General features: G+C 34.6%; 1 protein-coding gene across 1 annotated transcript; it reads right to left on the bottom strand.

The window, feature by feature from the left end:
- Positions 1–3,482: 3,482 nt before the first annotated feature.
- On the bottom strand, positions 3,483–42,803 carry LOC150102239 (BTB/POZ domain-containing protein 6-B-like). Its single transcript, XM_090398846.1, has 3 exons — positions 42,581–42,803; positions 26,462–26,756; positions 3,483–7,665 (listed from the first exon to the last, which is right to left on the bottom strand). The coding sequence occupies exons 2-3, from the start codon at positions 26,695–26,697 to the stop codon at positions 6,573–6,575; spliced, it is 1,329 nt and encodes a 442-aa protein (XP_090254972.1). The 5' UTR covers positions 26,698–26,756; positions 42,581–42,803; the 3' UTR covers positions 3,483–6,572.
- Positions 42,804–72,089: the final 29,286 nt, after the last annotated feature.

Genomic DNA, 72,089 nt, shown 5'->3' on the forward strand with positions numbered 1-72,089 from the left:
GTGGAACTGCGCGCCGAACAGTGCCGCATTACGCTAATAGCTCGTATCTCACTATGACGTGCATATGCTTGCGCGCGTAGCAATATGACACTGTGGTAAACACAGTGCTGCTAGCGTCCTTCGCCCTCCTAAGTGCTACAAGATGGATTTTTATTATTTTTTTTATAGAAAATAAGAGAATTGTATAGGATTGTTGATGATAAAATTAAATATTACAAACAAATATAAATAAATTAATAAATATATTTATATATCGAGAAAAATTGGGGGTGCTGCATTTCCTAGGTGCCTATGAACTAGTCGCCCCTGCTCATAATGCAAATCACACCCGCTTTTTAATGTATATACTGTTATTTGGGAAGCACTACCAAGACCACCAAGCATTTTCCCATCCGAAATAAAAAAATTAAAAAAAACTGACCACAACCATCTCTCATCCAGAATATTTTGATAATATGGTGATACTCCATATACGGACAGCCACTATGTACAAGTCTAGTCGTGTTCACATTGTAATTATCATTATTGTTGAAGTTGAAAATATTTGCATCTTAAAATTGTTTTCATATCACATTATGGTATAAGTACAAATAGTGACATTATGGATTACTTTTTCAGGATTATGTAGCGTAGTACGGCAGGAGATTTGACCTTTAGAATTTGTAGCTTTCTCGTTACATAATGAAGTCTGATATTCAATCAAGAGAAAGAAATTTCTCAACAAATCAGATTTAAAACAGTAACTCATTCAGTTATGAGATTTTGGTTAATTGTTCACAGAGAAATGTTATAAAAAAATACATTATTTATCTAGGCGACTGAAAGCTATTTAAAAAATATACATTTTATTACATTTAATTCTTTTCTTTAATGTACATCTAATACTTGGGATGATAAGATTTAATAATAAAAGATTAATGTCCAACTTCACTACAAATCAGATAATGAAGACTCTTGAAAAACATCAGACGCTAAAAATAAACAGCTGCAAATAGCACTACAACACTTAGTATCTGTCTCACTATTTTACCAGTAACATATAACCCAAATGCTAGACAGAAGGTTAAAATTTGGACTTTGGATTATTTCCAAATATTTATCTAACGCTGATATAAAGAACTCTGCGTGCAGCTCTGATGATTGCAGAACTGTCTTATTAGTTGGTTTCGTTTTTCATTTAATACGTTTGAATTACCAGAATAATAATGATAATTGAAAAGTCTATCCTTTCCACCCTTTCAGCTTTTTTAATGAATTATCATTTGGCTGCTCACGTCGATGGCCATCGATGTTTGTCATGAAAAATACTGTTCACCTCTTGTTAAGCTCCATGAATAATCTGAAGGATATTTCTCAAATTACTTGACAGATTACGTAACAGATAAATCAACTTTGATTTGACTTATTGATATTAAACTGTGGAAACGAGCTGTAATTTATACTGAAAGAAGTAAGGGTTCATATAAAAACTTTAGAAATATTTGAATTTATTTATTTATAAAAAGGTGTTTCTTGCTGATAATTTTAGCATTCATACTTTCATTGGTTGTCATGAAAAAAGAACTTTATTAAGACATTTTCTGGCAAGACTAATGCCTGACAGATAGGACGAGGATATGAACTAAGAAGAATTAATAAGAAAATAATTTCGATAGTTTTTATTCTGTTATATTTAAGTTCCGGAACAAATGAAACTAAACATATAATGATTCACAAAGCTCTTTTTTTTTTTTTTGCAGATATTAAATTTCTTTTACTCCGTTATACAGTATTAGTGTGATTTTTTATGAGTATAAATAAACAAATGTGTCAATTTATAAATAGACACATTTGATCATAAAATACTGTTTATGCCTAGTGGAAATAGCGTTTGCTTTTATGTCCCCAGGCCTTCCAAAGAGACTTACAAGTTCAGTTCCAGTCTCAGAACAAGTTAGTTTTCTTTTGAGTTAGTTGATCTTTGGCAAGGAAAAGTAGATTTGTTCCTGGAAATTCGATTTTTATTCCCTCATTTCATAACTCGATCGTAGAATTCACACGATTACAGACAAAATATAAGTGTTAGGTTTAGACCAGCGAGAAGGCGGCAGTTGTGTGCCTTCTCTCTCATTCCTTAAAACACTAATAACTTAAACTCAAAGGTTTGTAGGATGCAGACCGCCTTTACCTGTCTTCAAAAGTTGGTTAAGGCTAAAGTAACTCCGGCTGCGTCCTTTGGGGGGAATCAAAGACATGCGATTATTTTACCATAAAACACGCACACACACATGGGGTTAGAAAAGAGATTATATAACTGATCAAAGAATGAAATATGGCTAAGGAATGGTACGTAGTACATTGAATACATTGTTTAGATAGCCTTCAGTTCATGATAGTCCTTTTTATTGCAACTTGTCTTGGATCGATTAAGTTTTTTCCCATGTTTTAATTTGATCCTAAAGAACAGTGGCGGCTCGTGGCTTGAAATTGTGGGGGGTGCTTCAACTTTCGAAATATACATATACACTGTAAGTACAGTGTATACGTGTTTGGATAAAATATCAAAATTATGGTAAAAATGTAAAAAAAATTAAACATGAAAAAATATTGTTTATTATCGATAAAATTATACAGTTTGGTATAATTCAAAATTACTTAAAAATAAAATCTGACAGTGCCGCATTTACGCTAATAGCTCGCATCTCACTATGAAATGCATATGTTTGCGCGCATGGCAATATGACACTGTGGTAAACACAGTGCTGGTAGCGTCCTTCGCCCTCCTAAGTGCTACAAGATGGATTTTTATTATTTTTTATACAAAATAAGAGAATTGTATAGGATTGTTGATGATAAAATTAAATATTACAAGCAAATATAAATAAATTAATAAATATATTTATGTATCGAGAAAAATTGGGGGTGCTGCAGTTCCGCAGTGCCTATGCACGAGCTTCCCCTACTCAAGAATCAAAGTAATAGATCATACTATCCAATTACTAAAATACTTCTCAGTTTTGAAGATGTGTATTCTGGGGAAAATATGAAGTTAGCTAGTCAGCGGGTCCGTCAGGGGGGGGAGGGGGCTACTATCTACAGTATTTGAGAAATTCTAACATACGTTAGATTACCTCTGAATAACTACTGTTATTTGTGCTGAATTAAAGTGAGTTGACATTTCATTATATGGTATTTATGTATTTAATTATTGATAAATTAATAAAAGTATTAATATTTGTATTATAATACAAATATCACTGACTCAACATTTTGTTCAGATTTTTTTTATTTCTATTGTTCTGTGTATTAAGAAACACAGAGAGAAACGTTTAAGTATTTATATACATATACACCTTTAGCTTGACTTTCACATGATTTTACTAATACCATGAAGCCAGCTTTAAGTTGCTAGTGTTTTCATACAGATTCATTTTGCTCTACTTCAATACTTCTGAAGAGTACCGTGTAAGAGCAATTATTATAGAAGCAATCATCAACTACAAACTAGGTTTCAACAAGGCATGTTTTTAACGAAATAATTATGCATTATTATTTTTTATTGTCAAGAAAATTGTTTACCTATTATAAAAGTTAGCAACATTTGCTTACTTTTGTTTAGTGTAAAACTAAACATTTGAATTATTTTATATGAGTTTTAAATATTTTAAAAAATTGTTTGGAATAAATTTAAGCAGAATGGAGACAATTTTAGCGCCCTCTATTCTGTAGAATTTTACAACCATAATTAAGAAAAACAAGATGAACAGTCGTCTGCTGTTTATTTTATCACTAAGCAACGAGTTTTGCTATGTGCGTGAAATAGAAATTCATAATGTCGTTTACTAGAAATATTAGTAACTTCATTTATATATATAATTATATATATACAGTATACAGGTATGTACAATCTACTAACACTGCCTAATTTATGTTACGAGTTGTTTCAAAAATATATCATAATATTTCAGTATAATTAATTAAAAAAGTTACTAAAATGTACCTAAAAGAATATAAGCTTAAAGGACTGTTTGTAGTTTCGCAGTAATCAAAGGGAAATAGAGTGAGATCAAAATGCATTATATCCGAACGATTATTTTGATAATAGTTCAGATATAATGCATATAATAGATATATATATATATTATAAAATTTGAAAAATATGCATTAGCTGTGCATAGTAATACTAAATAAATATTCCCCACATTTTAGTATACCTGTTAGGCATAAAATGACTTCAAACAGTTCCATATTTGATCTGTAGAGTAAGATTTCAGGACCATCTAATCTTTAGTCCTTCCAGGATATCAACGGTAACGTATTATATGCTAACAGCCTTTATCGAGTGGGATTTACATTAAAAATATGACACTGTGGGCAAAAGATAATGGTTACTGGTTCAATATGGCCAAGAGTGAGGATACACTTTGCTATGTATTGTATTGAATCGGATTGAATTTCACGAAATTGAGACCAGGAATACCAGTTAAAAAAGCGGAAATTATTGTAATCTTTATAAGGCTTTTGATACGACCACATCAGGACTAATCTGCATAGCTTTTGTGGACTTGACTTCTTGGGGATAAGGAAGTCGCGGAAAGGATATAAAGGCCGTGTGACCAAGATGAGTATAGATATAGGAATGCTCGTTGTGAGTACTTCATGTTACAGAATTTGGTGGAGAGGAGTAGAAGAGGAGGTATGATAGAAACATATAAGTTACTATAGGGATTTTATAGGATAGATACAGCAGAAATTTTTCAATACAGAAAGGGAAAGAACAATGGGTAGTCCCTCAGTGAAAGAAAATGTACGATACTTATTGTGTGAATAAGGATTAGTGTGGGCCTACCATGATCAGTCTTCGAACTCTGTGGAGCTTGATGGTTTCTGATCTAAATGTCCAGGCTTTTTTCTGAACACCACGAGTGTAGAAAAGAGACTAATAAGACAGTGGATAGAATGAAAACATGAAAAGTATTCATTTGGTATATATATATATATATATATACAATAATATGCATGAAATTTGCTTCATTAGCTGGTAGCGAATTTCCTATAAAATCGTGAAATTAGACATTTCATCTAGACAGTTATATGCGTGTTATGAAATTATAAGGAAATAATGCCACATCTTTTCTTCCTTTCCTACCTTTCGCCTTGCATAACGATAGTTTGAGTTGTTTTGTGAGTTTAACAGCGTTTAGCAGTTTGCTAACACAAGGAAGGAAATGTCAACAGTAGTAAATTTTTAAACTTTTCATAACAAGTCAATAAAATGATCACCATAAACAAATAACTATGAAAACCAACGTTTCCCGGAGATTTTTGTTATCAACTTTTCTTATATTTTACCAATTTATATTTTATAGATATTTTCTTATACCAAATCATGGGATATAGACTGATGTGCAATACCAAAAAGAAGTTCGCAATTCTAGGGGAAAAATTATAGCGAAATATCCTTGCATATTTGAATTTTATTTCGCCTTTGTTGAAACCTCTTCATAGAATATTCAAGTGAAGTATTATATTTGAATATAAAAAAAATTACAAGACGTATATTTCCTACATATGAAGACAACATTAGTAAGAAAACAATTTCATCACATTTTTTAAAATGTGTTAGTTAAAAGCTCTAATTTCAAGACTTACGTTTAGATAATAAGATTATGGGGTAAAATGATTACTAAATTGGGGAAAACTAGTTAATAAATACGTAGAAAAATAAGTTTAGATGCATATTGGACGGAACTGTAGACTGCATTATTGCTTTTATTAAAGAAGTTAAAAATACAAAAGAAAAATCATCAAATATTCTTGACATAAAAGAATATTTAAAGGCATATAAAGAATGGCAGTTATCCCCTTGTATGCTTAAAAACGTTAAATTGCTTTCATTTTTATATATTTTATCTCGCCAAATTTATTTTGTAGAAGGTAGAAGACTAGCTACTGAACAAATAGAGCATGACAATACCAGGGACAAAGAGAAAGCGTGCAACAGATTAATCTCAAATTCGAACTATTCTAGTTCCGAGAAAGTGGAAAATCTTTTCTTTGTCTTGGACAGATGAAAAGAAATCCAATATGAAATGCAACATTTTGGACTCACAAGAAGCTTATACAAATACTTACAGCTTTGAACATTTTGAACAAACAACTTACAAGAGAAAAGTATCACCAAATATGAGAATTACCACAAGAAACCTTAGCACTCACAGATAACATCCATCTCATTATCCATGCTTTGGAGTCCTCAAAAATTCATGAATGGAAGGAAAACTCCGCATTTGAACCACTTGGTCAAGAAACTGAGTTTCAGGCATAAACAACGATACCATTTCGTTTAAAACGATGGTTTTATTGGTAACGTCTTGCCATGTAAAGCACCTGATTATGTCTTTAGACAGAAATAGAACATCTTCAGGAATCAATTCCGAACTTTGGATATCAACACACCATTACTGGAACGTATGTTCCCAACTGGTCAGTGCTAATTGTAAATGGCTTAGCACAAACTTTCCTAAGATGATCCTTTCAAGATCTTCTTGGTTGGGGTCAGAAAAGAACAACAACAAATATTTGATCTTCCTTCAGAAATAGAAGTATACCTCTGAGAACTCCATTACCTCAGTTACGCTGATAGCTTGCCCTCCTTTATGAAAAGGATGAAAAACAAACGAAACTCCTTCAACAGTATCTTCTCTTGCGCGATTTTTCATCGTAGGGACAATAATATCCTCTGCCAAGATAGAGTGCACTTGTAGCTCTAATTCGCACTCTGTTCCTTTTCGAATATAATAAGCTTTTCGTAATCGCAGCTTGACATCTTTGTCCCTGGAAAGCATGAAAGATACGTGCGAATCTTCTCGCTCACTCTTACCTTCTTGAAATCGATTCAGAATTCGAAGAGAACCTTCAAATTTGGGCTGTCTGACCGATAAGTAATTGCTGTCGAGTCTCACGGGAAATCCAACTCCTACCAAGAAAATGTCATGATTGGTTACAGAAAATTTTATTCCAAATATACGCAGAGGCCGAACTGGAGAATGGAACGTATGAACTCTGTAACGATTACATATGAAATAATCAGGAGGAGATGCTCTTTTCGTGGGAATCATTGACAGTCCTTTTGGCATTGGTATTATACCAGGAACAGCTAAGTTCATGAAGATAGCGTAGCATTCTTCCTTTGAAAGCAATCCACTCCTAGCTGGCCCTTTGCAAAACTCTTCTGCCGTCATTGTAAGAAATCTGATTTGTGGAAGGGTGGTTTCAAGAACTGCTCGAAGATTTTCGCTTTCTGGTTCCATACCGCGCCTCTTGCATTCCTCTTCTGCCCACAAATAAAGGGCGCTGTAGAGCGTATATTCCGTGTATAGATTAAGGTAGGGTCGTAAAGTTATAGTTTCCAGTGTTGATAGACTGACATTAATAAATGTGGATGACGTCAGTACATGGTAAGTCTGTCGATCCATGATGTTTATACATTCAAAAATCAGATGGTATGCTTCTAAAACCACGGCGAATTCATAGACTTGGCACACGTTTTTGGGAGTAATGTGACCTTCGATGTATGTGAAACACTCTTTAAGTAAATGTGGTAAGAGGTATTTTTTCGCTGCGTAAGCTGTTAGCATAGCATCGTCAACAGTTTCCAAATTCAGCGAATCTGTATATGCGTACCTGCAATTAGAAGTAATTTTCATATATTAAGTAATTAAATAATATTGCAAATTTTATAAGAAATTTCAGATTTCAAGTAAATAGTTTCTGAAAAATTAAAGAACTCGTAACTTATATTTGAAATAAGAATAAATAACAATTAAATTGTGGGAAGATAACAAATTATAATAGTTAGTTGTATATTAAAAATTATTTCGGCTGATGATAAAAAAAAAAGAATTAAATTTCACTACGGATATTTTATTGCAAACTATTTTGAGAAATTTTTTCATTCAGAAAAAATTTCTTAAAATTAACCTTTCACGATAATTAACCTTTCAATTCATCTTTTTTGAAACCCGTTTTCAATTAACCTATTGCAAACAATTTTCATAACACTGCTGATGTTATTAATGTACAGTTGAAATGCATATTGCCTCAGTAAATGTATAACCAATAAATAAATATATAAATATTGTAACCAAATATATGGGAAATGATTGAAATGTAGCAAAGCATAACATCTGTGCTAAATGAGCAGTCGGAAGTAAATTGTTAAAAAGGAAGATGACATAGTCTTAGAAACGAGGTATTAGTTGAAATTATGGAAATGCAAGCCTCCAGATATTTTTAATGATCGATTTCGATATACTTCAGAAATTATTGCACTAGCATTTCTCTACAGCTATCGGTTGTAGACTGTATGTTGTTATTTTATTAGTATTCACACCCATAAAGAGAAACTTTACATGGTTTGATTTGCCATCCTGAAATTTTCTGTACAGGTTTATTATATCATATATGTGTTATTATTTGTAGACATATTTGTATGTATGTATTATTTATTTAAAGCTTCGTTACATAAATGTTAGGCGCAATTTTTTTTTTTTGATATTTACATTGAAATTGAAATTTATTAAGACTGAAGAAGTAGCACAAATGATAACATAATACAACAGTGATATGTTACAGCAATACAAGTAAAAAGTAATGCTGCATATATTACAAATGTAATATAATACAGTTACTGTTCAAGTGGCGATACAGAGACTGATAGGTTAAGGAAAAGAAATAGAACACGTATTATTATTATTATTATTATTATTATTATTATTATTATTATTATTATTATTATTATTTATTAATACGATAACTTCATGAAGTTAAAGACTCATCGCGGGAGATCCACTCTGTCCATTATCACAATACCTATCATACATCTCCTTAAACGTATTCCCTGTTGAGGTGCTCACAACCACCACTGGCAATCTATTCCACTCTTCGCCCCTCTTCAAGTAATGAACCTAGTCCGCACACCCTTACTAACGACACTCTTAGACAGTTTCCAAGTGTTACCCCTTTTTTTCATCCTACTCCCCACGTATTGAAAAAACTCATCTGTGTCAATCTTATAGAATCCCTTTAGTTACTTATAAGTTTCTGTCATATCCCCCCTCTCCTCTACCCGTTTGCTAAACTCTCCAACCACCCACACCCTCAATCTATCATAAGGAACATTCCACAGACCCGTCACCAGCTTGATCACTCGTCTCTGAATCCTCTCCACCACCACCACCATCTCCAGACCCCAAGAAATGCAGGTGACCAAATCTATGCATAGCAGTCAACATGTTGCTGAATCATAGCCTTATAAAGAGGGATAATGACCTCCATATCTTTACTGGTCAATGTGCTCTTCAGCTTCCAAATAATCCACTGAGCCATTTTACCAACTCTTGCAATATGTCCTCTGAATTTCAAATCTATATCCAACATCAACCCCCAGATCCCTAGCCTCATCAATTTCCTGTAAAATAGTACAATTAATATGATACGAAGTGTATAATCTTTTCATTGCAAAGTTCGTTACCTTACATTTTACAACATTGAATTGACAACCATTGTTCTTTGCTCACACTGCCAATTTATTTAAATCATTCTGTAAGATATCTACATCACCCTTATCAACTGTGCTCTCTCTAGTTTTACATCATTGCAAACAACTGAATATTCCCGCCCTATCTTCTGCTTTATCATTAATGTACAAATTAAATAGCGGTCCTAATACGGTGCCCGGGGGCACTCCACTAGTCACCCTCATTTGCCTTGATTCCACTCCACTACACACTGCCCTGTGATGTCTGTCTATCAGCCATCCCCTATCTATCCACGCCACCAGCCTCATATCCATTTCTATTTGCTTCAGTTATTATAACAGTTTTTCCATGTGGTATTCTGTCAAATGTCATGGAGCCAACTTTACGTAGTGGAACTATCTTACCCTCTTTCCACTCCCTTGGAACCTTGCCAGAACTCAAATTTAGATTATACAGCTTCGTCCGAGAACTGCCAGTTCACTTGCACATTCTCGTAGCCCATGAGCAGACATACTGGCCAAGCTCACTGCTGTATTCACATTGATATTTTTCAATATACTGAGTACCTCCAGTTCATCTACCTCAAGGCTCACATCAATCTATCACCTCAATAACCGCAAGGTCACCACTTGGATGATATTCCTTTGCAAAGTGATCACTTAGTAACTGAACTATTTCTTCTACTTTTGTCACTTTCCTATTATCAGCACTGAGTAAAGTTATCTTTCCATAATAATTCTTTCTCTTACTTGCTACGTAGCAAAAAAACTCTTTTGGATTTACTTTGACTTACTTAGCTAATTTTTCCCTCGAAATTTGATTTAGCCTTCCTTACCGTACTAGTTACTCTTCTTGCTTGTGATTTATACTGCTCATGAGCATATTGGTCACCTTGTTGTTATATTTCTTCCACAATGCTTTCTCTTTTTCAGCTCCTGTTTTATATTATTAGTCATCCACTTAATTCCTACATGGTTTATCCTCCTGACCATGGGAATGCATTCTGACATACCCAGAGTCAGGAGCATGAAGTGCCTCGCTCAAACAATCCTCGACCACTTCTCATGCACTAATGTCATTCATTATATGTGGTTTCTTATGCCACGGCACTGCTCCAAGTTGCCTCCTAAGTCGTCATAATCGCTAGCTTTGTAGTTCTGCATAAACCCTTTCTTGACTGAAATTTTCACATGTCGAGCAGCCTCCTAGGACAAGACTGTATGGTCACTTTCTCCGATTGGAGGTAGAGTTACTACTGCATTTATAGATAGATCTTCTGATGCGATTACCAGATTCAACACTCTCAAACCCTTGGTCCCTTCCATCACGTGCTGTTTCAAGTAATTATCCCTAAGTAACTGTATAAATTCCATTTTGCCATGTATCCCCTTCTTCCTTCCAATCTACGAGTATATTACCATGGTTCAAGTCTCCCATGATAATTGCTCAGCCGGCACCCATTGTGCTAATCTTCCGATGCATGTCGTCCACATTTCTGGACCCCTAGGTCTATAGGCAATCAACAATAAATTTTATGCTATTGGCCGCTATCTCACCAAAGGCACAAATGAACCATTTCCATCAGATCTACAATCCTTAACTTCTACAATGAACAGGAAAAGGAAATAGAAGGAATTGTAAACTGTGTGTAACCCAGGGCCGTAACCATACTAGTTACTAGAAAAAATATAAATATAGGCTATATAGTCACTACAAAATCAAATGATTGTATCTATGAGTGCTTACGCAACATGGTATATACTTACTAATGATTTATTATAGTCATAATTAGAGATAATATATAACAGTTACAGTGATCTCTTATAATATACATTTAAAAGAAAAGTCACCATTATTAGTCTCATGAGGTAGTCTCTCAATCTTTTTCAAAAAGCATATTCTGAGGTTATCGCTTGTAGCTGTTTGTTGCTAGGTGTTCAAAAGATTTATGAAAACATAGGTCACTAGTTGAATATGCGAAGAAATCAGTAATGGCCATAGCTCTAATTATTCTATTTTGTATTCGTATCAAAGGAAGCAGATTGTTATAGTAATCTCCACCCCACATGTGATACTATATTGCAGTGAGGAATTTACTCAAGATTATATAAGCGTTTATATATTAGAAGTGAAAATGAACTCCAAAGATCAATATACTTCTTAAACACAACTGCTTAAAAAAAATTGGAATGCAAAATAAGTCCTAACACAGAACATTGTGGGACTGTTCATTTTATTACTTATGTTGCGGTATTGGAGGTGCATTAGCTGATATACTGTTTTCTGTTATTCAAATAGGATTTGAACCAACCATTAATAACACCTCTAATCCCGTATCTAGACATTTCCAGGAGTAAGTCACGATGCACACAGTCGAATGCTTTAGATATATCAAGATAAAGAGCTCTATTTATCTATAAATTGTTGTATAGCATCCAATAGCTCTTTTTCCAGATCTTAACCCGTAGTGATTAGGCGTATAAAAGGACATGGAATTTAGGTAGCTGTTTAATCGTTTTTAATTAGGATTTCGAGTTTAAAATTATTCACTTTACATTATGTGAAGTAAAAGAGCATAATAGAGTGGTTGAATATAATAACTAATATTTAAGGAATTGACAGCGTATACTGGAAATATAGATTAAATAAACTTTAATATACACTTTCCGATATTTCGGCGAACGTTACGTTGCCATCTTCTTGGGAACTTACTAAAAAGACACGTGCACACAAGTACTAATACAACAAATGAGACTGAGGCTAGGACGCTAGCGTTTTCCTAAAGTCCTGATGGTGCCCCCTGGCGGGCTATATTGGTAGTTCTTGGCCTTTCGGCTGATGTTCTTTTGATAAAAGTTTCCCAAATTTGGGGCAGTTTCATGCATCCAAATTTGTTGAGGTTTGGCATGTTCCTAAGGGCCGAGGCTGATTCCATGAATAGTCTTTCATACTTGAACTTGCTGCGGTGTATTACTGTGGCTTTCTTCCATCTTATTCTGTGGCGAGTATCCAGAGCGTGGTCTGCAAGCCCAGAGTGGCTGTACTGGTGAAATCGGATGTAATCCTTGTGTTCTGAGATTCTGATATTTGCTGTCCTGCCTGTTTGGCCAAAGTAGGACAGTTTACAGCTGCAAGGGACCTGGTATACACCAGGTAGGTCTAGGGGAAGTGGTTGGTCTTTGGTGGAGCGGATAAGGGATGCCAGTTTTCTATGTGGTCTGTAACAAGTGATCAAGTCATGTTTTTTTAAGATTTTATTGATTTTTTCTGAGGTGCCTCTGATGTAGGGAATAGTGATCAATAAAGTTCTCAATAAAGCAAAACCTCCAAAATCCAACATATCCATTAGTGAATACAAGGCACTACAAGAATTGAAGAGAAACAAAAAAATAGTGATCACCAAAGCGGATAATGGGAACGCCACTGTGGTACTAAATCTTAAAGACTACACAGGTAAGCTCAAGGCTTTATTATTAGATCGCTCCACTTACCTCCCCATTGATTACAATCCCACCAGCTCACAAATTAGAAAACTCCATAGGCTCCTTAAGAAGGTCACTTCTTGGCCTGTGGAGATTACCAACAGACTAAAACCCTATAACTCTAGACCCCCCCGCATATATGGGCTCCCAAAAATACACAAAGAAAATGTGCCATTACGTCCCATAGTGGATGGCATTGATTCCCCCACTTACAAACTAGCCAAGCATTTAGCCAAAGCGCTCTCACACTATACTGGCAATACACCATCACACATAAAAAACTCAGCCCACTTCAAAGCCAGTATAGAAAACCTTACACTCCAACACAATGACATAATGGTCAGTTTTGATGTCTCCTCCCTATTCACGAATGTCCCTCTCAAAGAAACCTTAGAGCTAATCCAAGCTAAATTTCCTCCCGATATCTCAGCCCTATTTCAGTTTACAATGAACTCAGGCTATTTCGTTTGGCAGGAAAAATTCTACAAACAGATAGAGGGGACAGCCATGGGTTCACCACTTTCCCCACCCTTGGCCAACTTTTTCATGGAGATGTTTGAAGAGAAAGCCTTAAACTCAGCCCCACAAAAACCTACCATATGGCTTCGCTATGTTGATGATGTTTTCGCTATTTGGCCACATGGCCCGGATTCACTCCTCTCCTTCCTAACACACTTGAACAACCAACACCCTAGAATCAAATTCACCCTGGAAAAAGAGGAAAACAATAACCTCCCCTTCCTAGACACACTAGTCACCCGCCAACCTGATGGAACCTTGGTTTTCTCAGTTTATAGAAAACCCACCCATACAGGCAGATACATTCACCAACAACCCCCCCCCCCCTCACAACAATATGGAGTTATTAAAACATTATTCAACAGGGCAAAAATAATCTGTTCTAATGATCAAGCCCTAACCTCTGAACTAAATCACATCCGTGACACTTTCTCAGTCAACGGCTACCCCCTCCAAAAAATCCAAAAAATACTTAACCCAGTTATCCACAACCCACCACCCCCTCCCCCTCACAAAAAAGATTACTCTAAATCCATCACTATTCCCTACATCAGAGGCACCTCAGAAAAAATCAATAAAATCTTAAAAAAACATGACTTGACCACTTGTTACAGACCACATAGAAAACTGGCATCCCTTATCCGCTCCACCAAAGACCAACCACTTCCCCTAGACCTACCTGGTGTATACCAGGTCCCTTGCAGCTGTAAACTGTCCTACTTTGGCCAAACAGGCAGGACAGCAAATATCAGAATCTCAGAACACAAGGATTACATCCGATTTCACCAGTACAGCCACTCTGGGCTTGCAGACCACGCTCTGGATACTCGCCACAGAATAAGATGGAAGAAAGCCACAGTAATACACCGCAGCAAGTTCAAGTATGAAAGACTATTCATGGAATCAGCCTCGGCCCTTAGGAACATGCCAAACCTCAACAAATTTGGATGCATGAAACTGCCTCAAATTTGGGAAACTTTTATCAAAAGAACTTCAGCCGAAAGGCCAAGAACTACCAATATAGCCCGCCAGGGGGCACCATCAGGACTTTAGGAAAACGCTAGCGTCCTAGCCTCAGTCTCATTTGTTGTATTAGTACTTGTGTGCACGTGTCTTTTTAGTAAGTTCCCAAGAAGATGGCAACGTAACGTTCGCCGAAATATCGGAAAGTGTATATTAAAGTTTATTTAATCTATATTTCCAGTATACGCTGTCAATTCCTTAAATATTAGTTATTATGTCTAACCAGCGTATAAGCCTCTCAACAAGAAGAGTGGTTGAAATAAAACTAAACTTAGAATGGAACCAAATAATAATTCTGTTATGATTTTGCGTACATATCACGTACCAAAACCTGCTAAAATTGAATGAAAATCATTCCATTTTAGCATGTGCTATCGATATTATTCACACATCACAAATATATTATCAGGAAAATGCATTTTGTACGAATCTCAAAAATATCCCGTCTATTTTATAATCCAGTTTTCCGTTCCAAAAAGGATCAAGGTATTGAAGAAATTATTCCGCTATTCGTCGAAGGAACGTGTGAAAGATGTTACGACATGTATATATTTACATGAATCTCTATTTAAAGAGTTCTGAAATTTGTGAAGAAAAAAAAAAAAAAAAACACGTGGTGTTATTTTGACACTCGCTTGGAGATTAGTGACCACAGGGCAAATGGATGAACGTAAAACAGCTTTGAGAAGTACCTAAGTTGCCAAAACAGGACAGTTAAAAAAAAATCGTAATTTATTCGTCAATCTCTAATGAATAATATGGTATTTAGGAATATGCGACAGAAATAAAATAAGTTTTCAGTTTAGAAAGTGCATGGGATATGTCAAGTCTGTGTCTTTTTTGTTTATTTAGTTCACGAAGCATATGGGTTCCTTGAAAGGCACGTGACTTCAATGGGGCATAGACTTCGTGTTCGAAGTCATGCCCCAAGCCATGTGGTTACGACTCCGTAACCACCGTTTTCATTTCTATTAGCCACTGTGCCCAGACAAAACCGTCATGCTGTTATCACGTTAGTCTAAGACCTGCCATCATCGGTCACGGTTATGCTAACGATAACATTATGCCTCGATTTCTTCGGTATTATTTCTATGGTAGTTCATTCCTTCGAAAGGCACACATTATTGTTTAACTCTTGTCAGCTGCTGTTGTTTCTAGAATACTGTGAGTTGTTCTGTCCGCCAAGCCTTAATGGCGCCTCTGTGACCTCCTGACATTCTTTTCAATACTATCTCTGATGGCAATTTCTGCTTGTATCGATTTTCTTTAGCATTGCTTTCCTTTAAATGTTAATAAATGCCAAAGAGGAATGTGGTTGGATATTACAGTGATTATAGATATAAAAATACCTGAATAGTGGTTTAAAATCGCTTCATAACCAGTTCTAGTTATTTTACAATATTAAAAGACTTTAATTATTACCCTGATCCTCTACTTAAATGCAAACTGAAATTGCTGGAAAAATTAAAAAGGAAATCTAATAGTATTTTTTGTGTTATCCAATTGAAGTTAACAGATACAAAAAAAAAAAAAAAAAAAAAAAAAAACTTATTTCTCTTCCTATTGTTAAGAAAGCATACAGAGAAACTGGCATTGAGCCAAAACAAGAAAGGAGCAATTCGAGTGCTTAAGAAATTTTATGTAACACACCGAATACGGCATATTATAAAATGTCGTCTAGTAGTGATATCTGCAAGACGTAGTTTAAAATCTATAGCCGAATTGTGAACTGCCGTTTCTGCATTCTATTCCTCTGAAAAGATAAGTTAATGGTTCCAAACGTACTACAGTAAGCTTATAGTAATACAACAAAATTATCGATTACAATTTACTATAAAATTCAGTAATAACGCCAGAGGAATTTGAGGATCTGGGGAAAGAAAATCGACAACCTAGTAAATTTTTTTCACCAAACTAGTAATAGGAATAGGAATTGGAATTTATGTCACGTCCATTGCATTTCAAATATACATTGCAACTCACAGAGCAGTTTAATAGGCATAACTAGATCAGTAACAGTAAGTTATTGTTGTGTTAGTATTTTATTACACAAAATTACGGTGAATATGAATCACTGTACTTTTGTCATTTCACTCGAAATGAAAGAAAATGTAAAGATTAAAAATAAAATAAAATAAAATGTAAAGAAAAATAGTCATTGTAAACAGTATAGATAACAATAGTAACAAACATAGGCAAAATAGCCATAAAAGATTAATAAAATAAAATGTTACTGACATTTTGTAAGTATGAAATTTTGCGATCATTCGTAATGAAATTACGTTATAAAAATAAAGTTATATAAATGTCTGGAAATTGAGAAAAAAAGAAATAATTCTTTGAGACTTAACTTGAATGCTATTTTTTTAGTATAGTATTTTAGTATAAAATTTACTTATAATAAATTATTAAATTACAATTTTTACAAGCCTGCGTATATAATTCTTTCTTCTTCTTTTCTTTTTTTTTTTTTTAATTCAAAAAATATTTTAGTCAAATCGAACACAGGCCAAGAGGGCGACGCCAAAAGAAAAAAAAAAAAAACATTGTTCACATTCGTCTTAAACAAAATTATTTTTATACTATAAAGAGAAATAAAAAATCTATATTAGGCTAACGTTATTTCTGATTATAAACAATGCTTAATTCCAAATATTGCTTATAATGAAATAATATGTAGTATCAAATTATTATAATATGACTGGTATTTGCGTATTCGCAAGTATTGTAAAAGAAATGTAACATGACTAAAAATGCTATTAACGTGCTGGGGATTAAAGCACCGATTACATTTAAATTTTCAGCTAATCAGGTCTGCGCCTTCAGCTAATCATTTTCTGAAATAAAATATTTTCATGATGAAAAATACCAAAATGACAAACATAATATAATCATTAGGTTGATACGAACTGCAATTATTTCCATTGTCTTCTAAAACACTACGATGTGGTATCCTTTAACGTACTGCAATCCTTGTAATGATTGAGAAACCAAAGAATGCTGGTAAGGGGCTCAAGAAAACCTTAGTATTCTTAATGGATTTTAGCGATAATTCTAGATTTCATCACGATCTGTCTTGTAATAGTTTGGGTGCTAACGCTAAGTTATAGCTGGACATTATTGGTAGTATGGTTGCATTTATATTTCTGTTAGCAAGATATGAATAAACTCACTGTGGCAGCGTTTCTATCAGATAATCTTTCATTATTTCAATGGAATATTATTTTTGAAATTTATGTCGCTACATTCAGACCTTTAGCGAATATAAGTGCTATTTGTCAGCTCAGTCATTAACTTGGTCAAACTTCAATATTACTTTTTTAAATTTAATTTTGAGATGGCTCTTAACAAGACGGTACTTGGAAAACACTTCTGACTTTTGTCAGCGTGATTCTTCAAGTGAATAACGTTGCTGCTCTCCAACCAGTAAGCGAAAGAAATGGCAGTAGTTTGAATCTCGCTGCTGTTGTCATGGACAAATGAATTTCATCTACCATGCCCCTGGTGGTAGATGAATTTCATCATCTAATGAGAGACCACTACCATGCTTATCGAAGGTCTAAAGTGGATTGAAAAGTCTTAGAATATGGGCGATAGCTGAGGCTCCTGTATTACCCAGTCACGTACTAAAGTGCTATATGCAGCATTTTGTGGGTAGGCGCTAAAACCTGAAATTGGTTATTGGCCCATTTCATGATACATCGGAGAATTATGGTATTTAGCAGATAACATGAAAAAAAAAAATGGTAGGCCACACACAAAAACGTTGACGGTCCTCAAAATCCTGAACTGTTGTGGGGCAGACGTCCCTTGACCTCACCTGACCCTCCAGTTCATCCCACAGACGTTCAACGGGGGTTGTAATCAAAGCTCTGCGGAGGACAGTCAAGTGTGGAGACGTCCATGCCCACAAACTACACAGTTACAGCAGCAGCATTATGACAGTTTTCATCCTGGAAGAAACAATAGTCAGTTCTGTAGAAACGCCACAAAGTAGGAAATATTGCATTGTCCAGAAGGTTCAGATACCTCTCGATGTTCAGTGTTCGTGGAACCACAGAGGTTCGAGGCCAAACCAGAATAAACTGGACCCTACCATCACACCACTACCTCCGAATTTTATAGTTGTGGTTTCGCATTATGATAAGAGATGTTCGCCGGGCATCCGTCACACCCACACCCGATAATCTACTCTGAAGAGGGTGTAGCGTGATTCGTCACTCTATAACATAGCTTTCCAAGCTTCCACGTCCCACTGTACACGTTCTTCGCACCACTGAGGATGATGCTGCATGTTGGTTCGAGTAATGTGGAGCTTAATTGCGGTCCTACCACGGAATCCTTATTGAGCTTCGGTTCTGATTGTTTTTGTTCAGATTCATGTTCCAGTTGATGCCCGGAACTCCGCATTCAACATCTCGGCCAACGAATGGCGGTTTTTCCATATTATCCTTCGAATCACCCTACGGTCACGTTCGGTGAGTATAGTAGGTCGTCCACTGCGAGTAGAACTTGCACTTGTCTCCCTGCGCTCCCATCTCAGTATAGTATCACTGAGTGTAGAACTGGGATGGTCCAATTTGTCAACAATTTGCCGACCAGATATGCTTGCAACATGGTATCCTATCACAAACGCTTCTTTCAAACTCATTTCTTCTTTCAAACCCGTTTCATTCGGACACAGTTGCACTGACTTGGGAGCATCGTATTCTTCCAATTTATATCGGCTACAAACATCGTTACATGGCACGATGCACCTTGCCCATGGTAGTGTCCGACGACTTCTTTCCATGCAGTGTATTTGTACATACTGAACATATTACTAAAAGTGTTCTTACAATTACGAAAGCATTTATTCTCAGTTCTGAATTGACTTTCTAATTCTTGATTCTCCAAAAGTATGCAATGACTGTTCAAAACATGAATCATGCTTATTTTGATGGGTGACTTTGCTTCTGGTTGCATATTTACGTGTGATAGAGAATAATTTTTTAATCTGAAACTTTGCAACTGATGCTGGGAAATGTTATGACTCAGTTCTTGCATCTCAGAGCATCTTGGGAGCATTCTTCAGTTCGCTTAAAATCCATGGATAAATTTGTTCTAAAATGTGTTGCTTTCCTGTTTTTATTTGACATTACACAAATGAACAAGAACAAAAAATGTAATTTTTCAACCCTAAATTCTGATCTTCAAAAAACTATTTTAGACAGGACTGAATTTTGAACTAATTTCAAAACTCAGTCCTGCCTTAGTTTACTATAATAGGTTAGTCAGTTTTATGGACGTTGTGGTATAATCAGTTTTTACCTTATGAATTATTAATGAAGTAGATTTTTCTAACCACTGTCGGCACGATTAGCAGACAAACTTCATCAATTAAACAGCAACATTATATGAGTCAATAACATTCTTTAGATTCCAACGTTATAATTATGTGCGTAGTTTAAAATGTCTCTATGTTATCAAATTAATATGATTAATCTCTGATCAAAAATATATTTACAGCTAAGAGAAGCTGTTACAGAAAGCAAAAAGAATGGTAAATAGGAGATATAATTTATTTCACAATTCTGTATTAATATTTATTATAGTTATTATTATTATTATTAGTTGTGGTATCGACTTCCACCAGGAGATCAGTCCGTGGAACGTTAAGAAAGAGAAACAAGTTACATCACAGTATGCCAGAGTTTTACTAGTTTGGTTGACCATTACTCTAGTGTCCTGACCTCCAGTGAGGAAAAAAACTTTAATCCTTTAAATCTACAGCATTGGTGGCCTAGTCAGTATTCCAAATTACGACTTATGACTAAGGTCTTGGAATTATTTTTATTTTATACATACACGAAAGGCCACAAGACCTACAGCACACTAGTGCCGTGTATGAGCATGAGGAATATAAGAAAGGAGGAATCTGGTCACATTTTGCTTGAACAGCTGAGGGTTGTAATCTTTGGGGAGGGCAGAGTGGGGAAGATTGTTCCAGAGGACAGAAATAGATGGAATTAAAGAGGAGGCAGTGAAGTTGGTTCGGTGAGTTTTGAGATGGACTCTAAAAGGGTGTTGGTTAGCAGTGGCTCTGATTTTGGAGGAGAGTGGAGGAACAATAGTGGCCAATTCAGCAGCGCACTGTCGATGAAAGTATCTGTAGAAGAGGCACAAGGCAGAAACTGGACATCCCTGAGAGGTGGATTAAACTGGGTCTGTAAGAGAAGGATAATTAATTAGCCGGATTGTCATCTTCTGGATAGAATCGAGCAATCTTAGAGAAGATTTTGGTGCACCACGCTAAATATGGGAGCAATATTCCATGGCTGGGGGATTAGGGCTTTGTAAAGTTAGCAACTGTGAAGTAGTGTCTTGTGCGAAAACGTACACAACGTTTTTTGTCGTCTCCACAAGCTATAGTTGAAATATGGTTGTGCCGATAAAGATCAGAGGTGCAATTCAATCCAAGAAGAGAAATCTGATCGTGTTTGATTATCTCAGTATTGCTGAAGGTAATGGGGAGGGATGGAAGCTCTTTCTTGCAACAGATCAGACAAGACTGAGTTTTGATGGCATTGAAGTTTACAAGGTTGTCCTTGCTCCACTGGGATATAGCTAGGAGATCTGGTGGTGGTAGATCTTGAGGATTCTAATACTTGACCACTAACAGGCTTGTCGAATGAATACTGCCGTCAGCAAAGCTATAGATAGGTTTGGAAGTCTATGAGAGCAGGTAATTTATGTACAAGAGTAAGAGAGTGAGTGAAATAACAAAACCCTGGGGTTCTCCTGCATTTGCAAGGAAGTCTGAGGAGAGTAAAAGTTGAAAAGTTGGCGATCCAGTTGCAGAGTGGGGAAGGCAAACAACAAGATGGCAGATTGGTGGTTTGGTGAGTAGGCCCCTGTGCCAAACCCAATCAAATGCCTTTGAAATGTCGAGGGCAACCGCGAGAGTTTCTCCAAATTTCTCAATGGCTTGAATCTATAGGTGGTGAAAGCAAGAAAATGAGCTATAGATCGCGAGTGGTGGAATCCATACTGCTGGTCACTGATTAATTAGTATGTCTCTAGATGGTTGAAGAGTTGGTTGTTCATGACCTTCTCCATAATTTTTGCGAAAACAGAAGTGAGAGCAATTGGACGATAGTTCGTTGAGGATTGACTTTTTTCACCTTTTTTTGGGATGGGCTGGATATGGACCCGTTTCCATGTTGCTGGATAGATGCCAGTTGAATACAATAGATTGAAGAGGGGATACAAAATAGGTGTTAGTTCTGGGTCACAATTTCTAACACACTAGGTCCTCCCAGTTGGCGCCCTTGTAGTGCCAAAAGACACAATACTGTGAACTGGTGGGTGTAGGTTATTCTGCTGCAAAAGAGACCTGTATGAGGTTGTGGTCCGAGTTTCCCAAGAGGAGATGGCGAAGACTGCAGCATCTCTGCCTTCTTGATCGGTGAAATTGGAGAAGGGGGCCAGTATGAGTTTTGTACATTGAAGTCCCCCAAGAAGGATACCTCACTATTGGGGTATTTTGACTGCAGAAAGTCCAGCTTTAGAGAAAGAAAGTTGAAGAGGTCAGAGTGGTGGATGGAGTTTGGAGAGCGATAGAGGGAGCATATGAAAAGGGCAGGTTTATTTGGTACAGAAATGTTGAGTCAAAGCAGATCAAATAGTGGTGATTCAAGGATTTGCAGTCTCTGGCATGGTATTTTAGTTCTGACGAAGGTACAGTTGCCACCCATGTGACGGAAAGAGCTGTGTGATGTGCAGTTTGGGCAGTTGAGGTGGACAAAAGTTGTCAGAACTACTGACAACTTTTGTCCACCTGAAAGGAATGATAGTTCTGGTTTAGATGACTGTAGGCGGTGGTGCACATTATATTACTGATGAAGTGGATGTGAAAACGTTTTATTTTTTTAAGAATTAGTGTTGGTGGGTTATTTGGTTGCATTTCTTTTGCCTTATGATTTTTTTGGTTGGATTTTTAATGTTTTTGTCGGTTTTTTGAACTATTTTGTGTGGGAGAATTTTTGAGATCCGCAGTAAAAACGCATTTCTTTCGGTTGTGGTTCACTGTGTTTGGTGACGAAGAGATAAAAAGGAAGTGATGAGGCATGCAGTGAGAGGTGACAGGCTTGCAAACATACCGCTCACACAGAGCGGAGTTGGTCTCCTGTCCATACGTGGCCTCGACAGCACCACCTGCAGCCACAGTATTTGATATCACTCCACTCGAGAACTGGCAAAATACGTGGTTGCAGGATTTTTCGCTAGTGATCGGAAAGCGTCCAGGTTCTTTACTACCTGGTTTGGTCCCCTGTACTAACCAGTGGCCAGCTTGCGGAACTGTTTTACTGCTGTACCTTCGAATGGAGGAGAATCTAGGATCCCTACAGTGAAATTGGTATGTCTTTGAGGATATCACTCTCACTGCATGTAGGAAGAGTGGGTAAGCGGAAGAAACCGGAACTCTTGCTCTAGCGACCAGGCATGACTGCAACTCTTTCAGTTTTCTAATAAGTAAGGTGGTTGGATTTCACTGGGTGATGAAAGACATCTACCACCTAGACACTACAGTCCACCAATATTACAGTCCTATAGTTATAATCTGGCCTTTTGAACCATGTCCTGGATAATTTAGTAGAAATGACTGAAAAGGTAAGTTTCTTATATCATCACTCCAAAACTTAGTAAATTTGAAAAATTCCTTTGAAATTCTAATCAACCACTCTAATCTCAACAATAAAAATTTCTAAAAATCTAAAGACTATAAATGGCTCATATTCTACCCACAACATTTGTTGTAACAGATTGTATGACTTGGTCACAATTTGCTAATAACAAACCTCAGCCCTTATTTTAAATAATGATTAAGCCACGACTAATGCTGTATCATGATTAAAGAATAATAAGAATGTGATCACTATCCATGTAAAACAGAACTGTAATTTTGCTGTAGCTTTTTTTTTTTTTCATCAGAAATAAGCTCATCAGAGTAACTGTTGGCCAAATTAGTGATACTTTGGCAATCGTTTGAATTGTAACGTAACTTATTCTCTCCCTCTCTCTCTCTCTGTGTGTGTGTGTGTGTGTGTGTGTGTGTGTGTGTGTGTGTGTGTGTGTGTGTGTGTGTGTGTGTGTGTGTGTGTGTGTGTGTGTGTGTGTGTGTGTGTGTGTGAATCATTGCCAAATGGAGATATTTTATTGTTGTTGTTGTTGCTATTATTGTTGTTGTTGTTGTTATTATTATTGTTGTTGTCGTTCGAAGAAAATAAATGACGTAAGCATTTTCTATTTAGAGTGTATTTTAAACAGAAAATACTCCCTTTAAGAATAAGAGGGCGTTAGAGAATTAAAAAAAAAACAATTTTAAAAGCCGTTAAAAACAAGAATTTCTCTGATAAAACATGGAGAATTTAGATCTGAGGAAGGGGAGAAATGCAACACAAATTCGAAGGTCACTGTTCTTGCAGTCTTTCGAATGGCATTCGTCTTGGTTCCCCTGACCTCCTTCATTAATGAAAATCATCACCGATTCATTTTGGGAAAGAAGGAAACGTAGAGCAAGGTAATTAGTATGAAAGGGATGCAAATATGCAGCATCATGTTTGGTACGTGCAGTGCGGTAATTGGCATAGTCGATGGCTGAGTTCTGTAAGAAACATTCGCAGTATTGCGCATGCTTAAATTGTGTGCGAGCATAGTTTGTTGTTCACTTGATTTCATATGAAATATTCCATAGTGATGATAGTTCATGAACTGTTTGTTAGAATGCCAACTCTACAGTACGTTTAAATAAGTACTGGGCTATCTCCACCAGTTTTAGAACAAACGTGCTGATATGCATATTCCTTTCATTACATAAAACATAAAATCCAATGTCCGTTGTGTATTTGGTAATGCCAACAGTATATGAAGATGATCATGCGGTATTCAAAAGAGACGATTATTATATGATGCCATATCGGTTGTGGATCTGTTAATGTCATTCGTAAACCATTACATGACAAAATTAACTGTGTGCAACTTTATTAGCCGATGAAAATGTGAGAAGAGTGTCGCCAATAAATGTAGACCAAGGGCGCTAACACCAAGAGACCAAATTGTGCTTGGGAGGGTAGTATACGTAAATTTCGGCATACCATTCTACAGTGTGGAAGTGATCAACCAAGTTCAAACAGTCTACAAGGATTCAGGTCGGTAATATGACCCTACATAAAGAACTGTAGTGTTCTTTATGTAGGGTCATATTATGGGGGAAGGTATCTATATGTAAGCTGAATATTAATCAGCAATCGACAGGACAAACTACACTGCGTGTAAAGACCATAGTGACTAATCCATTCATGAGTTGACAGTCCATGATAAGGAATGGCAAATAATGCTACGCTCTTTTCCGACTGGATAGGCAAGTGTGAATATGGCGTATACCTAGTAATTGCCTTATAAAAGATTGCATCATTCACAATTGTCAAGTTTGCGGAAGCGTGAAGGTCTGGGGCTGTTTCTCTTAGTATGGATCGGATTATAGTACGTGGAAAGATGAATGCCATAGTGACTATACGACATTTTGGATAATGTAATAGTTTCTACATTGGGATGAATAACACATATCCCTTTCAACACAACGCACATTTCATATTGCAGGTGCTATTGCAACATGGATCGAGGAATAGGATGTAGAAAAACTTTCGTTGCCTACACAGAGTTTCTGTATCAGTTCAACAGAACACATTTGGGAGCAGTACATCTAATGGTATGGACAGCTGGTCATGCTTAAGGAAGGGCAGTGCGAAATACCTGACTCATATTATCACAAGATGAGGAAAATCATGCCGTTAAGGCAAGTATACGTATGGGCAAATGAGAGTCCACACGCCATTAAGGTATATGAATTTTAGGTTCCTAGGAAATATAGTGCTGCCCCAGTAGTGTAATGCACAGCTTTCGTCATCTCAGCTTCATTTCACGATACAGGCAACTACCCAGTATGATGTCTTCCAGATTGTAGATAATTATCATCGCCTATCACCTTAATAAATCTTACCGGTCGATCATAACTGTTGCCTATCCTGGAATCCAAGGTGTGGCTTATCTAACTTTTCGATAAGCCATAGTTTATTCAACTCTTGTATAGTCAATGTTGGATTGCCTGAGGTATTCAGGTTTATCCAACTCTTGGATCATTCATGACACGTGTGTGAAAACCTATTGGTTTTCAAACTTCCGTATGAAAAAAACAAAACAAAATAAAAACAAACTTCAGCTTGATAATTTTACCAAGGAATAAGCGAAGACAGATGCTATTAGACGTGTTTGCACAAACACTGAAGGTGCTAATCATTGTAACATAAGGAACTTGCACTACTTTTGCTATAAGATGCTTCTGTAACATCTGGTGTTTTGGGTTTCTCTGTAGCCTGTGAGGGGAGAGAAAAAGTATCCATACTGGCGTCATATCACCTAAATCTTTAAAAAAAAATTAATGAAAAGCAAAAATATGTTTTGTTTTTCTTCAGCACAGGCTCGCGTAGTGAGGAGACTTTTGGTCACACCTTATGCTCATCACGAAATTAACAATTCGTAAATTATTTCATAATCTATGTTGATTTAGTATACCATGAACCTTGTCGCTCATTGCTCTTTGTTGAGAGTATACATTAAATATCCACAACAGTTATTCAAGTTTACTGGATGGGTGTTTATTATTAAAGCTAGTTTCTCGTGAAATCATCCTTTAAATTACCAACAGTTTGGCAATTTTTAAAGATTATTGATTTTTATAATTAACCTTATAACCAGGTGTAGTTAGATTTTATCATAAAATAATGAGAGCATAAATATTATACATTAATATGAAATTACCAGACCGATTAAAATTCACAGTTCATAGTGATGATAGTTTTCTTGTCCTTTACTTACCGTAATAAATTTTCAAAACCAATGGGTGCGATATCGGTAATCCTGATCACTTTTGACTTATCGGCCATGTCCCCATAAAACATAGCCTCGAATACCGGACTCGTCATGGCTAGAAGCACTCTGTGCCCTACATATTTTCTGGATGCTGATGGCTGTCCTACGATGAAGGTAACATCGGAGAATGCGGTGTTCTGGAGAAGGGAAGATGTTCTATGCAGCACTTTTTCGTTATCCATCTTCGGTTGTGGCTTGTTTTTCACATCTTACAGAAATGAGAAGATTTTGTGGTTGGATTCTGAAAAATATGAAACACTGGATGAAGTAACATCGCCATTAATTTAACTACGCATTTGTGTGTTAAAAAAAAAAATAAATAAATAAATAAAATGCTGATTGCTAACCTAATCTATCATGTTGCTGATATTACACAAAAGTATCAAGTACGCAATATACAAAATTGCAGAAATATTAAAAGTTTATAATATATATGTATAATACTGGAGAAAAGGCATAGTTTAGAGTTAGAGTTACTGGGATCATCTTTCTGGAGATGATTCCATATTACTTGAAAATCAATTCGTGTTTTTTATAATCGTCAACACAGTATACGAGATGAAATCTCATTGACATCATTGAACGATGAAAACATAAAAGTGAAAAGAAACAATCAGTCAAACCATATAAAGGGATAGATGAATGCCCAAAAGAGTTTGAGTTCCTCCCGTAATGTCAGCGGATTATCTTAACAAGGAATTCAAGGCAGTCGCAGAATTTTTTTTTACTAGGATATTAGGTACTGAATTCTGTGATAGTGGTTTCCATGAAAAGGTTCTGCGTACAAGCCAAACACTCGTCGCTCCATAGGACAGCTTTTCAATAGTCTGTTGTCCAATCTCGTGAGATTGGACAACAGACTATTGAAAATCAGATCGTGAAGACTTATCAGGAGAGTATTATGTACTTAGAGTGTATTGTTTTGTTGGTTGTTGCTGGCTGTCAGTGGTCACTAGTAGGGATGGGGAAGACACATGTAATAGTTTTGTAATATCACTTTACGATCGTCTAGTGGTTAGTTAGTTAGTTAGTTAGGACCTTGATTTAGTTCCTAAGTAACCCTACTACAAGATGATCAAGGCTCAAGATAAGATAAACATATAATTTAAAACAGTCCTTAATTTGCTCAATTTATATTTATGAAATAGTATCGTAGTTCAGAATAAATCACCGATTTACAAGTTCGTTGGATGACATACAATATTTCAAGTCTACCCAGAAACGCAGCACCTGTAATTATGGCAAAGATGAGGTTTTAAAGCACTCATGTGTTTGTAGAAATTTTTGAACATAATATTTATAAATTGTAGGGCATATGAAACTTTGCTGTGTATGTGAACATTTTGTTCCTGTTCTAAAGAAGGTTAACATGGCTGTCTCACTTGGGTATGCATTGATACAAAATGTTTATGACATTTTTGAAGTTGAAATTGGTGAGTTAGGATCTATGTTTTAACATCAAAACTTCAGTTCGAAAAATAAACATCACAGATAAAAAAAAATTATATTTCCATCTATAGTAGATATTATAAGGTCCAAAAATGAAAATTTAATATAAAATACCCATTATTTTTGATTTTCAGAAAAAAAAATTCTTCAGTATGAAATAAAGTCTCTCTTATTTGATCTTTTATCTCTTAGTTTGTGCCTCTGATAAATCTGAGTCAGTTTATTCGATTCATTAAATATATTAATTAAGCTCAGAAAATTCAGCAGTACTTTGATAATAATTGAAATATGCTCATTATTAAAATCTAAATTCAGATCTAATTAACATAACTCTGAAATTTTTTAAGTTATAATTGTTGAGGAAGATTAAAATAAGGTAGATGAAACTAGAGGACAAGACGTTAATTCAAGAAGTTTGAAATTTGGTAGAAAAGAATTTAAAGAATGTAAGTTGGTCGTATTGTAGTTATCCTGATATACTTAGGAGGAGTCATAAATGTCATTCCTGAATAATACCCATGGAAATGTCTGCAGCACGGACATGCAACAGAAACTATACCTCTGCACGTTAGTGACTCGAGTGAATCAGCAAGAAAAGGAGGTCAGTGATTCACTCGGTCAGGAAGATCAATTGCTCTTGTTTGAATAAAGTCGAGGATCTTTAAGATTTTAGGGATCTAACTCCTAACACGGATCATTAATTGTCCAGAAGTAAAACAGTGTGGGATGTAAATCTAATTAAATTTGGATTTCAAACAGGAAAAGTGATCGCTTTTGAATAGCAAATTAAGCGTATGCGAAATGCAGTTGAAACCCCGCCAAACGAGAAGCTACAACAATCGTATTAATGTCGTTATCACGACATTAATACGATATTGTATACAGTTACAGTATAATTACGACGTTATTGTATACAGTTCGGATCAGAAATTAAAAAACATAAATTGCTGATAGGTACGATAGCGACAACAGCTAGTAAATGCAGTTAATGAAGAATAGTAACAGCTACCTTTGTTGCGAATATAATTAATTAGCAATTAAAAAGTAAAAACTCTAATTAATAATTACAATTCATGGGTTTTTTTGGGTTTTTTTTTTTTGCTAAAATAAGTAAATAGTGACTACACAACACTGACAGATATATTTACGCGATTGCAAAAAAAATGACATAAAGAACTTTATAGCAAAAATTATGAAATATGCAGTCATTACAACGGAAAATTATTCCTATTTATTTAACATTCTTACATTGGCAATGCATAGGAAAAATACTGAAGTTTACAAGCTGTAGAACCGCTCTTTATATCGAACTTAAATTGATTTCGAGATAGGTCACTTAGGATCGAATTTCAAAAGCGTTGAAATTGTCGGACTTCGATTTCTAAAACATAGCGAAAAACATGACACACAGCGGAAATCCATGGGATATGTCACCCTACGGAAAGTGTGTGTGTGTGTGTGTCTGTATATATATATATATATATATATATATATATATATATATATATATATATATATATATATATATATATATATATATATATATATATATATATATATATCTGACAGGAGGAAAGTGTGTGTGTGTGGGTATATATATATATATATACTGTGGACGCAGTTTTCCTGAACTGTCATCCATCATTTCTCCTCTATCTAAGCTTAGAAAAAAGGCCAGCAACAGATGGTCAATATTCATACATAGTCGCACTGAAAACCCACCGAACAAGCTTTTCATCTCTTTCATTCTGTCAGCTCCTATTTGAAACAGCCACTCCAAGCCTCCTCCATATGTTCAAAAATGACATCAATAAGTTCCTTCTCTAGTTTCAACCTCTACTGTATACGATACTAAAGTGAATTAAGTTCTGGTGTTCTCCCCTCTTCTTTAGAACTAATAAAAGAAATTAGTGCTTCGCCAACTCGGTACTAAAAAAAAAAAAAAAGAAAAAAAAGAAAATTCCTTCGCATATCAAATCATCAAGTCTGTCAACGCGCATGCTCTCTGGCCGATTTTTTCTGTCTGACAGGAGGCAAAACAAGTTTCGGGTTCTTCTCTCTTTCGTCCTAGATAGAATTTGAAATTATTTCCATTTTTATTATTAGAATTACAATTACAATTAGACTTGTAAATATAATTTATTCGATAACAACGCCATTAATCTCCCAATGTTAGTTGAAAATTCTTATAAAAATAGTTTATTCTGTATTGATGATGCTGTAATTATTTAACTGTATATCGATCACTCTGAAATGAACTATCTGTGTAAGAAGTGTGGAATAATTACTTTTGATACAGAATTTTTTAACTTTGGTGTAATTGGAGGTTGGTTTAGTCTTTCTCTCCTCTGAATTACGTTTTGATTTTGATAGTTTTTATGACAATACTTCCCATGAAAGCTACATCTATAGTATGAATATTAATATTACTGGCGTGTATGTGGATAGGCTTGAGTTACGTAATCCAGGAACCCTGCTCTAAATAGCAAAAATTGTATTTTTTTCAAGCCCTCCATCTTAAACCTCCAAGTTGGTTATTTACTTTAATCTCTGCATAAAATAATTAAATGAGTTTGCATAAGTGTGTATGTATTAAATTTCTATTTGCATTTGTTCAATTCGTTTATAGCATTAATATAACTCGTATGGAAAGAATTTCTAATGTTATTTCCAAGAGTAAGGTGTTACTTACTTTAGAACTTTTATTTATGGGAGACTTTGAAAAGTGGTACATACGACTTTCATTGCTCAACTAACAAAGGATTAGCAATCGATGCATTAACACCGAATATTTTTAATACAAACTACGCTGATAGATTAGTGTTGTGAACTTTGACAGTCCTGAATTACAAATATGTTGTACTCAGGCTTCCTTATTGCCCTTCAGGTCTTATTTGTCTCAAGTAATCTGAATGCTAAAACGCAACTGCAAACGTGATACCACTATTACAAAATCTATCAGTTTATGTAACGAGGTGAATGAACGTTTTTTTTTTTTATGTACTGTGTAAATCTTGTTTGTATACTGTGTTAGTTTTTTTTCCTTCTTGAAGTTTCAGTTATGTGTGTTAAATAGCTCAGATTACGTAATGGAGTTACTTGTGGAAATGCGTTAGCGGAAAATAAACATGCTTTACATGATAAAAACTGGTTTGCCTTCATTATATATTCTGTTTCAAGCAAATCCCACGAGCATTGTGAAACGATTTATTTTTATTTTTATTTTCTTATTTTTAACAGCCATAGCGCATTCTGATGAAAAACTTGATTTCATCTGAAGTTAAGAATAGCCAATGAAGGTCATGAAGTTCTTCATTTAGGTGATAGCATTCGTGAATCGAATAAATGAGCAAGCATTATGATTCAGATATCGGAATCATTTCAAGGAAATAAAGAGAAATTACGAAAATGACAACACATTTTGATATTAATAGAATATTAAGAAGTACTATGGTAAAATTTTTATATTAAGAAGTACTGTGGTAAAATTTTTATGAAAAAGACTGCATGAGAATTGAAATCGACACATTTTGATTTCAGTTACTTAGAAAAGGAACTAATATTGGAAAGTTTATTGATATTGATAATGTTAATATAATGATAATTATAAGGATAATGGTGAAAATATTGTTAGGACTATCTGATATTTTAACAGATCAAATATTAAAATCTAATTCAAGAGTTTATCTCCGGAACACAGGATTACATTTAGGAATGGTTTTAGAATGGTTTATGGAATACACACAGTTAGCAGATAAAAAGTTGCTTTGGTGTACTCCTAGAAAAACAGAACCACAGTTTCTAAAGTTGACAGATCTATACGTGCAATTCTAACGAATGATAACCAGAACATCAATCAAACTTGGCGTTTTTATTATTATTATTATGTGACTCTCACCCACTAGATGTTGAAAATGAATATTTCAGCTAAAGGGGAGGGTATATTTGTTATTAATTTTTATTATTTTTACATAATTTGGAAACCCTCTTCATGGAGCTTTTTTTAAGCTACTTCCAACCTTCAGTAAGCAGAGTAGCGGTCTTATACTGAGTGATGAAATTCATTTCCCATTTAAAAACATTCATAAAACATCCATATCTACTACGAGATTCCAAACCATGGCCTGTTGGTTGGAGAGCGGGTACACTTATCCAATTGGCCTCAAGAGAAAACATAGCGTTTAAGATCATAATGGTTCAAAGAAACTTGCAACGAATGTATTGAAGGTAAGTTCCAACTAATAAGTTTCTTCACCAAGAAACGAACAGCACAGATATATATTGCGTAGTGCACAATATAGTGACACATTCAAATGGTTTTCGCACAAAAAATTTATTTGTTAGACAAATATTACACACTTTACGGATGGCCATTTGATGTTTATAAAGTTTGGAATCCTTTAAAACATTTTATGGACACATGTTCAGTACGTTTTTATTTCATTTTTATCATCCTGAAAGTTTGTGCGCCATTGTTTTTAACTTCCCGACCACACGTCTTTGCCATTCTCGCAATAGAACTTAGTTGGTGTTGTTCGTAATTATGATCTTAGCATCCACGACTACGAGACTCCTGTGTTATGTATGTTAATTGCTTAGATTCTGTTTACCTGTTTTATAGAATGAAAACCGCTAGTTTCAGAGAAAAAACTTTCAAATCATGTTATGTTTCCTCTTCTCTGCTTATATGGTGAATTAAAATCTTCCTCACACTCTGAAAATTTCAGTGAAGAAATATTTTCTCATTAAATTTAAGTATTCGTTGAACGGAATGTCGAGACATTCCAAGCTCAGTTGCTTTTCTTGTTGACCTTCCTGGATTACGCTGCATTTAAAGTTGGAATGATTCAAGATTTTCTGGGGAACGAACTCCAGGCGTTTAATGTCGTTGTCGCTATCTTATACTGTCCAACTCTTCAAGCTGTCAGATTAAATGAAGTGTAGTGTTTCCTACAAATGTCCAATAAGTTTCAAATAAAGTTTAGAATCTTCTGCCCAACATTTTCACTCTTTATTTTGGTAAACAAAAGAATAAGCACTGTCACATCCGTGTTAGCCATTACTAAGAGTTGATTACTGACGCAAAAATGAGCGGAGGAATACTACTTTCTTTTCTTTTTTTCTTTTTTTTTTTTCTAAATCGAAATACAACCTACGAGAGGCTGTAAACATATCATGTACTTATACTTAAGTATTTTTTGCAGAATTTCTGCAATGGAAGTGCAAAGACATCATGGGACACATAACATGAAATATCTCTTAAAATTAAAAATGGTGATTTTTAAAAGTACGCATTAAATCAGTAAAATTTTTAATAGTTTTTGTTTTCATTTTACATATATTAGGCATAAAGATCAAGGTCCTTCTACGTAGTACATTTCGTCATTATTGAATTATTATTATTCTGCAAAAGCGATAATATGATCTCTCCACTTTATTCTCATTTGGCTCTAGAGGAATTAATCATATTGAGATAAGATATTATCTTTAGATAGAGCAAATGTTGTATGATAGCGAATCACCCCGAATATATATATATATATATATATATATTTTTTTTTTTTTTTTTTTGATAGCTCACGCTATCACGAGAATAGTTAACTTTGTAAACTCAAGTTATTTTTATTCTATAGTTTCATTTTTCAAATGGCATTTTCATTGCAGGTTGCGTGGCGATATATGTATGCAATAGGAAAGATAATCCTTTTCTAATGTATATAAAAAAAGATAACGTGTGGAAATCAAAGGAGCCCACAGGTATCGTGTCCTCATATCCATTAATTATTTCTTCTTTAAAATTGAATTTAATGTAGTCTTAATATTATGACTTGATGAATTTTTTTAACTATTAAGATGTACATCAATATAATCATATATATATATATATGATTATATTGATCGTTTGCATTCCTAGCCAGTTGCACTAATGCATTATTATTGACATTTCATGTTGCATGGTGATAATATGGGACAGTACAAATAAAAGGGGTACAGTATAGCCATCTAAGCTAGTACCCTCGGGAGCTAGCAGTTACCGGTTTCCAAATCTTGATTTTTGGAAAACCAGTAACTGGTCTAGTCTAGCATAGCTAATCACTGCATTATTTTTGTTTTTATACGCTGGCTCAGATTTTATACGTTTAGCTCGAAAATCATTTTCAAAAAAAAAAAAAGGTTTTTGAAATTCGGAGGTGTTTCAAATCTAAAAGTCCGGACGTTTCGCTCTGTAGCAAATAATATGATATATTTATTTTCTGAAGATTGCGTAGTACTAGTTACTCTGATTGAACATGGTTTGTCCGCTAATTAACTTCAATAAGAATTGTAAAGTAAATCATTTTATAAGTCGATCGGTTACACAGGAAAACAAAGAATGATTTTTTTAAATTTTTTTTATTAGAGATTCAGAATGGGAAAGTGCGTGCGTGTGTGTGTGTGTGTGTAGGTTGGGAGAATTATCGTAAAGAAGAGGCTCAAATCGTATGTAAAAATCGTATGTCCCTACCTATTAGAATATTTTTTTTTTACACAGTCGGATAATAAATGAAGATGACAAACACAAAAGAAAATTTTTGATGTCCGTGTTTTTTCTCCATTATTTTATTTGTTTGATGACCTCATTCTTCTATATATCTCGTAGTATATCAGACAAGATTTTCAGAAAAAAAGACAATGGCATATTCGAAATGGACAAGAAACATAAGAGTTCTTGCCGCGTCTACTTATCAAAAATTATTACTGGTATTGTTGTGGTTTAGGATCATACAAAACCAACTACAGTGATGTACTAAAATAAAGAGCCAAGCAATAGTGAGTTTATTATCTTGGCGGATAATTGTATTTCGTCCAGTGCATTTTGGAGGGAGGGGGGGGGGAAAAACAGTTTTTAAAAGAAAAAAAAAGGAAAACTGCTCTTTGATAACTAACCTTGAAAAACTGTTGTTCTTCCCCTACCCCCCTCTCCAAAATGCACTGGACAAAATACAATTATGCATTTTTTGGTGGAATTACAACTAAGCTCATTCCAACCAATGGGCTCGAGTTGTTTTTGACTATGAAAAGTTCCAGTGATTACCGCAGGTTGCTCCATTACTCTTGCTATTATAAATAATACTATTATCCTATCCTCTTCCCTCAGCCATACGGCTGGAATGGGGGTAGTCATATTCTACCATTCCACTAGGGAGATGATTATGAGCAAGGTGGTTTCGCGTTGCCTTCCTTGCCGTAGTATATTTTATGACTGTAGCCGTGTGTGTTCACAGGACCGGTTTGCCTGTTTTGAGGGATGATAAACTCTAGTTACCGGGAGGAAAAAACCTCCATCTCCGTGTGAGACCGGTTAATCCACCTTTAGTCGAAAGAAAGATAAGGGTTCCTCACCTCACTGACGAGAATCGAACCCAGGTCTTTCCGACCAAAGTGCTTCGTCTATACTGACTGAGCTGCGGAGTCTCCAATACTATTATAATACTTTAATAATATACTATGATAATTCTATAACGATACTATAATAATAAAAAATACTACGATTCTGTTTTATTCATTAAATATTTGATTTTATTTGGATCGCTTGAAAAATGTGTTCCTACAACAGGTTACTGGAGAGAGAGAGAGAGAGAGAGACAGAAAGAGAGAGAGAGAGAGAGAGAGAGAGAGAGAGAGAGAGATACTATTGCCCCTCTCCAGTATCTGTGGAAAGCAACAATCCTGATTGTTCAGTTTAAAATCTGGATTAATCCGAATTGTTAATTTTTTTAACACTTTCTTTTATAGAAGCATGCAAAGACATACAATTATGTTGCTAATTCATCTTGTTAAAATAATATAGCATGCTTCGTATTATTCGAATTATTATGCCTCCACCGTAAAATTTGTTCATTTGATCGAGACAAGGCATTCTTTTTCTTTCTATTTAGACATACAAAGTTACAGAACGAAGAAATAATTAATGATAAGGCATGCAATAATCCGACGTCTAGGGAATCACTTCTGAACCCTCATTAAAAATCCTCGTCTGTTTTCCGAGGGAAGCACTTAGATTAGTCAGTGACCCATTTTGCGCTAATTCTTTGTTTCCTGTCGGCACAGACGTTCGCTTTCTGCGACATGTCTTTTCTACCTATATTTCCAAGGTCATTGTTCACCTGAAACTCTGATTTAAGATTAGTTATTAAGACGCACAATAAACCTACAGAGGAAAGTTAAGTATACGATTGAATTCGAAACTCAAATCTCAACCGATGTAGTCGATATTTTAAACTGTCGTGTTAAAAATAACATACACAACAAAAGAAAATAAAAACTAGACACAACACAAACTGGTTCTTTATGTCAAGAGATGCGTGCAGACGAATGTTATTATGAAGGAAGGTCATCAAAGAGGCATAAAAACCTGCCAGACACGACAAAGACTGATTCTTTATGAGGAGTTTCCTTCATGAGACTACTGTTATGAGCGATTATGAAGGAAGGTCAAAGCAAACCAAAACAGCTGAGAATAGTAATAGCTATTCTAATTTTATGCCGAACTTTACGCAAAGATTTATACTTTGCATAATGGGAGGCGAGGATACACTAATAATAATAATAATAATAATTTGGCAGTCACTTCTTTGACCACTCTCGAATTTCAGTCCACGATAACTTAATATACTGGGTGGAGAGAACGTGCAGTCAATCGCTTCAAAAGTGGAAGTTAAGAAGAAGCGACACCATTTGATGTAATACAAACTAGGTCATTCAAGATAAAATACTATCATTTGTATTTTATTACTGTACACTAGTTGTAGTATTATTTATTGTTTCTAGTTAAAGAAAATATATATGAACGACAAATGCATCGAAATGCATACTAATAGTTTTTTTCTAGTACGTTTTAGAAAAAAAATGTATAAGCACCTATAAGGGTCGTATTGTTGGTCCATTATCAATTTATTCCGGGACGCTAGCTACACAGATTTTGCTCAGGTTGGTATTTGGGATCCTTACAATAATTTGTCGAGCGATTATAATCGTACGGTTTTTATTGGCAAAGTGATGTCAACTGATATGAATAAGTTTGTAATTCTGCAACACCAGCTGAATGGAATTAATGAAGTTTAGTATTATGTTAAGAGCCTCCGTAGCTCAGTCGATATAGACGAATCCCTTTGATCGGAAAGGCCTGGGTTCGATTCCCGTCCATGACGTGAGGAACCTTTATCTAGTCTCGACTAAAGGTGAGTTATCCGGTCTCACACGGAGGTAGAGGGTTTTTCAGCTGAAAACTCGGGTTTTTCGTCCCTCGGAACAGGCAAACCGGTCCCGCTAACACACATGGATTTACAGTCATGAATACGTCCCAGCCATAGGGTCTGATTCGTCAGCTATATGCCGATCCCAAGCGCGGATAAAATGGGGGAGGTTGGGGAAAGCAATGGGGAACTACCCTCTAAAAATCTCACCAGAAGCACTTTGTGGCAAAAATACTTTCCTACAAAGTTACCAAGAATCGGATACGACTGAAAGGGTTAAATCAATCAACGAGTATTATATTAATGCATTCAGTAATCGATGGAAATATAGGCAAATGAAAACAAAATTCAACCCTGATCAATGCAATACTTTATTCTATACAATAATACTAAGTATTAATTGGTCGGTTACGCTGTTAACAATCAGCAGTTTTCGTTGTTTGCTACCCTATTTCAGTATTGCTTAAAGAAAGATTTTTTTATATAATTCCGTTTTTTTATTAGCCAAACAATTTGAAATGCAATAATTTGTGCTATAAATGGAGAATTTTAATAGCAAAAATTGTGAAACGAATTATGTCTAAAGTACATATGCTAGAAATGGTTTCATTGTCTGCGATAATGAATAGTGTCAATATGCAAAATATCAGCAATTTTAAAATTTTAAATTTTGTTAAAATTTTGTCTTCTATTTTGTCGAAATTATAATGTAGTTTTCACACGTCCAAAAAAAGTCTTCTTGATTATGGTTAACTCTTCTCCATCTCATACAAAAATTATGCGTCTATAAATACAACTCTGCCAGTTTAATACGTAATGAAAAAAATAATCATCTATGTCCTAGAATCATTAGCACTATTCTGTCGTTCAATCTGAGCATGATATAAAATTACCTGAAAAATCGCATTTCTTCTGGATGTGCCAGAAATGTTTAAGATAGATCATCAGAGAAATTGTGTAAACATAAATGAATTATATTTATATTCAATATCGTACAGATATTGAATATAAATATTGCAAATATTGTACAGATCGTAAGCGGTCTCACGACGTCTGGGAGGTGGGAATGCGGTTACAGAAGAAAAAGGAAACTGTTAAATGGTTTTTTAAAGAGTTTTCTCCAATGTTGTATTCATTGGAGAAAACGACATGTGGAAAACAGAATGAAGAAAAGGAAAAATTGGTTCAATAAATTTGTAGCTGAACCGTGCATGTTGACCAGCAACTGCTTGGTTTCGTACATGATAAGAGAAGAATAGAGAAATGATAGTAGCCAGCTTACTAAAGCACCGCCTATAGAAATATTTACGTATAAAAAGAAAATGCCGAAATAAAAGATCTTCGGAAAAGCAAGTGGGGAGGGAATCGGTGAGAGGGAGGGAGAGAAATAATCTGTTAAGCGAATAGCGTCTCAGAGGCTTTCGGTGCACTACCCGAAAGTGAAAACAGTATCCTAAGGTCGGGCTGATTGATCCGGGATTTGTAAAGTATTAGAAGAGTTGAATAACACAGAAATTCGATTGTTTAGAACGAAAACGAATACCAAGATCTTTGGAGGCTGAAGAAGATATGGGAGTGATGTATTCGTGTTAAGGCTAGATGTACAAGTCAACCCAGAAGAGAAAACAGCTCTTGATCTTGATTGGTTTTCCGAATATTATCAAAAGTAAGAGAGAGTGAAACAGTGTCTTTCTTTAGAAAGAAGATAGAATTATTTGGTAGCATTAAAATTCACTAAATGATCTTCGCCCCCATTTGAGAATGGCAAGCAAGTCGATGTTTAAGGCATTGTTTTAGCAATATTTTGAAGCTTGAATCATGTGAGCATTACGAAGTTTTATGAATGAAGAAGAGGAATGAAATGTACTATCATCAGCAAAACTATGAATAGGATTGGAAGTTCCAGAGAGAAAGTCATTGATGTGTAGGAGGAAGAGTGTAAGTAAAAGTGCAGAACCCTAGAGTTCTACCTCAGCATTGATCAAAAAATCCGATGAGAGGAAATCATTCGTTATGACACTCAATGATGGACTAAAGAGGAAACTGGTAATCAATTCACAAAAAGTGAGAGGATAGCATAAAATGGTAGCTTGGTAGGAAGGCGCCACAATGCCGGATCTGATCAAATGACATTGGAAATATCAAGGGCTAGCAAGCGAGATTTTTCAAACTTTTCCATTGCTTGTGACCAAAGGTGAATAGGGTTAGCTAGGAGATTTGCTGAGGAGGGAGAGAAACAGAATCCATTTCGGCGATCATTAATTAGTTGATGGGTCTCCATGAAGAGAAGTATTTGCCGTTGATGATTTTTCCATTATTTTCGATAGTATTAAAGTGAGCAATTTAGTGATAGTTTAATGGTTGACTTTTATCTCCCTTTTAAGGAACAGGCTAGATAAAAGCATGCTTTTATACTGTTGGATAGGTGGTAGATGAGCATGATAGCTTGCAAAGATGCTTTAGGATGGGTTAATTCTAAAGGATAAATGTCTAGTAAAAATTGGAGCGATACCATGTGAACCAGCGATCCTTCTGGCGAAAGATCAGAGGAATACTGTGAGTAGTTCTTGGAAAGCGAAATCAATAATCAGGCTATGAATAATCAGATCATTCCAGTCGCACGATTGTAGTATACGAACTGAAGCCGAGCTTGGCTGGGAACATGGACGAGGTTATTGTCAGAGTTGTCAAGTAGAGACTAACATCAACGGTGCATTTGAAGGAAGAATTTCCACAAGAAAATGTCAAAGATGTTGGAAGAATAAGGAGGATTATCTGATATTCTGGTGGTTGGTAAACAATTTCTGTTAGATCATTACTGAAACAATTCAGCTTTTCTTCTAGGTTGATCTGTAAAGATAGAGAAGGGGAGCCAGTTTATGGACATTGAAATATCCAAGGAAGATTATCTCACTGTCTGGGCATTTAGAATATATATGATCAACGTTTAGAGATCATATATAATTAGAAGAACGATAAAGGCTCACATGAAAGCAATGGAGTTAACCAAGGACATTTCGAGCTAGAGCAAATCATATAAAAGGAATTGGAGTCTGATAACCTTTCTTATGGGATATCAGACCTGAAAGAAGCACATGTTCCACTCTTCTTATGGAGGGCACATGTATGATATAATATGAAAATTTTAGATGAGTAGTCAACGTTCCAAATGTCAGCTGAGGTTCGGTGATGAATAATAGATCGGGTTTGGTGTAGGTAATGGTGCATGTCATAGTCTTGAGATTCTGTATTTTGCTAAAGTCGTGTTTTTTTACATAAGATTTGTTTTTTAACTTTTTTGGGGGGGTATATTTTGATATTTTTTGAAAATTTCTGGCTTATGTGGGAGATTTTCTTAACCTCAGTGACACTATAATTTGTTGTGCTACTTTTCATGATAGTAGAATATTGGGAAAATCTATAAAGCAGGAGCATCCAGCTGAGGTCAAGGAATTGTGGATAAGTTTCACACTCAGGGACTTCCTAGACTTCATTGTAGTGCTCATTGCAATCTGCTATATTTGGCTGTATCCACAAACAGACTAGAAGAGGAAATAGCAGCAACAAGATTATTTGCCAGCTGATTAGGACATGCTCTGGAAGTGTTGCCAAGGTTTGGTCCAGTGTACTATCTAGCGGCAGGCCTGCGGAAACCGCTTTACTGCTGTACCCTCGCATGGGAAAGGTGCTAGTCTCCTAGTTAATTAATTATTGTGTGGAGCACGTGCAATCCTTGTCATACTGTAAAGATTACATTTTACCATTAACTCTACACTATAATATTTCTTATCGCGTCTACGTATCACACTTTAGTAGCTTGAATGAAAGCTTGTTATTTTGAAGGTTGGGCAAACGGTAGATTTCTGTAGTTTTCTTTTGCATGCTTTATTTTTTCCTTTAAACATATAGCAAAAATTTTATAGCTAATACTAAATTGTAGGGATTCTTATACTTATTATATACAGTAGTTTTCTATTGTTCTTATCATATTTTTAGTTCATTGGTAATCCAATGTATGTTAAGATATCCCCGCACGCACGCACGCACGCGCGCACACACACACACACACACACACACACACACACACACACACACACACACACACACACACACACACACACACACACACACACATACACACACTATTGTTATATTATGATTTGCATAGGAAAAAAAAAAGTAAATATATGAGTAATGACAAGTAGATCGTTTGAACTAAAGATGATCAAACGAAAACACGATAAGTAAAATAATAATTAAAATAAATTATTATTTTAATTAATATTGTATATTCAAATTAATATTGTGTATTGACATTAATTCTGAAAAAAAATCTAACAGCTGTAATAGTCATGCAACATTTCGCATTTAATATTAATCACGTTTGTTTCAATTTATGGTTATACACTGTCACGTATTTGCACAGATAAATTAGGCCTAAAAGTTAATCTTAACAAAAATATAGCATATATATATATATATCAATAATAATCTGTATAAAAAAGTTTTATCTGTTACAATAATCACGACGATTACAATATATAATATGATAAGTGAAAGCCATGAAATATATATTTCTATCTTACTGCTGTTTTCAGTTTTTGCTTTAAGCCAAAGCCACGGTGAGTAGATTAGGGTTGGGAAAAATCGACCATAGTCGAATTAACTAAACTGTTCATCATGCTGTAAATTTCATTGAAAATATAAAAAATATTCTGAAAATATAGTCAGATGCAGTAATAGACAAATCACCTATCATCATTCAAAATATGTTGACCGAAACCGCTGTTTGATTTTTCAAGTAAAATTCAAAGTACCGAAAAGAATAACTGGGAGTTGTTATTGCGTTATCTTTTGCTTCTTAAATCTATCAAGATAATCGCATCTCTAAATAAATGCAAAGGAACATCCTATGCAGAAATAGAGCACATGAGCCTTTAATTTAGGTGCGTATTTAATAATTGAAAAATGTAAAACAGTTCGTTAGCACAAGACGATTTGTCTGATAATTTTTGAACAACACGTGGTATATGCGTGTAAAAATGTCGTTTATGTGATCTTGCTGTGCAGTAGTAGAAGCCAATTTTCTTTTTAACTCCCGCCCTAATAAAGGAGAAAGGAAATACGGAACTATGGAATATATAACAATTCTACCAGAACATGTCAAGAAAATTCGACTGGGAATATTCCATTTGTATATTTGATAGTGTTCCACACGTTAAGATGTGTCCGTTTCGCATAGCAAGAAAAATGGTAGGCTGGGTGAAGTCAAAGTGTACATCCTTAGAATATAATGTTTATTTAATTAATACTGTGAAAATTATTTTAGTAATAAATTTAAAAGGGAAAAAAAGAAAAGAAAAAAACATTTATAACTTACCCCTAGAGGGATCAAATTATCCTCAAGCCACTTGAAATACTTTGAAAAATGTGTACTTTTCCTTTGTGATTATTCCCCAAGGCACAAAGATCCGCTACAAGATATAGCTCCATCGGATATGTAGAATTCTATAGAAGCCCCACCCATTGTACAGGCCAACATTTTTCACATCGCTAACCATGCTTGAGAATTTCTACTAAATCTACGGATATCTCGCACATGATAGGCGTACAAATGATAACTGGTATCACGTGAATTTGAGGTCTTCTTGTGTCAGGGTAAGAGTAGAAATATAATGCATTCTGTTGATGGAAAAATGAATCTGTTCCTATAGCAACCATGCTTTCTGTGTAGCATATCTTAGTATTACACAAGTCGAGTAAACGAGATGAAGCAACTTAATGGCAAACAAGTTGGCCGATTAGAAACCTGAAATGAGGTCATTGAGTCTTCCAAGATTCATTAATCTTTACGATGATGCACTTTAAATACAAAAATAGAGGATTCCTTTTTTTTTTTTTTATCGGTTAGACAGTCTATTAAGATACGCCATTTATTACCGGGAATGAATCAAAACAAGATTATTAGTTGCAATGGGAAAGTTTCATGGAAGGAATATTGTTGATAAGATTATGGACTGTTTTTGATAACTTCTTTGGGGAGGGAGATATACATAAGATACGATATGGAACACATTAAAAAAAGTGAAACTTTTTATTGCCATCAGATTCATTCCCAGGCTGTGCTAGAATCCGATGATGTACGATAATAACTATGATAAGATAATGGTGATTACTTTTCTGAGATCATCTGCTGATGAGTTGGGCAATAGTTCTTTTAACTTATTTGCATTTCTATTTGTGGATTCTACGTATTGTGTGTGTGTGTGTGTGTGTGTGTGTGTGTGTGTGTGTGTGTGTGTGTGTGTGTGTGTGTGTGTGTGTGTGTGTGTGTGTGTGTGTGTGTGTGTGTGTGTGTGCGTGCGTGCGTGCGTGCGTGCGTGTGTGTGAAGAGGAGGAATAAGGAGATATTGGAAAACAAATTAGTCTCTTTGTTATCTCATGTTTCCTGAATTTCGTTTATTCAACTGGCATTTTTCCCATTTAACTGCGTATTATATATTGAAGGGAAGTACAGAAAAAATTGCGAAACTCATTCGAAATAAGCTGCAGTTCTCAGAACAGATAACTAGACCCTCTGATTTAAATGCGAAAGAAAAAAAAAAACTTAATTTATTTACATTTAGCTCCATGTATAGTCTAATAATAATAAATAAATATGAAAAATATATAAAATTAACAAAAAATGGAAAAAATCCTTGCTCCATCCACGGTACTAATGTATTATCGTACATCATTAAATTAAATGTTTAACATTTAATTTAATGTCATTTTAATTTAAATATTGGTAATAGTAATTTTAACTACTATTTTAAGAGTAATTTGGCATTCCATATAACTTTCACCTGCTTCTCTCCCAGTATACTGGTATAAATTCTCGAGTGAAATCTTATACATGCTAATTTAAGTGTAAATTTACAAGCGGGCCCAAAGGTAACTGTTCGTCTGTGATTCGCCTGCCTGATTGGCCGAATGGTCAGCGTATCCGCTTTCCAGCCAAAAGGCTGCGGGTTCGAGTCCCGCCGTGAGCATGGATGTTTCTGATTAAAATACTAGTGGTGATGATGGACGGTAGATGGCGTTTGTGTAGATGATGATGACAGTGGTTTGTTGTGGTTTGTGGATTGGGTGGTGGAGACAGTTGTGAAGTAGGTGCTTTCCCTCGATGAGTCTTTGGGTTCCCTGGAGGTGTCACATAATAATAATAATAATTCCACCATGGTGTGCCATGATACCTAAACTTCATGGACTGTTCAGTTCATTTAACTTATGGATAGCATTTTAATTAATATCTTTATATGCCATAAACTTTCATTTATGGTTCCGGTTATTTTTGAATATTCGTTAATTAATTAAAAAGAAATCAAGCTAATCAGTTTTTGTTGTTGTTAAAACAACGAAATTTACGGCCTGTTATGCGAAGTTGTACATTAAATAAAGGAATTGAGGGGTTTTTTTTTTTGCAAATCGAACTTTTCCATTTTATACAAATTTGCACTACATAATTGCAATTGCAAAAAATGTCTTCAAGTAGAATATTCGTAGATAAATGTGTTATTTTTAACTCAAAAACACTGATTTGTTCGCACATTATTGATAATAATCTATCACAAAGAACTCTCTATTTGCAAAAGATGGACGTTGTATGGTCTTTGCTTTTCCATAATCAGAATTATTATATGGTTTTACCATCACACGTTGGTAAGAAGAGAAAGACTGATTCCTTCTTCGTTCTTCGTTTGGTTCATACTATTTGGTAATGAAATCAACCAAAAACCAACTTTACCACTCAGATCGAAATTCAGTGCCAGGAGACTTTTTATGGGAGATGCTGAAATATAGATCCACGGCATAAGCGCGTTGATTCTGTTTCTGAATCAGTGCTGTTAAATTCTAATGTGGATTCGAAGTAAAAATAATTTTCCTGACTTAATGTGATAACATTGTAAGAGTTTCTGACATAAATGACTATAAATTATATCATAAGGGCAATGTATTTTACATTATTTTTAGATAATTACCTACATATTATATTATTTATGCGTCACGTATGAAGGTAATCTATCCCATTTGGATAATCTAAGTAACTAGTTATTTATTCCATAAGAATTAGAATTAATCAGCCAGCTTTTTCTCATTTTCACCAATTTATCCAGCACCTTATTTCACTTTATTTTTTGTTTAAGCAATGATCGATACATTTTATGATTCACGATATTACTTCACATATGAAATATGAATTGTATCAGTCTTATTCAGTAAAGAAATTTTTGACTACCCATGAATTCATTCTCTTGGTAATGAACTACATCTAATCATTTTTCTATCTGAAAGTCGGGCTTTCTTCTCCAAAATTTGGCACACCTGCAGTGAACACACTCAATTAAGACGTAATATATGACTCGTAGCCTTAATTATTTGGCGTTTAATTCTGATCAAACCTCAAACATTTAATCCATCATTTTCAGGAAGCTGATGTCAGCTAATGCGTAAATTAGGTAGCATGTTGACTGACAAGCTTAGCTATAAATCTTGTTATGTAATAAAATATTTATTCCGTGATAAAATACCTTTTAGATATTTCCTGTTTCGAATTTTAAAAGTAGAGAAAGGAGGAAAAAATTCTATACTGCGTATTCTCTAAATATAATTATATGAGATTATTTCCATGTAAAGTATTGACTAAGTGAATGGAAAAGGAAGTTATATTTGTTGTTGCACGCAAACAAGATTTATGATTAATGTTCAATTCAAAGCAGCATCATTTACTGGAAAACCAAGTACATACTCCTCTAGCCACAGAACAGAAAAGTATGGCAAAGTCCAATCTAAGATTCGATTATTAGCATTTCGGATATCTTAATCTTAATGGAAATCTTAATCTTCTCACCAGTATAGCTTGTCTACATCCGTATTATACCATACTGTTTTACTATTACCAGAGTGGTCTGAAACGTTCTCAACCTGACCATAGATGGCAACACTATCGGCAAGATTTGTTTTCCAAGTTGGTACATCTGTCATAAGCATCCATGTGAAATTGCAAGTCATTCTATCAAGTAGTTTGTTTTATACAGCTGTCGGAAGCAAAAATGTTGTGTATCACTTGGAATGGATAAAATTGAGTATCGTGCGCTTATAAAATTTTTTGTAAAAGAAAGTTTAACGCCAAAAGAAATTCATTGGAAGTTCATAAAAATTTATGGGCACTCTTCTCCTTCTTTTTCGACTATTAAGAAATGTGCTGCCGAGTTTAAACTTGGACGTACCAGCCTTAAAGATGATCCACGTGAAGGACGTCCAAAAAGTGTAACAAACCAGAAATCATTGATCAAGTGCACGATATGGTATTGGATGACCGGCGAGTCAAAGTGCATGAAATTGCTGAGACTATAACCATTTCAAAAGAACGTGCATGAAGAATTGCAAATGAAAAAAGCTTTGCGCAAGATGGGTGCCGCGCTTGCTCACAACAGATCAAAAACGCACTGGCATGAAAATCTCTGAACAGTGCTTGGAGCGTTTTAACAAGAATAAAACTGATTTTCTGCGTTGATTTATTGCTATGGATGAGACCTGGATTCACCATAACACACCAGAATCCAAACAGCAGTCAAAATAGTGGGCAGAAGCCGGTTCAGCGCTAAAGAAGACAAAGTCGGTTCCACCATAGCAGGAAACGTCATAGCATCGGTGTTTTGGGATGCTAAAGGCATTTTTTTAATATTAATTATCTTGAAAAAGGTAAAACAGAAACCAGGGAATATTATTCCGATCTGCACTATGAATTGTTGGAACATCCACCCTTTTCCCCAGATTTGGCTCCATCTAACTTCTGTCTCTTCCCTAAACTAAAACTCTTGCTCGCTGGTCAGCGTTTTTCTTCGAATCAAGAGGTGATTGCAGCTGTAGAGGGGTATTTTGCAGATCTTCCTGAGAACCACTACAGGGACGGGATAATGGCGCTGGAGCATCGCTGGAATAAATGTATTAGTCTTAAAGGAGATTATGTTGAAAAAATAAAAAAATAATTTTGAAATTATAAATTCGTTTTTTATTGTTATACTGAGAACTTTTCAGACTACCCTCGTACTTTCCGATCAGCTGTTGGAGGGTTTCGCTGGTAGACGAGAAATGAATATGTAGTGGCAACACCTGAAATCGCGTATGCCAAACGTGTAAGATTTTGCAGGTAGCGTCTATGCTGCAGTAATCATATGGTTTACAGCTGCTCTAATCATTTCCTCATATGTGAACATAGAACGTAACTTTTCAGTTAGAACATTCACAGAACAAAAAAGGCGATTCTTTCTTTACTGTAGATAACGCATGAAAATGAATTGGAACGTTTCTAATCTCATTCAGAAAACTAATATCACTATCGAGGTTCTCCGCTAGAAGAAAGAAACATGAAAAATTATACTGACTGCTTACGAGGATAGTGCCTTTTTTATTTCTTTGTTTTCGGCACTGTTCCACAGCGTTCTTCGGTCAATGCTCGTTGTTTCAGTATCATATGCGACTAAACTATTTCCCAGAGATATTTTTTGTGCATTCTTTCCATTGTGCCCGTAGGTCACAAAACTATACCCATTTGTTGAGCAATGGAACCTATCAAGTAAAATCAGTGAAGCATTTTATGGAACTCAGTAACACTGGAACATCCGCCTTCTCCGTTGAAACGAGTTCTCGACTTTGACCTCTTAAAAATAAAAATAAAAGAAAGAAAGAAAATGAAAGAAAAAGGAATCTCTCTCTCTCTCTCTCTCTCTCTGTGCACGCGCGCGCGCGCATGTGTGTGTGTGTGTGTGTGTGTGTGTGTGTGTGTGTGTGTGTGTGTGTGTGTGTGTGTGTGTGTGTGTGTGTCATTTGCGAAAATTCAGGAATGTTGCACTGTAAATGGAATTTCCTGTTTACCACACATCTGAAAATAAAAAATGTTATTCAGATAGCTGGTGATTATATTGAAAAAGACAGCAAAAACAACAAAAATACTTTGTCCCAACATTTTCCATAACCTTCGTATTTGTTTGAATTAATATTCTACTGTTTCTTTAATTTAAAATAGAGTCGCAGGTTTGTGTTTCTTTAGACGATTGCATTTTGTTTTGCGTTTGAAATAAGATGAATAACAACACTACACGACGTATTAATTTTTGTAATTTCGAATATATTTTATTTTAATTTTTTGAGAATTTTTTACGATTCCAAAAAATTTGAGATACTTTTCATATCAGCTAGTCTGGTTGGCTGAATGCATAGCGTTATTCCCTTTCTAATATAGAGGCTGCATGTTCAAATCCACAGTGGAATGGATATACCTGAATCTCTTTTAAGTGGTAAATATTTTTTTTTTTACCCACAAGGTAGCTTTTAAAAGTGAGATGTTTGATCTCTTGAGCAGGGTACCCGAATTATTATTTTTTAAATGTAAATCCGACTCAAAAACATGGTTGCGAACCTATAGTACATTAGTATTAGTACTGCAAGTGAACTAAAGGATAAATAATCCAGGAATCCTCATCTAGAGGTCAAACATGGAAGTTTATCAAGCCATTATGCCAAAATTATGATGGAGATGTAGTTATTTAAACCCATTCAGAATATTTTATCTGAGACGTTTAATGACAGATGAAATTTTTATTTCATCTGTCATCAAACAAATGAAGAATAAAACATAACAAGAAAACGTCAAAAACATGACAGTTTTCTCTTCATGAATTTTAAGTGATTAAAATGTAGCAAGAGACTGAAAAAAAGCAAATGAAGGATTTTTCTTTCTCTTTTTTGCAAGTTATAAAAAGAGTAACTAATAAAAATTGCAAAAAAAAAAAAAATGAAATATTTGAAATGAAGTTATGAAATAACTATCGCTATCTCGTAGCGCTAAACCGTAACACTAATATTATTGTCTGTAAGTAATGTGAATTCTATGGATATCTTTTTTTTTTTTTTTCTCTTTTGAGACACAGGACTCACAAATTTTAGGGGAAAAAAAAACTTGTCTGAGCAAAAGATCGATTAACTCGGGATGCTGTTAAAAAAAGATCTTCCTGTAGATATCAGTTAGAATCGAACTTATAACAGCCTTTATTCTTCAATCTATCTTATGGAAGTGACCACAAGACTATACATTTGATTTAGTTTGATTTAAATTACAATCGAAGCAACTATGAAACTGACTAATTTGTCATACCTGTTAATTGCTTATGTTTCTCGAACCCATTTGTCTATTTTGTGCATTAAAAATCCGAATTTCTGGGAGAAAAAGTCTTCAACGGCCATTCAGTTGAAAGTGTCCTTATACGGATTCCGATCTCCTTCAATTCCCCTTCTCATAGTTAGGTGAGATGTGGGTTGGGAACAGCCTTCGTTAAATGCTTCGGTCAATTGCTGCACATAGGGTTCTCCATATGGAAGCCTTCTCAGACGACGACTATCTCGTTCCTGACAGACTGTCTTAGTAGCACTGTTAGGAGACAAGCGATGTAGGTTATTTTTCCACTGATTAAACACCCAGGATATCTCACAGTTTTAGAAAACAGTCAGCTCTGCTGTTTTCAAAATCGTGGCTCCAGTCAGACGGACACCCACAATAAACCCTTTATCCAATTCCGAAAGATCCTTTTCTTTTCCCATTGATCAACACTATTGACGATTACTGACCAGCATCATTCTTAAATAGTTGCCTAGAACACGTTGCAGTTCACGTGAAGAGGTATTTTGCATGTAAGCTGCATAAGTGATTTACGTAGATCTGCCTAAAGGTTTCTAATTCATTGTTCTGTATGTGCATTTGCGTGTTTGATCGTTGGTGTTAGCTTCATTAGACCTATAGGATTATTTCTGTCGTAGTATATCTATAGGTGTCTTTTTTATCTCTCTGATGATAGTATTTAGCCTTACCGCTGTTTAGGGGTGGCTATATATACCCCCATCCAGAGAAATGATTATGAGCTAGGTGGTTTCCAGTTGCCTTCCTTGCCGCCCGTATATTAATGACTGTAGCCTGCATATTCAAGGGGCCGGTTTGTTTGCCTGTGCGGGATGAAAAACCCCAGATAAACTGGTGGAAAAAACCCTGCTGTCCACGCCCAAGACCGGCTAACTTGGCTCTGGCTGAGGAAGATCCTGAAGCTCCTCACGTCGGCGATGGGAATCGAACCTAGGACACTCCTTCCCCAGGTATATGGTTGCGAAGAGCATAGCCACTAGGCTAACCGCACGGACTTATCTCTCTATTTCTCTGGATTTCTTCTCCTAGAATGCAATAGGTCCAAAATTATAATAAAAATTCTTGTTTCAGTTCAACATCTTTATCGCCATCATTGAATACTTGCTTTTTAATTAAAAATTTTGATTTCATTTTTATTTATTTAGATTTAGATTTATTAAGAAAATTCAGCGAATGTTTAACTAAGTAAAATCTCATAAACATCAGGTTGAAGTTCACTGTGTTTTATATTTTATTTTTTTATTTAAGATTTCCAGGCGAGGGCTAAAACTGCCTCGCCTGGAAATAAAAGGTGTTAGCTGATTTTTTTTTTTTGTGTGTTTTATATTTTCATAAATTCAACATCAGGTGATATAACATCGATTTTTATTATTGATTGATTTTGTGATGCTGCTTTTGAAGTTTCGCAGTTGCCCTACGCTGGTATCAGTTTGTTCTGATAGTGTTCCTAACACACATCGTCGAATATCGTGTTCAGATTTCGTAAAGATGATTTGGGGCAGTTGCTGTTTAGTGGTTTTGATTGAGTATCCACAATATATATCACCAAGCATCTTTTGAACTACTTCTAGTTTAGGATACAGGATTATACACGCACACAACATGCAAGTCCGAGATATACACATATATGGGATGATGCCATATGGCATTGAACAGCCTGTGCCGTGGTCTATGCATTGTTAGAGAACTTCATTAACTTTATAATACTTAATTCTCTCTCTCTCTCTCTTTCTCTCTTATTATATGAAGGGGGGGTGTGAAAAGGTGTGATAAACACTTGAACACACTGAAAGAACAAAAATAGACCAATTTGTACAACAAGGAAAATACTTTTTTCTCAGAGGATTGCAAATGATGCAGTAGCATTGTAACAAGTGTATAACACTTCATGGGAAATATGTAGAATAATATGTAAGTTACATGGTTCTACCTCAATTCCTTCATGGTGATTATCGCAACTTTTCAGCCCACCCTCGTATCTACACCTTTTTCAATTCTCTGTAGGTGACAAAAGTTCTTTTGTTTCTTTTTTGGCAGTTCGCTAATCATATTAAGAATATAAAAATTCCGGGTGGCTTTTCTGTAATGATTGTTACATATATATGTGTGTGTGAAGCTTCATGTTATCTGATATATAGTTGTAGTTACTCTAGTTGATTGTAATAGCATTTCAACATAACTGTGTGGTGGGCATTGTTTTTACTTTAATACTTGACTCTTATTCTTTACTTTCTTTAAATATGGTTTTCCATTTCATATTAAGTATTTATAATCTTTTCAGGTTGTAGTCTGCACAGAACACGTATATTGATACAGCATATCTTTACTTTTCACATAATACCATGTAAGGTTGTCTGAATTATGTATGTAGAAATTAAGTGTTTTTTAATTTATTTATTTAGTTTGATTACTGTTATCGGGAGTTTGTTTTGTAGACAGTTATGTGACTGTTCTAATTTTAGCATCGAAGATCGATGCCAAAAAATTAGAAAAAATATCTAATCTAATCTAATCCTGTGGCTTCCTCTTTAAGAGGGCTGCAGCTGATAAACAGTCCGCTTCCATGCCTCTTCTATCTCTTGCTTCTGTAAGACTCTTGCCGTCCAGTCTTTGATGTTGTCTTTCCATTGCGGTTGGGGGTCTTCCTCTTTCTCTCTTTCCCTCCACTATCCTCCTGTAACATTATTCTGGGAAGCTCTCCAGAAGAAGAAGAACCCCCTCATCAAATGTCCTGCAAAAGCTATTTTTCTTCTTTGGATACTAGCCATATAGTCTCTTTTCATTTTGAATCTTTTAAGAACCTCTTCATTGCTCACTCTTTCAATCCAGCTGATACAATCCATTTTTCTCAATCACCACATTTCAAATGCATTCAGTCGGTCACTCATCTCCTTATTGATCGTCCAGGACTCGCATTCATACGTCCCCATGCTTCAAATCATTGTCTTGAGAATTCGTACTTTCAACTGTTTGTTCAAATTTCTATTTCCTAATATGTGGTATTTCTTAATTTCATAATTAGATCTATTGTCTTCTGTTATCCAACTCCCAAGGTATTCAAAACTTTTTACATTTTCTATTCTTTTGTCCGTTCAAAGTGATTTTCATTCCATCATTTCCTTTCCTTGAAATCTTCGGCACTTTTGTCTTCTGAATATTTATTTTCATTTTATATCTCTCATTTCCAACCCTGTTCAGTCTGTTCAAAATTCTTTGCAAGCCTTCCTCTGTTTCACTCATAAGTACAATGTCATCTGAATATCTTATATATTATTCATCAGCTGTCCGTTTATCTTTATTCCATCCTTCAGATCTTCCAAGGCATCCCTCATCATCCATTTACTATAGATATTAAAAAGGAGTGGTGACATCCCACACCCTTGCCTCACACCGTTTCTTATGGGGATCCATTCAGTATCCTCTCCTTCGAATCTGACCCTGGATTCTTGAGTTTTGTATATTCTGAACAAAATTCTCATAATATTTTAGAAAAAATATAAAAAGTATAAATAAAATTAAAAATATATATAAAAAATTAGAATGCAAAAGTAAAAAAAAATGTTTCGAAGTATTTGAAAATATAGAAATTAGCTTACTACACAAAACTATTACACTTTTATTCTGTTTTATTCCATCTTTTTTTTAGATAAAAATTGAAGGTGTTCTGTTGTTCATTCTTTGAAAGGTGGTGAAGCATATGTTTTAATGCTGTCATCATTCAGTACCGATACATAATACAGGAAAGCGAATTACAGCAATGAGCAGAAAAACCTGAATTAGAAATACGGGTGATGTCTCCATGGTAACAAACACTATGAGTCAAATACAAAAGCATTACTAACAGTTCGCTTTAAATGCTGTTAACTTTAGTCCTAAGTGATTTTATTTGATGCTAAAGTTTATCGCAACTATATTCCATTTAAGATTCATTATCAATATTTCATTCATAATAATTTGTTGTAATTATTTTATTCTAAATATTTACTTTCTTATGTCTACGAGATGAAAACTCGAAAAAAAAAAAACAAAAAAACTGTCATCTGATTAAAATGGAGTTCGCGAGTGGAAACCAAAAGCCTACCAATGTCATGATGCAAAAGAACACCTTTTGATTTGATCTCATTCAGTTAATGAAATCGGTGAAAAAATTCATGAATTAAATATGAATTTTATTTTAGAAGATTAGAATATTTCATTCATAATAATTTGTTGTAATTATTTTATTCTAAATATTTACTGTTTCTTATGTCTACGAGATGAAAACTCGAAAAAAAAAAACCTGTCATCTGATTAAAATGGAGTTCGCGAGTGGAAACCAAAAGCCTATCAATGTCATGATGCAAAAGAACACCTTTTGATTTGATCTCATTCAATTAATGAAATCGGTGAAAAAATTCATGAATTAAATATGAAATTCTTCCTCACCCAACAATCACCTTTATGATCTTCTAAATTTACAAATAAAATAAAAAAAAATAGTTTTTAAATAACGATGAAATAACTGAAATCTCAGGCCAGATGTAGTTACGATCGCCGCTGGAGTTACTGGACACAGGGAGTGGAGGTGGGGGAAACCGATATTTGGAAAGGATGTGACAAAACGTATCATACAAATGTCACTGCAATAACTTTGTTCCCATTATTCATTTGTGTTCACATCTTTGAATTTCGCGAAGATAACAAATCTTGGTTACCAATAGTAATAAAAGGGAAGGAGAGGCTTTCTTGTGCTTTGTATATCAAGAAGCTGTTGTGTTACTGTAAGTTTAAATGGGATTGGTTTGGGATTAAATATTTCTCTTTGCATACAATTGAACTGTAATTATTTTGTGTACTTATCTCTATGACTACAGTGAATATTATCTCGTGTCCTCTTCCCTTTCCTGTTAGACTCAATGGCCTGCCACGGCCAAACAACTTGGCATATGTTTTTCAAATTTCAAATTAATTTTATCATTACATTACATTATTGCATTAGATTATCATTTGCATATCATTACATTACATTACATCTCATCCATTTAAATTTTCTTTCAAAATGCAAACATAATAAAACAATGACATCCTATGTATAACCCAAGAGCATCAGCTCATCATGGTTACAAGTACTATATAACAATTGCACAACATAAACAGTATAACACAAAAATATTGACAATGTATTTAGAGAATAATGTGTGTGTGTGTGTGTGTGTGTGTGTGTGTGTGTGTGTGTGTGTGTGTGTGTGTGTGTGTGTGTGTGTGTGTGTGTGTGTGTGTGTGTGTGTGTGTGTGTGTGTGTGTGTGTGTGTGTGTGTGTGTGTGTGTGTGTGTGTGTGTACACTACTCATATGTACACGTGGAATAAGAACAATGCAGTTTAGCAATTCAAAAAATGATAATAGTACACAAAGATATTGACAATATATACAGAGAATAATATATATATAAATTGGATTATATAATTGAATAATATATATATAAAAATTTAGGTACTGTTTAATCATCAGATTTCTGTATGTGTTCATGTTTTTTTCCTTTCGTATTAAGAGCGGTAATCCGTGGAAGATTTTTAGAATCAACTAGATATAGTGTTCGTGTATTATTTCTTTTTTGCGCTTTAGTGATAAAAAATTTTAATCCCGCTTTTCTGCAGAAGTAAGTAGCTTCTCTAATACTTACGTACTGGTTAGGAAAAGTACGTAAGTAGTAGCATTCTGTAAATATACAGTTGTCTAAATGGAAGGATATTTAATACGATATATTTAGCGTTCACTGTAGTGTCTCTATATTTAAAGTTGGTTATAATGCGTGTTAATTTATTTTGTAAAGAGATTAATAGTGTCAGAGTGGTGTGATATGTTCCTCCCCAGCTTAGTATACCGTACTTTATAACAGTTTGCATCCAGGTGAAATATAATGTTCTTATCATTGTCAGAGTTAAGGATCTCTTTAAGAAGAAGACTCCATATAGCATAAATCTTACTTTGTTGCATACTTCTGTAATATGTGGTTTCCAGCTTAGTTGCTGTCTATTTTTAATCCTAAGTGGGTTATAGTATTCACATTTTCTATCTCCATACAGTTACAATTTTGGTTACTTTTACAGTTCCAGTTATATAGGATTATATGGATGGAAAAATTGGTTTTACTATTAGGTGTATTTTTGAGTTTAAAAATTATAAATTTTGTTTTTCCAGCATTGAGAATGAGTTTGTTCACATGAAACCAATTTGTCACTATTTGCAAATCTGTGTTCACAATATTTTGCATTTCATTTACAGAATTTGCAGTGAATATCAATGTGAATTGATATTCACTGCAAATTCACCGCAGTAAACACATTTGCAGTGAATATCTGCAAAGGTATTTACTGTACTTGATAACTGTAGGTTATAGAAGTCGTTGATGTAAATTATAAATAGTATTGGCCCAAGCACAGAACCTTGGAGAACACCAGATTTTACCTGAACGAAATTGCTGTAACTTTTGTTGATTTTTGTTGCTTGTGATCTAGACGTTAAATAACTCTTAAACCAGTCATGTGCGCAGCCTCTAATTCCTATGTTCTCTAGTTTTTCTTTTTTTTTATAAAATATCTGAAGGATACTGTGTCGAAAGCTTTCTGCAGGTCTAGAAAGACTGCTAAAGTTAGTTTGTGTTGGTTTTGTGATGAAAAAATCAAGTTTGTGAAGTTCAGCAGCGCGTGCTCAGTGTTTAGTTTATGTCTAAACCCATATTGGCTCTTAGAGAAGTTTTTTTTTTTTTCTAAAAAAAGTTACTAATCTATTTTTTACTAATTTCTGCAATATTTTGGAGAAAACCGGGAGTAGGGAGATTGGCCTGTAGTTTTTCAAATCATTTTTGCATCCCTTTTTTATATATTGGTATTACCACAGCTTTCTTAAATTCTGTTGGAAACGCGCCAGTCATCAGCGATAGATTGAAGATAGTCATCAAAGGAGCTATCAGAGAACCAAATACTGCTAATGAATAGAACAGTCAATCCTATCTGCAGTATATGCTATGGCTGTAAATTGATTGTGTCCTTTTGGCCGGTTTGCAGGATGAAAAACTGTAGTTTTCGGAAGAAAAACACTTCACACCCATATGAGACTTGCTAACTCATCTTCAGTTGAAAAGTCCCTGATAAAGGTTCAGCGCATCTTAAACGGGATTCGAACCCAGGTCTTTCCAGCCTAAGCACTTCGTGTGTACCAGCTGAGCTACGGAGGTTCAATGAATATTATTTCACTTAAAAAAATTCTTTGCTGAATTAGTTAATGACAAAAATTGTTATTAATTATTATTGTTAGTAACCATTTTTCTTAACCATAGTCATATCTGGAGGGATCGGAACATAATACTTGCTGGGCAAACCTTTTTGTTTTCTCTACGCCACTGAAATAACATATAATATTTATAATAAAGTTTTACTTTTGGATTTATTAAACATGTTAAATCTGTTTTCTCTAAGTTCGTCATGAGAAGGGCACAGTTTTCCAATCAGTGTTCAGAATGGACGTCCTTGCTTGTTCATAAATTATTAATTTGGCCCTGGATACAGAACACACACACACACTTACATATTTGAGCCACAGATATCTATAGAAATTAAAATACGTGACCTGGAATATAAATTTGAACATTTAATTAAATATCAAATTAAACATTTAAATTAATAAAAATGAACACGCATAATTTAGGTTTTTTTTTTTTTTATTCCTTCAATGAGAATTTGTGGATTCCGTTACCGTTACGTGTAATTGAGGTAAAGCATGTGTACCCTTCATTGACTATGAAAATTCTGAATGTTTAACAGTTAATTAAAAGTGATTAAATGCGGTTTAATTATATGGTTTGATTAGAAACTCACACACCAGCTGAATAATAATTTTAGTATACGTACCCTTGAGGAGTAAGCTCAAATACATAGAAGTCTGTAGTCTCTGCAAATTCACAAGTTAGTCCAGAAGAAATCCTACTTCAACGTGGGCACATCAATAAGTCCATCAGGGAAGCCATTTTTTAGTTTAGCACGCTTTCTCATCGTAAGATAATTACTCACTTATATGTTGCGTTCCCATAATTGTACTAATATCAATTTAATGTGTCGAATGCGGTTAAATATATTAAACTTTCATATTATCAGTTTTATATTTATTTAGTGATATCAGATACATTTACTAAAGGGATAAATGAAATTTTGAAAGTTCTTTTTCGGTCTACTGCTTCACTCCTGGGGAGAATATTGCAAATGGCTTTTTATAGTATTAAATGCATTAATTGAATTTTTTTTAAATTAAGTTTATTTTACTTATAAATAATATGTTTCATCACGCAATGGAAGGAAGAGGTAAGCTTATATGAGCTAATCATTTTTTTTTTCATGCAACGTTCTTACAAAAGTTTATAAATCTATGGAAAAATTAATACTTTGGGTGAATTAAGGTTTAAATAAAGTTTTCGAGTTTGCTTTTGTGATGTTAGTTTGTTATGTGGTTAGAAAGAGATATTTTATTGTTCTGTAAAATCCAAGTAACATCTTTTTAATTTTTTAAAAAAATATAATTTGATCACAAACTGATTACGAATATCTAACAACGCATTTTGACGACTGATACAAATATTGCATGTTTCTATCAGTCCTCGCGAAGAAATTATTAATTTCAAGGATTTCAAGGTGGAAGACAACTTTTGAATATATCAGAATTAACAAAAAAGTTAAGGAGTTTGTTTAATTGAAATTACAGCCAAAGCAACTACGGCTACAAGGTGAGTATTATATCTTTTCACTAGTGTGTGTGTGTGTGTGTGTGTGTGTGTGTGTGTTCGGTTGCTTTGAATCACGACCAAAACCACAAAGACAATTTGGCTAATGTATTATGTCTGTTAATAAGTGTATTCTTCGATCCATTTGCCTATTTTGTGTAACGAGAAATCGAGTTTCTGGGAAGAAAAACTCTCCGAATGAGAGGGAAGCCGAGTCCAATTGATTTGAATAGAGTTCTAGATCCCATTATTTCTTACGGAATTCGCATTCATATTGCAAGTGACAATTGGGTATTAGGTTTCATTCTGAATTTAAAGGGTATTACATGCAATATTAATTGCACTATATCCGATTTGGATAACTATACTTCATATCTAAAGACTGTTTAAGATTTTTATGCAATAGCGGAGAAAACGTTACACAGAAAATATACTGTGCATACAGACTTTCGTGAATTTTTATTGCACCATCTAATGTTGATATTAGGTAATATGAACACGTTGTGTCGCTAGCCACATACTAGCGGAAATGGTTTCTGAGTGCAGTGTCCTATTTTATATTATTATGGAGTAAACATTTCATTTCTAACGTAAGTAACAAGTGGAAACACTCATGCAAAAAAAAAAAAACTTTTGATTTAGCTATTTCAATCTCTCCTTTAACAAATATGTGATTCCAATTACACTTCTCCAATGAGACGAATGATTACATTACAAAAGTTTGCTTTCTGTAAAAAAAATGCTCGTTTAAAATATTTTAAAAAATATTTAAAATGTATTGTGCATATAGACAACATTACATATTAACATTACAGTAACGATTGATTTATTCACAAATATTAATCCAATGGTATAGCTAGAGCTGTTGCCGCCCGGGGCGGTCCCTGAGTTTGCCTCCCCTCTCAATACACACCAAAAATATTACAAAAAAAAGTCAAAATGACTTATAGGGAAATAAATTAAAACACCATGTTTATTTTTGAAGTAAAACTTTAATTTCAACATTCTAAAATGTTACATTTCTTGCTTTTCTGTTAGCAAAATCGTCGATGACATTGGCGAAGTCTATTTCATATTAATGTAGGTCATTCTTAATCAATTTTATTTAGAAAACCTCCTCTCACAACTAGCAAGCAACACTTACAACAATTGTGAGGAAAATTCGCAGTAGTATTATATTAAAAATCATCGATATACGAATACGAATATACGAAAATCATCTGCTGGAACAAGTTAATAAATATGTTTATCTTGGCAATCTTATATCTAGTAACCTCAACAATATGGAAACAGTAAAACACAGGTTAAACCTAGGTTGGACCAACATGAATAAACTAAACAAAATATGGAAAAATAAAAAAATCCCCACAAGTTTAAAATTAAAATTATATAAAACAATTATTATCCCAACGGCTACTTATGCTTCAGAAGCTTGGAGATTAACTCAACAACCAATCAAGAAACTTCAAGCATTTGAAATGAAATGCCTCAGAAAAATTAATAACACTCACTGGATGGAACACAAGACTAATGATCAAGTCAGAACAGATTTAAACTTCCCAGATAATATAATAGACACAATCATTAAGCATCAACTGAGATGGTTTGGTCATATTCAGAGAATGGCCCCTCATAGACTCCCATATTTAGCTCTGAATGGATATATAGGAAGAAAAAGACCTAGAGGCAGACCAAGAAGTACTTGGATAAAGTTGCTGAAAGAACATTCCCCATCTACCCAGCTATAGAGTCATGAGTGAGATGGCTAAAGATCGCGATAAGTGGAGAACCTTTCTTCTTAGTGGACTCAACCCATTATCAAGTGGATGAGATGAGATGAGATTATATTACAATATTTGGAAATGAGTTCTCGAGACTGTATTTTGGAATTAACTGTAAAAGTTCAAAAGGTTCAAAGTGCCGCCCCCTCTAGCTACGCCACTGTATTAATCATATTAATTGTTTTATATTTAAATAATTTTCACGGCTTACATATGTAACAAAAATTATATAGAATTTTATTCAAAAACTCCAAGATATTTCATCTAACGTTACGTGAACATCGTCGGGGAGAGAGACTGTTAACGACATTCAAAAGATGACTCACAATAATCATACATCACGCGTATATTAGTTCGAGTCTCGGTAGCAGCTGCAGTATATGATATTACACTATTATTATTTTAATTGTAATTGAAATTAGCTGCTTCTTTGGAAGTGGACTCATGTAACTTCAACAGTGGAGTTTATAGTTTGACAGATTAAGCAAACCAAGAAGTTAAAAAAAGAGTAGGATTCTACCAATACTGTCCTTTCTTCTTTATTCTTTTTCCTACTTCTTGAGTTCAAGAAACTGATATTTTTGCCACTCTCCTATAAACTAAAAGTAAATTAACTTAGTTAATGGGCTAGAAAAGCCCATTATCTAAAACTAAGTTCTTTTCCAAAAAGTGATCTTCATCCTTACTTCATACCTTTGCTCTATAAATATTCGCAATATTCCTCTAAAATGAAAATGGGAGTAAAAAAGTGATCTAGTCCAACATAAATGATAACCGCTTGTAGGAGAAGAAGCGTGCTCCTTAAAAATATCAGTATTTTTTTTAAAATCATTTATCATTTTCGATACAGTATTTTTTTTTTTACATTGTAATTTATTTAATAGTGATGGAAAGTTTTCTCACTGGATTGAGTTAGTATATTATCCTTGATAAGAAGCTATCTTCTTTTCATCCATATTTTATTCAGGCATAAGCAAACAAAAAAGACATTGCATTCTCATGTTACTTTCTAAAAAAAAAACACAGTGTTCTAGATTACAGTGGATACTTTAAGGCAACTAGTGGAGAAGTCACCTGCTCTCAGTATACAATGAGCAAGTCTATTATTTGCTTACATACGATAACGTATGGAAGAAACAAGAACACATTTACTTCCAAGAATAATTTTAAATTCGGCTTAAAAACTGAAGCAGTATAACATGGAAACGAGTAAAATGAATTTCAAACAGTTATTATTATTTTTTTATTGATTATATTGGAAAGTCTACTTTTTTCATCTCATTCAGGTACAATTCTTGAATCATTTCATATGTGGCGCACAGACCTCATGGTCTTAGTTTTTGTCGTAATCTCAAATAACAACCCTTGTCCTATTATAGCAGTTTAGTAAAACAAATACATCGTTCACATTGATTAAACGGGTTATATTAATCCAATAGTCTCTCTCCACACACAGTGTTGTTGCGCATTCCAACTTGATTACCCAACAAAGCTGAAATACAGCCCATACCAACACCCTTCGACAGAACAACCTGACATCCAACTCAGAGAAGATACTATTTCTTTACGCGTAAGAGAAACGAACGCATAATTTGTCTCATAAACATCTTAAGTAAGACATAGTAAGATGATATTATTTTTTCTCGGTGCAAAATAAAACAATAAACGTCATGCCTAAGAGCCAGAGCTAAAGATGCTGACCAATAAATAATAAGAATTTCATCAGTCTATGTTTGGCACTTGAAATACATTATTATTTATTATTTCTCACTTAGAAAGAAAAAATAGATCTTCACACCCAAGCTGTTCTTCATATTAGACGATTTTTTTTTTTTAAAGAATTATTTGGACTGTAGAATCGGTAAATGAAACTTCAGGAAATTTGAACAATTCTATGAAAATTCTTCCTCTTTCAACTTTTATTTAAAGAAGAAAAACAAATTCGTCGTGAAATATATGTATATAGTTTCAGACGTATAAATATGTAACATTACACCTGTGATTCGGGAATATTTTTTAGGCAAAAAAAAAAAAAATGCGATTGTGGCTTATGGAAAAAAATTAACAACGCAATTCCCAATTTATAAATGCAATCGAATCATTTATTCAAATTGCTAAATCTAACTTACACAAAAAAAGTGCTTTGTCACGTGTTAAGGAAACTTACTTATAGCCATTCGCAGGGTTTGAGTGGAACGGAACTCCAGTCTGACTGAACCTCAGCTTCAGCGTGACCGACACAAAAGAAGTTGCTCATTGTTAGATTTCTTGTGGTAAAATTTATTCAGATGCCGTTATGCAGGTAGTTTTAGCTGTCTATTTACATGCACATAATATTCTCTCTCTCTCTCTCTCTCTCTCTCTCTCTCTCTCTCTCTCTCTCTCTCTCTCTCTCTCTCTCTCTTTCTCTCTCTCTCTATCTCTCTCTCCCTCTATCTCTCTCTCTTTGTGGGTGTACGAAGTCTTCTGAATATGAAATGGCTTATGGAAAAAAATTTATCAACGCAATTCCCAATTCAATCTCGTGTTTAGAAGTGGTGCACAAAATCGCGCATTTATCAAATACTCCTACACGACTAAGATCTGGGGAATCCCCCCCCCCTCCCTTGCATCCACACATGTGAAGGATCTGAAAATCCAGTTTTACGAAACTTTCTTGCAAACGCCGGCCATAATCTGAATTTTTTAAATTGTTAAATGGAACATTTCTTAGAACCAGCTTTCGGATACATCCATTGTTTTTCTAGGCAGTAAATAATTTAAGAACCAGTGCTTCGCATGTATAAATCAGGAGAATTTAGCTAATTAATTCGCCTAGTTCTTCCTATCCTTGGACAACGGTGCGCTGTTTTGTGAACGATAATGGAGACCACCCAGTTGTGTAGACGCTGAGTAGGCCACAACTATTTTACTGCGCCCACAAGGCGTGAAGGCAACCTTTGCATATTTCATAAGATCACTTTCTGTGTGTGCTTTTTGATCGCTTGGGGCAACACAGAGATATTTTACTGCATAAGTGTAATAGTTTGAAATCGAAGAAATCATTTAAAGTGGAATTTTTGGTCGTAGACTAGTCATAGTATCGGTAAAAAAATATCTGGGTCGCATTCAGCAGAAAAAAAAAATTAGCACAAAGTTTCGTCAAACTATTAGTAGGAATACTAAAGCGAGAAACCGTTCCATGAATTTAGATTTTTTTTATTGCTTTTGTGAAGTCATTAAGAATGAATCTAACCAAAGTTTTGTGTGCGCATGTGCGTCACTGGCATTCTAATCAAGTAGGCGTTCCAGTAAGAGTCGTGGGTTGTTCAGCTTCTTTAGTGATATGCTGTTTTCAATTTGCTACATTTATGTCTGAAAAGATTGGGGGGGAAAAAAGTCATATTTTCTGACTATGCGACATTCTTCATTTTAGGGAATGAAAAGTGGAGTAATTGTGGAATTCGGGTGATCATGCAATCGATTTCTCCAAACTGAATAGGTGGAGTGCATTAAAAATATAAAAGCAATAGGCCTGTTTCTTTACAGGCCTATTATTATCCTCCACTTTTTTGGAAACTGTGTAGCAAACTTTTTACGTTTATTTCCAAAACAGGAACTGCATAACCCCAATTTAAAAGCTTTTTTTTTTTTTTTTTTTTTTTTTTTTTAAAATTGGATTCTAGTCGCCGCCTACAGGAGCTTTTCTAATCCTTTATTCGACTGGTTCCCGAGTCAATCCCTGGAAGGGGAAAATAGAGTTTCTTCTCAAAAACTCAGCTTTAAATACCCGCATCTCAAAAAAAAAAAAAAAAAATCGACCATAGAACTTACACTATTGCAGACAATAACACGAGCGTTTGGGTTAACGGCGACGAGATGGCAGTAGTTGTCTTCCATACTATGTCTCTTGAAAAGCTTTGATTTATTGATGTTTTGGCTCGTAAGTAAAAGTTTGAATTATAGAAACTACTTACCTCCCAAGGTCTTCAAATGTTAGTAGGGTGAAGGAGCTCAAGAAGACACAGAAACTAGCCTAAATTAATTCCTAATTCCTAAATTAATCAAACTTTCTTTCTTCTCTTCATTCCATCAAAATGGGCTGTAGATCTTTACCGAGTGCACGCTCTCTCTCTCTCTCTCTCTCTCCAGTATACGTTGGATCAATTTTCTACCTCATAACGAAGGCGGACAAACTTAACGATCCCTTATTAGAATTGTATATTCTAATATTCTAGTCACAATAAGATTTCATGTTTACAGTTGTCAGCACATTCAACAATCAAAATAAATAGATATTCTTCTTCTGCAGCTTTTCCCACTTAAGTAGGGTCGCTGTTTGTGGCGAGTCTCCTCCACAACTTCCTGTCTTTTGCTGTAGCCACATGCAAGTTCTTCATCCTCAAGTCCTCCTCCGCCATCTCCCTCCATCTCTTCTTTGAACGTTCCTCTTCCCCTGCACATCCATCTGCATGACCTTTCTTCCCACATACTCTTCCTCCCTCCTCATCACATGACCAAACCATCTCAACCTTGTCTCCTGTATCTTTGCTCACCGTTCCCCTAAGCATTCTCATCTCCGCTACCTCCATCCTGCTGATGTTATTTTTCCTCAGGGCCACAGTTTCCAAAGCATACGTCATAGCTGGTCTCACTACTATCCTGTAAATTTTGCCTTTTAGATTGATCGGCACCCTCTTATTACATAGCACTCCAGCCATCTCTCTCCAGTTCCTCCATCCTGCTTGTATCCTGCATCCCACTTCCTTCTCAGCCTCACCATCCTCTTTCATTGTTGAACCTAAGTATCTAAAGTCACTGACCTTCCTGATGACATTCAGCTCTAGATCTGTCTCCTGGCTGCCATCCACTTTGAAACACATATACTCAGTCTTACCTCTGCTCAGTCTCACCTCTCTCTTCCAGTACTTTCCTCCAACTTTCCTGTTTAGCTGCCACTTCTTCTCTTGATTCTGCACACAGCTCGATGTCATCTGCATACAACATAGTCCAAGGCGCGTCTTCTCTCACTTCCAACACAATAATAAACAGGAACGGACTTAATGCAGACCCTTGGTGCAAGCCAACTGTCACTGGAAAAACTTTCTGTCACTCTCAGGCAGGTTTGAACACTTGTCTTCACATTTCTGTGAAGACAAGTGTTGTTCTACATCTCCTGCACCAACCTGACATATATCTCCGGTACCTTCTCCCTCAGACACCTCCAGACTTCTTGCCTTGACACTTTATCGTATGCTTTCTCCAGATCAATAAACACCAGATGTAGCTCCCGTTGTTTCTCACGAAACTTTTCCATCATCAGCCGCAACCCAAAGATAGCATCTGTGGCCAATCGACCAGGCATGAAGCCAAATTGCTCCTTTGCAATCTCCACCTCCTTCCTCAATCTTCCATCAAGAACCCTTTCTAGGATTTTCATTGTGTGGGACATCAACTTTATTCCTCAGTAATTCTTACAGTCTTGTGCATTCCCTTTTCTCTTGTAGTTGGGGACAAGAGTACTTTTCCTCCGTTCCTCAGGTATATTTTCCTGTTGGCAAACGTTCATGAACAGGTCCCACAGCAGGTCAATTCCCTCTTCCCTCAGAGCCTTCCATGCCTCCACTGGAATCCTGTCTGGGCCCACCGATTTTTCATTCTTCATCCTCTTCATGGCCTCCTTCACTTCCACTCTACTGATGTTCTGCACCATCCCCTCAGAAGGCTGCCCATCTTCTCACAGAGAAGATGGGCAGCCTTCTGAAGGGATGGTGATAAATAAATAAAATATAAACTTCGTTTAATATTTTATTTGATAGGCTTATTATTTCTGTATTATTAAAAATATAATAACAATAATAATAATAATAATAATAATAATAATAATAATAATAATAATAACTTTAATAGCTGTATTAATTATATATAATAAATATATAATTAATAATTTAAATAATTTATTAGTAATAACTTTAATGAATTTATTACATTTATACCTTTTAATAAAATGTAAAGAATATTTATTTCATTTATTATTTACTAATTATATATAATTTATATTTAACTTCAGGATATTATATATCTATCTATATATATATTATTTATATATATAAATATAAATTTTTTGTGATTTTTTTTTTTTTGCTCGTATATATTCATTTAAACCACTTGAAATAACCACATTGTGGTTATATTGATATAACCAGAAGAAAGAAAAAGAACAACTTATTACAAATACAAATTTAATAGCATTTTGTTCTAGGTGTTTATCATAACTTTCCGCACTGCCCCCTCTTAATATTTTAAAATAAAATTTATTATTTATTTTCCATTTTGATATAATTTATAAAATTTCGGTGATATTTATTTTTTAATATTATTTACGAGTGAGACATAGTGCAAATCATTTACTGAAATATTCGTCTGCCTATTATGTTGTATGAAATGCTTTCAACTCATCTTTATATTGCTTTAATTGGTTTACACTGAGGGAGGATGAATAGAAATTTAAGTTCTTTCACTAGACAGCTCTTTCTAAATAGGCCGAGAGAAAGTCAGTCAGTCATTTATTGGGGTTCTTCTACATTTCACGCTACTGATCATCGAACAGATAAGACAACACGATATTTAGCTTCTTCTTTCGTTTTTTTTGTACATCACTGACCAACCCTAACGCCACTCGGAGGCTTTTCATCACCAAAGGCACTCTTACAATCAGAACATTTTCACACTGATTTACTTTGTAATGAAAGATACCGAATTCGATAAAAGCATCTCAAGTAGGTCATAAATTTCATTCCGATACTTCACACGTAAAAATAATACTTGTTATCCGAATTTCCGTAGGCCTACTTTTCTTATGGTGTTCATTTTTCTTTCAGTTTTCGCAATCGTTCAAGCTAGAAGTCTCTCTGAAAGTTCAGTTCTTCATTCAGTGAAAAATGAACGTCGTATATAATAATAGTTATACGTCATATCCGCAAGCATATATTTTTGATACCTAGTGGCAATCGGAACAGAACGTTTGGAACTATCTCATTGTTCATTGACTTTCCAATATGTTGCTACCACGCAATGCTCACACAGTATCAAAGGTACGTAACAATTAAACTATTGGCTAAAATAATTTATTTATTTATTATTTATTTATTTTTGTGACAAAATTTGCAAAAAAATCTCTTCAAAAATTGGTATACGCTCAAGTATTCTGATAATGAATGAATGATCATTATATGGGAATGCTACTGGAAAACAGCCTTTACGGTTATCTCTGATCTTTCTATTTTTTGTTTTTTTCCTTTAAAAGCAATGTGTTTAGGAAATTGCATTCTTATCTCCTTCCTGTGGAAGGCTCAAATCCAATCTTGTATATATTTCAACATCTCTTGATGTCAAAAACAGCACCATCTGTTGAGGAAAATATTTAAAATACATTTAAGTGTTGGTAGTCTGTCGCTTCATGTTTAAGACCATAACAGCTCAGGACCTCGAACCAATATTAGTACTGAATAGCATATATATAACTGATAGCCTAAAAATAAGAAATAGAAGTGTAAAAATGTTTTATACTTCTTTTTATTATTTATGAATTAAATCCTAACACCTTTTATTCCATAAAAAGAATGTAGTTGCTACTGGAGTTACAACAGGTGTTGAAGTTATGTTTACGGGAGTATATTAGTACATTTATATTATTTGGTATGTTTATTCCTGTATTTATTTATAATATAAATAAATATTAAATAAATAAATAATATTATTTATTATTTAAACTAATTTATTGGTTTTCGTATATCTATAAAATAATTGATTTATGGGAATACTGATTTTATTGTAATATTAAATTCCTTTTATAAGTTTCAAATATTTATTATTAAACTTACTGCGATATCTGCAAGAAAGAAAAAATGTTTTATTTTTCTGTATTGGATATTTGCGTATCGGATTTCTAAATGTGCAATTCAAATAGCTTTGCTTATTAAGCTTTTTTTTTCTTTTTAGTTTACTGCAAGCCAAAACTTTTTTCCATTTCGGAGAGGCATTACAGCGGAAATGTTTGATAATTGCTGGTATGCGGTATAATTTAACGAAGCATTAAGTTTTGTTTTTTTTTGAGAAATTTTGCTAAAATGTGACGATGCTGCTGCCATCTCTCGAGAAACTTCTAACTTACCATCTTTCAATCAATTTGCAAATTTTTTCTTTGGTTACAAATAAATAACGTAAGTTGTAAAACAAGTGCTCAGACAAAGACTTCGAGCATCTTTATTTTTTTTTTTTTTTTTTTTGGGAGGGGGGATTGAGATGCTGAAGCATGAAATGGCAAGTGATAATCAATAGAGTGATTTATGAGCAAAGACAAAATAAGTGTTTTTTTTTTTTTTTTTTTAAATAAGCTAATAATTGCTTAAGAGGGGGGAAATATAAATTGAAAGGCGAAATGATCCCCTGATGGAAAAATAAATAAATAAATAAATATAAAATAATATTTTTGAATGTATCAGTCTTTGCTTTTTATAGACATATTTTATAAACAATGTGCAGCTCTTAAATCGGTGTTTTTTCTGGTTTTTTTTTTTTTTTTTGATATATCAGCTGTTCAGATATAAACATATTTGAACAGAGTTTATAATTTAGACTACGTCAAGGCAAAGCTAACTACCGATTTGTTCCTGTGCCTCAAAAAACGAATACCTCGTCTACTGTCCCTCGCCAAAAAATAAATAAATAAATAAATAAAAATAAAAGAACATTTCCTCCTTGAGGGGAGGGGTTAGCTTCCATCACCATGCTGCCAAGCCCTATCTTTATTTTCGTCTATCTTTAGGAAGAGCGGTACTTGCGTTAGTAGAATGAGTCTGTATAACCTGAGCATGTAGAACGCAGCTTCCACGTAACCTGGGCTTATGTCACACAGGAAGTGATGTGCTTTTGGATGATGACAGGAAACGCTTCTTTTTTATTATTATTCTTTTCTTCCTTCCCTTCCACTGGGAGAATATATAAAACATACACAAAAGAAGGGAGAGTGAATGCAGCGATACAGAGGTGCCTTACTTCGGATAGCAAATAAGAACAATACAAAAAATATATATATATATATTAGATTAAAAAATTATATATAGATATTAATTTTACTAAAACAGCCTATATGACAACTTAATCACAAGCTATGTTCGTAATAACGAACATGCTGCCATCTACTGAATATAATAGAACTTAATATTTATTTAATTCCTTTAATTTAGTAATTTCGAAGAATTGAAAATTAACACACACGCACGAAGCACATACAATTTTATTTCATTGTACATCATTCGAATTTGACACAAAAGGAAAATTCATTCATATTGCTTCCAGGAACGTACAGTATCGCTCAAGCCATGTTGATCATACTTTTCCAGCTCTCTGTCATTCTATTCTAGGACCACATCTTTAATATACTCTTATCATCATACGGGACTAGACTAGAAGAGTTCACACTTGAGATGAGAATGTTCCACTGGATGAGAGAGTTGTCATAATTCAATGTTGTTAGTTTATTATTAGAAATATGGATGCATTAATTTCTCCTTCTCTATATATCTTAATACTTAGTCGTAAAATGTATCAATTTATTAAATATTTTAGATAAATGAAATATAAATAAAAATAAATCTTCTAAGGTCTTTTATTTCCCAAAACGAGTAGGCGGAGCTCTTTTATTCTTAACCTAACTTTTTGTTTGAAGAAAGGTGCACAGTCATCCTTTAGCATTCACTGGTAGTGAGCTCAAGCTAACCCTCAAGCTAACCCTAACCCTCCTATTCTTCTTCCTATGGTTTTAGTAGGACTTTGCACGTTCATAACCCTCCAAGTAAGTACCCTTGGATTTCCTAACCGTTATTTCAAGATAGGGTGGTCAGCCCTATGCCTATAGTATATTTTGTAGGTGGAAATTATGTGTCATCCTGGTCTTTGCCTGTTTTGAAAAATCCGGGTGAAACCCCCGACACTTCCGTATAATATCAACTCACCTTCAGATGAATAAGATGAAGTCGGAATTTGGAATCCTTACAATTTATTGAGCTATCCAAAATTTTGTTTCAATTGAATATCATTTGCACAATGGAAAAAACTTGTGTAATGGGTGGAATTTAATAAAAATTTGGGATTTTGAATGAATGTTAGAATATGCCAACATGATTCAGTTTTTATTTCACTGGAGTCACTTTAATGAATATTAGAAAACTATTCTAGCTAACCGTAATCATTTCTCATTGGCCGAATGAAATTTATTTATTTGGTGAAGTTCTGTGTTTAAGAAATCTATTAAATATTGTGAAATGCAAAAGTTTCTGAAATTGTACAATGCGTAATATCGACATATTTTGTCCCTTTGCACATGCGCATATGTTCTAATTGAAACAAAAATTTTGTTGCCTCAAGAAACTGTCAATATCAACCTTGAAAAATTCAAAGTCGAATGATTTCAATGTTCCATTGAACATCATAAGAGCCATTTAATAATCGGTAAATGATTTTTTTTTTCTTCAACATTGAGCAGTTTTATTGGCAAAACAAAATTCCTCCATAGCTAGACAGAATTGGCTAATGAACGATGTCACTGGAGTGACTAAATTTTTAATAGCACTTTTACTAACAGAGGCACATGTCATGATTTTTATTTCTTTATTTAATTGAATGTCTGTGAAGTAGGGCATATCAGGAGCCTTTTCACTGGATAGAAGTAGCGAGAATGAACGAAGAGGATGAATAATTAGTAGCGAAGAGTCTGTGGTTTAATTGAAAGATGATGTTGATTGATAACTTCTCTGGTTGAGAGCGATGGAGTTGTAAATGCAAATTCTAATGAACAGTGTCATGGAAGTATCTGCAGAAGAGGTAGGTAGACCCTGCACGTTTGTGTACCGTAGGGTATTAGTATGTAATCAAGGAAAAGCAAAGCGTATACATCATCGATGTCAGAATATAAACAGCATCCTCAAAAGGAATAAAGTGCCTTCACAATCATGTACAATTAAACATTGTAGGTGATAGCAATTAGGAATATAACTAGTTATCCTCAAGGTCTTCCAAATAGTTATCAGAGGCTTGTTGAAATTTGTATGTGCTTCTAAAAACACCGTAAACAAATTTCTGTAAATGGTGGCTCCTCTTTCACTACAAAAAAAAAACAACCCTACATTAATATATTTATAAACTTCAGTCAATTCCTCTATTATTTGCCTTGTCTCTAAGATTTGCAACCAGCAAATTCAAAGTTGTTAGGTTGCGCTCTCTCCCCTCTGTACCATGCGAATTAATAAAAGAAAGCTATTTGCATTCATGGTTTCCTTAGTACATTAGTTAGAAAATTTCATATATCCCTCTATCCTTTTCATCTTTCACTATTTTGAGTTTATCCTTACTGGAACATTAGTCGTGAAATTTTCAAATACGCAGACGAAGGATATAACTTTTTACACGGATAAACGATCATTGCTATGCTTTACGCCAAAGAAATATTTCTGCCTGGAGGAACAGTCTTTGCTCTTCAATATTAACTATCTTTCTCACTTTTGTGTCATTCGCAATTTAGACAAAGTTTTAACCACCTTTTTATATACTTCGATGACTGTCCACAGATCGTGAGAAGTAGAACTGATTTTGTGTTTGTTGTACAGCATTATAATGAAAGGACTAATGAACAAGCGCAACAAAGAAGATATTTCTTCATTCAAAAGTGATCAAACGCTAGGCTCGGAGACCAAGAAAGAAACTAATGCCCTAATGACCATTTTAAAGACGCCTACTTTAAAGATAGCCCATTGAAATTGTTCAGAACCGCCTTGATATGGAGGGACATAAGATGCATTGCATTTGATGTACTGGAAGTACAAGAAGAACAGTTAATACGCAGATCGCTCTCATCTCATTCCACTACATCGCAAAGATATCCAATGGAACTCAAATTCAGGATGGGGAATATCACTGTTATGTTTCTGTAATTATTCCTGACGATATGTTCCCCTTGATGGTTCCTAATATACAGCTTGCAAGGAAATCAATAGACGTCGTAGTGTGAGCAACAAACAGCCATAGTGCCCAACCTTAATAAGATGTAGGACCTCTTTTCGCTGCGATGACTGCAGCAATCCTAC

The sequence above is a fragment of the Typopeltis vanoorti genome, chromosome 10, assembly GCF_054136105.1.
Source record: "Typopeltis vanoorti isolate ZY-2024b chromosome 10, IOZ_Tvanoo_1.0, whole genome shotgun sequence".
Taxonomy (NCBI): Eukaryota; Metazoa; Arthropoda; class Arachnida; order Uropygi; family Thelyphonidae; genus Typopeltis; species Typopeltis vanoorti.

Coding starts and splice junctions, on each gene's coding strand:
- LOC150102239 (XM_090398846.1), bottom strand. CDS start 26,697: ATGGATAACGAAAAAGTGCTGCATAGAACATCTTCCCTTCTCCAGAAC. Junction 7,666..26,461: donor GGTTTTGAAAATTTATTACG/GTAAGTAAAGGA, acceptor TTCTAATTGCAG/GTACGCATATACAGATTCGC.